The sequence below is a fragment of the Chionomys nivalis genome, chromosome 10, assembly GCF_950005125.1.
Source record: "Chionomys nivalis chromosome 10, mChiNiv1.1, whole genome shotgun sequence".
Lineage (NCBI taxonomy): Eukaryota > Metazoa > Chordata > Mammalia > Rodentia > Cricetidae > Chionomys > Chionomys nivalis.
Window position 1 is genome coordinate 51,382,850 of NC_080095.1, and position 72,089 is coordinate 51,454,938.

Below are 72,089 nucleotides of genomic sequence, written 5' to 3' on the forward strand. Positions count from 1 at the left end.
GTGAGCTCCCAATAGATCAGCCCCACTGTCTCAGTGGGTGGGTACACCCCTCGTGGTCCTGACTTGTTTGTTTGTTTTTAACATGATGGAGGTATGGTCTTTGAACAGTCTCTCTTCATTTTACAGAGACTAAAGATTACCCACATTACACATCTATAGTGACAGACAGAGGAACAGAACATATTCACATTTCTATCCATTGCACACCTTGCTTTCCCCACTCAAGAGAGATGGTTTAATTCTAGCAGAGTTGGGGGCAGAAGATCTGAACCACACACAGGTAGTTACAGACCCTCTGAATGTAAATGTACTGTTTCACACAGCTATGACCCTAGCATTTGGAATCCTCTAGTTCAAAGGGCTCAGGGAGATTTAAACTGTCTTGGATGTAACTCTTGCAAATTCCAAAGAGTCCCTGAATCAAAATGTGGCTTTGGGACCCATTGTCCTCTTTGGAGATGGAAAACCGCTGGAGTCCGGGGCTGGCGCGCTATTGAAGAGCCCTTCCTGAGTCAGCACCCTATCCACTTACAGGAAAACTGAACTGAATGCGGCCTCAGGGGAGAGGGGATTGGACTTGAGGTGTTGTTGTAAGGCTGGGTTTAAGTGAAAAAACTCTGAACTCTTTTGTCAGGTCTTTCAAAAGAATAACAGTGATGCTCGCACGCATGTCTATAATTAACAAGCTGTCAACATTTTCTATTCCATCTACAGAAGTCGATTACAGACCTCAGAATTGTGATAAATGTTTCTTTAGGTCTGAAATGTTAGCCTTCATCTTCTTTTCAGCCTAGGGGCAATTTTTGAAACCAATTTTGTTTCAATCATTTTGGATCAGTTGTGTGGTAATTTTGGAAGTGCAGATGCTTCAGGCCCACCTATTGAAATAAAGATTTTTAAATGGAAACCCAGAGAGGAGGCTGCTTAAGCCCCAGTAGGACCAGCTGCAAAGCTCTGGCAGGGAATTATATAGGCAGACAGGAGGAAAAGCATTGCAAAAAAGAAGGGATGGAGAAATGTGTTTGTGTGTGTTTCTTTAACAACAGATTTTCCTCCTTGGGCCTTTCAGACTGCAAGATATTAAACTCTCCTTTTTTCTGTTTTAGAAAAAAAATAAGAAAATTTATTAAAACAGTTATTAACTCTGGGGTCAAACTGAGTTTTAAAAATTTTTATGTTTATTTTTATTCTTCCTTTAGTAAACTTTCTTCTCTATCTTTTAAGCTACTTCAGTTTTTTTTTTAACCTATATCATCCTTTTTGTTCTTTACTGTTATCTTATTCCTTATTGAATGCTAATTTTTTTGCTAGTATAATAATGCCCTACTTTCTCTCTTTTCTACTTGGTCTGACCCACGACTCCTTGCACCTGTCTCCTAGTCTCCATACTGAGTATCTTCTCCACAGACTAAGCTTAAATTGTAAGGTAGACAAAGACAAAATGCTCACTCTTCAAAGAAGATGGGATGAAGGAATGAGTCTCAGAGACAACAAATCAACTCACATATGTTGTCTCAGGACGGTGAAGCTTCTTACATTAAAATGTACAGAAGCCTTGAAAAGTAGACACAGGGTGTCTTCAGATATTTTAAGTTTATGTCATTGCACTAACCACATCTTTTGGGGCCCCAGTTTTCTCACCTAATAAACGCAGTAACCCTTAGGTGGTAACTACAAGGATTAATGAGATATGAACGACTATCCTTTGCACAGTGCCGGACATAATGTATCTCAACAAGAATTAGTTCCCCTTTTGTAACCAGCCAGACTTAATCTAGCAACTGGGCCTTAAGTATTGTCTTCATGGTGTCTCACTTTCCACTCTGTTCTTGGTTTCACTACCCTTTGGTGTTGTCTTTGGCTCCCTAGAAATATTCCTTGAGTTTTTAAAAAAGAGTTTAGCTGGGTGGTGGTGGCGCACGCCTTTAATCCCAGCACTCGGGAGGCAGAGACAAGCAGATCTTTGTGAGTTCGAGGCCATCCTGGTCTACAAGAGGTAGTTCCAGGACAGGCTCCGAAGCTACAGAGAAACCCTGTCTCGAAAAACCAAACTAACTAACTAACTAACTAACTAACTAACTAAATAAATAAATAAATAAGAGTTTATTTTATACATATGAGAACTTTGCCTACATGTTAAGTATGTGTGCCACACACATGCCTGGTGCCTGTAGAGTTTCAGATGAAGGCACTGGATCCTCTGGAGCTGGAGTTACAGATGGTTTTGAGTCACTGTGTGAGAGCTGGAATCGAACCCAGGTCCAGGGCAACAAATGCTCTTAACCACTGAGCCATCTTTTCAGCCCTGGAAATGTCCAAAACAATAGGTTCATCTGAGGTCGGCTTTCCTATTCCTTGTTGCTGCAATGACTAAACTATAATATTCAAAATAATTTCCATGAGTTTCCTTAGAGCCTTACTATGCTTGTTTTCTGTGGCTATTATAACAATGTGCCTTAAACCAAAACCAGAAATGTATTCTCTTCCAGGTCCAGGGACAGCACATGTGATCAAGATGTCGGCAGAGTCTTGCTCTTCCTAAAGGCTCTAGGGAAGAATGTGTCTATTCTAGGCTGCTGCTATTTCTTCCCGTGTAACTGCTTCTTTCTAGTCTGCACGCTGATCTTCACATCAGTCGTTGTGTGTGCGTGTGTGTGTGTGCATGTGTACGAACTCTCCATATTTTATAAGGATTCAGAAGACTGTATTAGGGACCATCTGGGTAATCTGGGGAGTTTCCTCCTTATAAGATCTTTAACTTAATCACTGGTCTTACCACATAAAGTCAAATTCGCAGATTCTGGGGATTAAGAAGTGAATTTATCTTTGGCAATCTTCTTTCTTCCAGCACACTTACCCGGTTACCTGACATACATGCCAGTCTCAAATGTTTTGTAAATGGAAAGATAGAATGCTGCAATTAATTGAACTAGAAATAGGAAAATCATTTTTTGGCTTTAATATTCTTAAAATAAATTATTTACTTCATTTCAAATTAGTCAATATCAAGATTGGGAAGAGCCCAATCAGATTTTGATTAATTTCTTCATTTTATTTGAAACTGTTAATTTTCCTTAGGACAATAATAGATATAAAAAAGCTGAGGTATTAGATTTATGTCATGAGATTAAATAACTGAGAAAAGATATCATCTCTCTTTGCATTTTTTATTCAAACATAGACTGTTTAAAAATAAGATACAAATATAAGAAGAAACTGCAGTCCACTTGTACTTTATTTCAGAGAGTTGAATGAGAACCCCCTACCCTTTCTAAAATGATAATACGTGCAATTGATCTCTATTAATATATCACGGAGGAGTCAGGATCTTAGGGCAGAGTTTTGAGTTATCTCTTCAACATAATTTATGTCCTTAACATATAACAATGAGCTGCTTCTCTGGATTTGGTGAAATCCATCACCAGCTGTAATTCTGTTATGTTACTCGGTCTTTCCTGTCCCCTCTTAGTAGAGGGGTGAAAACTATTATTCAAGCAAAGCCTCTCCCGTTAAGATCTCACCATATGGGAAAGAACCAGATGCAAAAAAGGCAAAAACAAACAAACAAACAAACAAACAAAAAATCCTGCGTATCTCAAAACTGGGGACTTGAATCAAAAGAGAGTACCCGTTGGCATGGCTGAAATGATTAAATTCTTTTCCCTTTTATTTTTCCTGCCACATACATGTATGTGCCTGCTTTTCTGTATATTAGCACATGAATGCAAGCACCTGCAGAGGTCGCAAGAGGATGGCAGATCTTCTGGAACTGGAGTTATAAGTGGTTGTGAGCACCTGATGTGGGTGCTGGGAACAAACCCCGGGCCCTCTGCAAGAGCAGCAAGTGCCCTTCACTTCTGGGCCATCTTTGCACCCTATTCAAGTATTCTTTTGTGCTCATCAGTAAAATGTTGGGGTTTCCTTATGTGGGAAAAGCAATGATGAGAATTGAAATGCGTCACGGTTGTGCTGGTTACTTTTGTGCCAACTCGACACCAGTTAGGGCCATTTTAGAGGAGGAAACCTCGATTGAGAGAATGTCCCCATCAGATTGGCCTATAGGCAAACCTGCGGGAGAGTTTCTTGACTAAAGACTACTGAGAGCAGGCCTAGATCATGTGTTCAGTGCCACTCCTAGGAAAGTGGTCCTGAGTTGTGTAAGAAAACAGGCTGAGCAAAGCGCTGAAGAGCAAGCAAGTAAGCAGCATTCGTCCGTGGCTTGTGTTTCAGCTCCTGTCTTGGGGCTTCTGGTTTGAGTTTCTGCTCTGAGTTTCCTTTATGATGAACTCTAAGTTGTGGATGAAATAAGTCCCCTTTCCCCCCTCAGGATGCTTATGGCCATGGCTCTAATCGTAACAGTAAGAATGGTTGAGAACAGTGCAGATGGTAGAAGCCTGGATGGAGACGTTTCAGAAGCGAAGGCTTTATCAGGGTCATTTATGTGACATTTTGGGTTAAGAATCTGTAGAAGTGAAACATTTGCTGGGACCATCAATGTTAAATTGGGAGCGTAGGGCCCCAGCCTGTCTCATCTATCCCAGCCCCCAGGCCTAAGAGTTACATTGGTCTGGACTCCAAATCCCAGCAGGCCGGGGTAGGGGGTCAGGACCACTCCCATGGAGTATTTAAATGAACTCCCAAAAGAGAAACATGTGGTCCCTTTTACTTCCTCCTGGTTCCCCCTCAGGGCAACCCAAGAGAGCGCAGGAATCCCATTAAACCTGGATATTTCTTAATTTGGCTTATTTTGATTTGACTTGATTGGGAATTTGCGTCGGCAGAGAGCTCTCGTTAGGAAAAATTCCTAATAATCGCCGGGCGGTGGGTGGCGCACGCCTTTAATCCCAGCACTTGGGAGGCAGAGGCAGGCGGATCTCTGTGAGTTCGAGACCAGCCTGGTGTACAAGAGCTAGTTCCAGGACAGGCTCCAAAACCACAGAGAAACCCTGTCTCGAAACGACCACCCTCCCCCCCCCCAAAAAAAAAGAAAGAAAGAAAGAAAGAAATCACTCCACACAACAAACCTCACACAAGAGGGAGCTGAGCAGAAGGCAGGATTTCTGGGATTGGTGAGAATTTTTTGTGACTTTATCTTGAGAGAAGCATAGGGATTAGTGGGTTGTTTCTTGGCCCTAGTTTGGTTGGGGCTTGGGGTAATATCAGGGTCTGGGCGTTTTCCTACATCTAAGGACAGTAGTTAAAAAAAACAAAAACAAAAAAAGTTCTTTTATTTTTTTTTAAATCAAATGAAAAACTCTTAAAATTTGCTTTCCAGGAAGTTTTGAGAAATTCCGAATTCAAGCTGGATATTTGAATACAAGTTTCTCCGTGTGTTAAGGTTCATTTTCCTGCTGATTTCCAAGACGTTTTCCCACTAAAGGACTGGGTGGCGTTTAAAGAACCCTGCTAGTCAGCAGAAAGCCATGGACTCTTTTTGGCGCTGATTTCTGACCCTAGCACCCATCCCGGGACTTTTGACGCCTCCACCTCCAGAAGGCTTCTGCTCCAACGTGATCTCGCGAGACTTGAGGCTGACCACGTGACCCTTGCGGTTGTGGGTCTCCCAAGCCCAGCGCCAGAGGGCTTAGACTCCGAGGGTTAGGTCGTCGACCGGACCGTGAGTTGGGGACCCCGCGAAGAGCGATATTCGGGGGTCCCGTAGGGGCCCGTTAAGTGTAAGGTCCGGGCCGGGCGGATGCGGGCCGGCGAGGGCATGGCACGGGGCCCACAGACTGCACACCCCGCCTGGGACGCGCTCGGGCCTGGTTTTGAGGGACCGCGGCCTGGGCTGAGGGGAGCGACTATGGGGGCTGTCGTCATCCGTGAACGCGTTCCCGCCATAAATGCGGGAGCCGGGGATGCGAAGCCGGCCGGGGGCGGGTCTAGGACCAAAAACTGTGGAAAACCTTAAGGAAAAGAAAGAGCCGTGGTGGCGAATGCAGATGCGGCACATCGCCCCGTCTCTCTAAGGTCCAGTCCTGTGAAGGATTTGAGGGGGAATGGTGTGGGGGGAGGAGAAGAGGAGTGGGGATAGGGGGACGGGAGTGGGGGGAGGGGGCAATATTTGGGAGGAGGGGAGGGAAATGGGAAACGGGGAGCAGGTGGAAATTTTAATTAAAAAATAATAATAATAAAAAAAAAGAATCCACACCGGTCCCCGCCCCTTACAGTTGTTACAGAAGTTTTAAAGTCTAGGTCAAGTTGTCTGGAGGTCTGTGGGTTCTAGTATTCAAAGACTTCCCGCCATACCCAGCACAGACTACCACAAGGACAATTTCCTTGCAGCGCCTGTCAAAGGCCCATTCATTTGATCATTAGAACTCTGGAAGCGCTGGCTATGAATTCAGCCCTCACCTAGAAGAGGCTCTCTCCTCCCCATGTTTTAACCCACCTATATTTTTCTTGTAAGAATGTTGTATTTGCTAGGCAGTGGTGGCGCACGCCTTTAATCCCAGCACGTGGGAGGCAGAGGCAGGGGAATCTCTGTGAGTTCAAGGCCAGCCTGGTTTACAGACTGCTATATTTGAAAGGTTACTTTATTTTTTTTTATTTTATTTTTATTTTTTTTATTTATTTTTTTGGGGGGTTTTTCGAGACAGGGTTTCTCTGTGGCTTTGGAGCCTGTCCTGGAACTAGCTCTGTAGACTAGGCTGGTCTCGAACTCACAGAAATCCGCCTGCCTCTGCCTCCCGAGTGCTGGGATTAAAGGCGTGCGCCACCACCGCCCGGCTGAAAGGTTACTTTATATATGATATTTTATGTAAGGTTTCTGAAAGTTTTGTTATTTATTTTGCCCAGGATCCAAGATGACAGACAGCCTGTTTGTCAGTTTGGACAGGCTTTTGTTAGAATTTGGTAGGTATAAAATGAAAATAAAGCCTTTTGTATTAACATTTGACATTTAACCATGAAGTCAAATTACAAAAGAAGTGTTTATTTTAGTTTTCCAGTATGAACAAGACAAAAGTACTAAAGAAGCTATGATTCAAAGAATTAATAGTAAGTAGTTTTGTATGAAATAAATATTTTCATTTTTATTTTATAGTTACACTGCTTAGAGCAACCTATAGTTGTTTGTGTGTGGGAGAGATCTTTTTTTTGAGTAACAATGAGCTGTATATCTTAGGGGTAATAGTTATGACAAGTGTTGGCAATGATAAATGTTTGTACTCAACATTTTGTTAAGAATGTCTCAGAAATAATCCCTTATATACAGCATTTTTCCCCTTCAAATAACAAGGTAATTTCAAATATTTGAATTTTTTTCTCTTGAAATATCAAAAAAACCATAGGTTGATAAATGGCATGCTTTCAGGAAGAATGATTTTGAAAAAAATAATAAGTAAAATATCAGAATTAAGTAAATAAATGCAATGCTTTTAATTTTTAAGATAGTTTAATTCTATTTAGTTTTGAAAACATAACTGTTAATTCCTTAGTATTCTTTTTTAAAAAAATATTTATTTATTTATTATATATACAATATTCTGTCTGTGTGTACACCTGCAGGCCAGAAGAGGGCACCAGACCCCATTACAGATGGTTGTGAGCCACCATGTGGTTGCTGGGAATTGAACTCAGGACCTTTGGAAGAGCAGACAATGCTCTTAACCTCTGAGCCATCTCTCCAGCCCAATTTCTTAGTATTCTAAAAAATTTTATTATCTTTTCTGCAATAAAAAATGGAATATTGATTATTTCAGGACTGGAGAGATGGTTCAGTAGTTAAAAGCACTTGTTGCTTTTGTGATAGACTCGGGGTCCGTTCCCAGCACCCACACTGATTCACAGCTTCTTGTAACTTTAGTTTCAGGGAGTCTCGACCTTTTCCAGTCTTCAGTGGACACTAGGCATGCACATAGCCACGTGTATACAGTCAGGCAAAATACTCATACACATAAGTTTAAAAAAATTATCCCAATTAAAATTGTATCTTTTTATCATTTATTTAATCACGAGTAATAAGCGTTGTTGATGTATTAACAATTGATGTGCAGTGGATGAAATTTAACATTTATCAAAAATGAAAGCCTTTGATAGTATCATTAATGAATAAATGTTTACATGTTTCATTTAAAGCATTTATAGCTTTAAATGCCATCTAATCTAGCCCTTCATTGTAAAAGATGGGGGGCAGGGCCATTTGTTTTTCTTTAGTGTTATGTCCTTCTTAGCTTCTGGTTCTAGGACTAGACCTGTTCTAGTTCTCTTGATTTTTAGTATAGATGCCTGTCTCTCTCAAGTCTTGCTTTCTTTCCATTTTCTGATTTTCCTTCTTTTAGGTAAGTTTCCATATACTTTTGTTTTTCTTGTATGTTTGTTTATTTTGAATTTATGATTTCTAGGTAAATAAAACAAACATATTCTTTTTCAGAATGCCTTGAAAGTATTAAAGAAAACAAAGCAAATGTTTCTAATATATGTGAAGCTATAAACAAAACAGATGAGGAAATTGCTTATTACTGTAAACATAGTAAAGAAATGAAAGACTGCTATAGTAAGTAAGTATTTGACAGAAATGAACTTCCATTTATTACAGAAATGTTGAGTTGGGAGTATAGCTCAATGGTAGGGCACTTGCCTAACATGTGCAAGGACTTTTTTTGACAACCATAGAGAAAAATCCTATTTTAAAGTAACAGTGTATTCTCTGTCCCCCTTCTCTCCCTTCCTTCCCTTGTCTTCCTTCTTCGTTCTCTTTTCCCTCCCTTTTTCCCACTGGGCATTGAACCCAAGGCCTTGTATATTCTTCCCTCACACTGAACTAAAGCCAAACTCCCAAGTTAGTTTCCATATTAGCAAAATAATTAAATTGTCTAGTTATATGCAACTACAGAAGGACTTACAGAAGATTCCACAGAAAATCAGAAATAAGAGTTATTATAATCTCACTAATACTTAGTCTAAACAGAATTTTGTAAATTGAGTGTTGGCACATGCTTATATACTAGCACTTGAGAGATAGAGGCAGAAGAATCAGAAATTCAAGTTTGTCCTTAGTTACATAGATTCCCAGGCCAAGTTGAGATATAAGATTCTGCTTACAAATAAACAAATAAATGATTTTGGGTGTAAGCTTGGTACGTAAAATTGCTATTGATCTTTGACTTTTCAAGGTCTTAGATTTCTGTAAAAATTTAAGCTAGGGACTGAAGAGATGGCTCAGAGTTAAGAGCACTCACTGCTCTTGCAGAGGCCCAGAGGTGATTTCCAGCCCTCATATAGTGGCTCACAACAGGCTGTAACTCTAGTCCCAGGGGTTCCAATACCTTCTCTGGCCTTAGATTGATTTGGTGCATAAACCAACATGAAGGCAAAACACCCATACATTAAAAAAAAAATCAATTTAAAAATTTTCAAGATAAAAACTTCTTTTAAGAAATATGTCTTTAGCCGGGCGGTGGTGGCGCACACCTTTAATCCCAGCACTTGGGAGGCAGAGGCAGGCGGATCTCTGTGAGTTCGAGACCAGCCTGGTCTACAAGAGCTAGTTCCAGGACAGGCTCCAAAACCACAGAGAAACCCTGTCTCGAAAAACCAAAAAAAAAAAAAAAAAGAAATATGTCTTTGGATTTATTCACTCATATCTTACTTGGTTGCAATTAAGTTGCATTTCTTATTTAAGGTTTAGCTGTAGGAAAACTATATATAACTGCCAATATCCAACATTAGGTAGTCTCATTAATTTAGGTGTATACTTATTACTCAACAGTCAATAGAATTATGACATGAATGTTTGATATGGAAAGAAGTTAAAAGTACATTAGAAATAGAACAAAGCAATAATAAAACATCCTTCATAGTATGAACCCAACTAATAATTATATATCTGTATTTCCAAAATTAAGAAGATCCAAAGATAGTATATCAAAATGTTTGTAGTGAATATTTCCTTAGTGATTAGTGTGAGCATTTTTAAATGCACAGAATATATGTATATGTAATCTTTGAACCTCTATTCTGGAGAAAATTTTCTAAGAATTGATCAGAAATATAGACAAATAAATGTTTAAGTATAAGTTCTGCTCAGCAAATGATAAAAGAGGATAAGTTATGTGTGATTATGACCTCACTATTCTTAAAATGGTAGTAAAATCTGGAGATAACTTATTAAAGTAGTAATACTAGTTACTTAATATTAAGAATGCAGATACTGGTGCTGCAGGCCTTTAATCCCAGCACTCGGGAGGCAGAGACATGTAGATCTCTCAGTTGAGGCCAGTCTGGTCTACAGAGCAAATTCCAGGACAGTCAGGGCTGTTATACAGAGAAACCCTGTCTCAGAAAAAACTAAAAAAAAAAAAAAGGAGGGGGGGAGAATGTAGATAGTTATTTTTCTATATAACTTTTCTGTACTTACAGAATGAACACGCTTAAGTTTGAAGTTAAAAAAATATAAGAAAACAGAAAATTTCATGTACTACTTAGAACAGAGGTGCCATGGTATTCAGTAATTTTAGATTTTTTCCTTTGTTTTTTGTTTTTGTTTTTTGTTTTTTCGAGATAGGGTTTCTCTGTGGCTTTGGAGCATGTCCTGGAACTAGCTCTTGTAGACAAGACTGGTCTCGAACTCACAAAATTCTGCCTGCTTCTGCCTCCTGAGTGCTGGGATTAAAGGCGTGTGCCACTACCACCTGGCCTTTGTTTTTTTGTTTTTGGAGATTCATTGTTCTTTAAATGATTACATTCTTTTTTGTTCCTATAGCCATCCCATTATATTCATTTATCACTTTGAGATGGTAATCACAACTATAATTTTTTTCATAGCTGGAAGCCAGCATGTGATGTTTTTCATAAACATGAAGATTATATACAAGATCAACTTACTGTTTATCAAGAAACCAATGAAAAAGACAAGTACAGTATATACATTTATATATAATATATTAAATATATCAGTTCCATAAATTAGTATTGTCAGGGCTTATATTTATTAATTAATTATATAATTACTAATAACTAGTATTAGTAAGAATGGTAATTGAAAAATGGAGCAAGTTTGTATTCTGAGGGTTTTAAGTAAACGAATGCTGTGTTCCATTGTAGGTCTTTATTTATTGTAAATCTGTATTTTGTGTGTCTTCAGCTACCGCCTCAGATATAAACTATTTATCAGAAGCAACTATTGTAGCAGAATTATTCAGTGATTCTTATAGGAAACCATGTAAAGAAATACATGTAGAGCTAGCTCATGAAAATTTGGGGATATTGACTTTTTTGGAAATTACAGTAACGAAATTTGGGTGGAAGCAATACTTTTAAATGTATTTAAATACTTTAATTTTAAAATACACATGCAAGAATTTTGAAAAAAATTTAGGTTAGCATACAAAATAACGGTATCTGTCATGGCGTGTTTACACATATGCGTCATTCCTTGCTCTCATTTGCTTCCTTCCCTCATTAATCCACCCTGTGCTCCCTCCCCACTTCACTAGTTAGCCCCCCTCCTACTTTGTAAAGTCATTGCTATTTCCCACCTCTCTTCCTTTTCTCTCACTTCTTCCTCCCCTTTCTAGTTTTGTTAGCCACACACACACCTTTATATAAAAATACACATACAGATTAAATCTAGGTTCTACATATAAAAAACCTGTAATACTTTATTTTCAAAGATGAACCCTAAAAGAAGTAGGGATGAAAGTTATATATTTGGAGTTTCTATCATTAGAAATCATGAAAATGGGTAAGATGTCTTAAGGAAATGTATGGAGCAAAACCAGGAGCATGATAGTTTGAATGAGAATGGCTCACGGGCTCATATGTTTGAATACTTGGTGGACTGTTTGGGAAAGATGGAGAACTGTGACCTTGTTGAAGGAGGTATGTCACTAGGGGTGGGCTTTAAGTTTTCAAAAGCCTATGCCATTCCCAGTCAGCTCTCGTTCTCCCTCCCTTCTTCTTCTTCTTCTTCTTCTTCTTCTTCTTCTTCTTCTTCTTCTTCTTCTTCTTCTTCTTCTTCTTCTTCTTCTTCTTCTTCTTCTTCGTCGTCGTCGTCGTCGTCGTCGTCTTTGTCGTCTCTGTCGTCTCTGTCGTCATGGACTCTAACCTTCTGGAACTGTCATCCCCCTATAAACTCTTCTATAAGTTGCCTTGGTTATGTTGTCTCTTCACTGCAATAGAAAAGTAACTAAGACAAGGAGGAAGCTGGAGTATACCATCTAAATTATCCCATCTACCTTTTGCCTCTAGGCTTTTATCTTTCTCTATTTTTGTATACCTTCTTTACTTTCTACTACATGGCTTGCTGGGTGGCTGGCCCCTGATGTCCTCCTCCTTTTCTTGCTCCTCAATCCTCTCTTGCTTCCCAGTACCTCTTTTTCTCCTTCAATTTATTCTCTCTGTCTGCCAGTCCACCTATCCTTCTTTTGCTTACCTAGCTACTGGCCATTCAGCTCTTTATTAGACCAGTCAGGTGTTTTAGGCAGGCAAAGTTACACAGCTTCATAGAGTTAAACAAATGCACCATAAAAGAATGCAGTACATCTTTGCATCATTAAACAAATGTTCCACAGCATAAACAAACATAACATACCTTTAAATAATATTCCAAAGCAATAATGTAGGAAACCTTTAACTGAGTTAGAAATTTACACAGGTGGCCCTATATATTTTATTTAGTATGGGTGCAGATTAGACTTTGAAATTCCTAATGGTCAAGGCAATGTAGAAATATCATCAGGTTGGGACTCAAACTGTTCGTGTAAAAAACAGTTCAGTTGCCTAAGATGAGTAACTTTTCCTGAAGCTTCAAACAAATTTCTTTCCTGGGTCTTCAAAAAGAGGAAATGAAGAATAGAGTAATTAGAATTTTGTATGTGTGCATGCACATGCATGTGTGCTTATATCATTTAAATGTAATTCATGGTCATTTAAGATTTTTTAAAATGTTTAATTTATTTAATATGTGTGGGTTTGTTTTTGTTTTTGTTTTTGTTTTTTTGTTTTTTTGCCTGCATGTATGTCTGTGTACTACAAGTGTACCCAATGTCTCTGGAGGTCAGAAGAAGACATCAGCTCCTTTGAAGTTGCAATTATAGAGTTGTTAAGTGCTCCTAATTGCTGAGCCATCTCTCTAGCCCCCCCTCTCTATATGTGTGTGTGTGTATATATGTATACATTCACACATACAAATATATAATTTTTAAAGAAAAAATGTTTCAATGAGAAGCTAAAGCAAATCAATCCAAATATGTGTCTTTTAAAAATAGCGTTTATTCTAGATAACCTTTCAAGCTAAACAGAGGTATTTAAGTGGAAGCAGTTGTTTTCTAAACCAATCATACAGATAATTTGAATTGATGACTCAGTATCAGACATTTAAAAAAAGGAAATGAAATAGTGCACCAGCCATTCTATCTTTCTTTTCTACCTCACTTTTCAGACATGGTTTCACTATGTATTCTCAACTAGCTTTCAACTTGGTATATAGCCCACCCTTGCTTCATACTTTAAATTCTCTAGTCTCATTCTACCAGTTGCTTGCTTCTAATCTCCTATTCCTGCCTAAGGCATTCATGAAAACTAATATTGCTACTACTTGATAGATAATGATGACTTTTCTTGATCATCACTTAGGAAGTTATGTGGTCTTCTGGGATTACTATATGGCATATGTTTGGTAATAAATATGTGTTGTGAACAAGATGGATGGATGCTAATTTCATATGGTATGTTAGCTTTCTTAAAAGTATTTCTCTATTCCCTTTTACTGTTTTCCCAAGTTACTCCAAGTGATAAGTGATTAATTAGCAAATACACAATTTGGAAAAAGCTTATTTAGAGGCTCAACTTTCATATCTTGTTAAAGAGGACAGAGTTTAGTAATAGTGTCTTCTGGACAAGACCGGATTGCCACAGTTATTAATAATAGCTCTGGTTGTCTGCACACTATCAAGACAGCTTTCTAGCATGGAATCAGAAGGAGGTTTATGAGCCCCACCCACTGCTGAGGAATTATGGATAGTTGATGGCTTCTCTGGGTATAGAGAGTCAGTTCTCTTTAAACATGTAGCTTCTGGTAGGTTGACCATGCTCCAGTGGATGGCTGCACAGCCAGAAATCTATGGACAGTACCAATTGGATCAATAATTAACAAAAAGAAGACACAACGTTGGGGTTGGTGGGACGGTGGAAATGGACTTGTGAGGAATTCAGCGTGAATATGATCAAAATGCATTGCATAAAATTCTCAAATAATGTTATTAAAATGATGAGAATGGATGGTAATTGAAGAGGATTAAGGAGTGCATGAATAACTCAGGTAATAAAACAGAAGTATGGTGGAGGAGTTAAAGAGAGCTTGAAAGACAGAATATCCAGGGAAATAAAGATAAGTAAATGATTGCCATTTATGCTTAATGGAATAGACTTTAATAAATGATATTTGATAAGTTTTTAGATTTCTATATAATTTCTTTTACTTTTAACAGAAAAATGTATCATGGATATATATGTCAGTATGAAGATGTTTTGAAACAATACCAACTAAAATACTCAGAAACACGTTTTTCATGTAAATATTATGAGAAGAAAAAAGAACACGAAGAACTTCAAAACAGAGTGTTGGCATGTACTGAACAACTAAAACATTATGAAACTATTCTTATGGAACTTCTAGGTATTAACAGTTTTATTATATATTGCTCTAGTTACTGCATTTTTACAATGAAAAGAATATAATTCTCAACTACAAATTTGTTTTGCAGTTCCTGCTCCATTCTCATCACTTACTAAATGGACATTACACATGTATCCAAAGCAGATTTCACTTATAATTTTATTAGATAAGTATAATTTCTGTTATTAATTGTTGGTTTGTTTTTTCAGTTTAAGTCAAATTTTAAAAATCACTTTAAAAATCTTCTGGAGTTAGTTTCCTTATATACCCATGTGATCAAAAGCAAATAACTTAAGAGAAAATAAAATAGTATGTGCATCTGGCTTTAAAATAGCAACCAAATGAAGAATGTTATCTTTCTCTGTCTTTTAAAAAGTTCCAGATTAATTGATTTTTAATTTCGCTTTAGGACAGAAGATAGTAAGAAAGTGAGTCATAATTACTCATTTTGAAATGTGTTGGGTAGCTGTCTTGTGCTGGGAAATGCTGCAATTACAGAACTCCCTTGAAAAGAACTTGAGTTTAGCATGGGAAATAGACATAAATAAATCTGATAAATACCACTATAATAGATAGTTAAGTAATTCTTAAATAGTTTAAGTCTCACCTGTTTGTCAAAAAGATCTGTGATGATGAGCTTAAAACTTTAATCTTCTCTAAACCCTTAGAATCCTTTATATGCTGTTTTATCGGATTATAATTCCACTGTGCTGTCTTTTTTATCCATGCATTCTGTTTTGTTCCCATTCCAAAGCCATTGTTTTAATGCCTCTACTACTTGCTTTCTCCATGTTTTGGTTTTAGACTGTTTTAGTTTTTTATTTGCTGTGCATTAAATTCTCGGTGGGAAGGATCAGAACTTGGTAAATTTAAGATGCAGCTGAGTTTAAGGGGTTGAGTATGATTTTGGAGGACATACAAAGTTTGAATGACAAAGAGATAGATGGAGGTAGGAAGAATTGAAGAATTAGGGTTTAAGTTTTTATATGTAAATTTTTAAATAGACACTTTTGGTAGTAACACTTGATAGACTATTCACTTGAAGTTTTGGTTGTAGCATACAAATCATGTATAAGGCAAGATAGGAAAGGATTTAAAAAGTTTCCTAAGAGTTTTATTCATGGTTTATTATTATAATTAGTTCTAGTTTTCCTAAGTGGATTATACAGTAACTTAATAAACTATGTTAATAGCTGGGAAATACTCTGTAGGTATAAACTATTTCAAGCAGGAAGACCAGATGGGGAGCTCTTTTCAGTTATACAGGATACACTGATGAACATTATGGATAAAGAAAAGGGCTAGTTCCAGGACAGGCACCAAAGCTACAGAGAAACCCTGTCTCGAAAAACCAAAAAAAAAAAAAAAAAAAGAAAAGGGAAATTTGAATGGGTTTTTAATGTTGGCTTTGGAATAAATAAATGATAGAAACTTATGTTAAATTAAATTTGAATTGATTATATTTTATTAGTTATGCCAAGTGACATAATTAACTTGCATAGAAAAAGAAGAGAATTGTACCTTGTAAAAATATTTCATTGAAAGAAAAAAAACCCCAACAAGTATTCTTGATAGAATGTAAATTTTAAGTTCATTAATATACTATAGGTAAACTATTTGTATTAGCATTACCTGTCTTTTCAGATACTAATTATCAATTTTGTGGAAAATACATATAAATAGTATATATTAATTATATAATAAATGTAAAATTTATTTGTGCCTGTTCCTTAACATAAAAAGAGTTAATTTGAGATATAAAACACAAGACATTCTTAAATGTGCCAACAATTTTACCAAGAGATCACTTGAATTGGAGAAAGAAGCAAATGATATGGAAATAGAAATTAATTCTTTAAATAAGGTATATATCATATTTTAATATATTGTTAATGTATAAATATGATGATAATATTAGTCTACAGTCTTAGAAGAGCAGTTTTTAAAAGACAGTTTAAATATAGAGAGAGGCCAATTTATTTGTCTTAGTGAAGCCAAAATATATTTCAGGTTCTGAACTTATGTAACTCTTAGTTTGGGGGAATAGTTTGGATTTCTTTGAGGTATGAGGAAAGAAGATGAAGAGAGAACAGGATGTAACTTAGTTATAAGAATTGATTTCTTTTTTTCGGTGAAGGGTCAAACCTAGGCGCCAGTGCTTGTTAGACAATTGCATTACTGGGTGCACCCTCAGCCAGAATTTAAAGAACAACAGTGTCTTTGAAAGAGAAAACAAAATAGTAAATAGTTGAGTGATTTGGAAAAACTTACAATTATAGTTTATAACATTTAAAAATCTAGGATAAAAATAGTTTTTAGAATTTTTCTGTAATACATTTCTGTATCATCCCTTGAGTTGTTGATTTTCTTAATTAATTTAGATTTATTTATTTTATTTGTATGAATATTTTTTTCTACATATATGTGCACTACATGCAGGCCTGGTGCCTGTGGAGGTAAAAAAAGGCATCAGATTCCCTAGAACTGGAGTTTGGGTGATTGTGAGCCATCATATAAATGCTGGAAACTGAACCTAAGTCCCCTGGAAGAGCAGCCGGTGCGCTTAATCATTAGCCATTTCTCCATCCACGACACAGCAGTTTTCACTAAATACTACCAAAAGTACAAATCTGAGTTTCTAGGGGAAAAACAAACAAACAAAAAACCCAAAGTATATTTATTAGTTAAGAAAAGTATTTATGTCTGACTGCACTGAAGGCTCGCTCGCTCTCTCTCTCTCTCTCTCTCTCTCTCTCTCTCTCTCTCTCTCTCTCTCTCTCTCTCTCTCTCTCTCTCTCTCCCCCTCTCTACCTCTCTACCTCTCTACCTCTCTACCTCTACCTCCCCTTGTACCTAGCTTGTATGTGGGCACTGGGGATCTGAACTAAGATCCATATGCTTTCAGGACAGACTTCTTGCCCACTAAATTTTCTCTCTTTAAATTCCAGGCAGTGCTGCTACCATAGTATTCCAAGTTCTAAGAATTGCAAGTATGAGCCGTCATGAAGCTAATTATTTTGTTTTTCTCATTTTTGTTTTTAGCAGATTGCAAGACTTTTTGAAAGTAAGAATTTTTCAGAAGCACTAGAAGAAAAGAATAAAAATACAGAAAAGAGAAAAGAAATTAAAGAAATGTATAGGTAAACTTTAAAACTGAATTTAATATGAATTCTACAGCTAAAATTTTGAGTCTGTATCTGATATTATTTTATGCAAGCAATTTTTCTGTTAATTTTATGAAATCATTATTTCTGTAACTATTATGAACTAATATCCAAAACTGCTTGTTGTTTAGGAAGACCAAACATAGCATACAACAAGAAATAGGGTAAGAGCACCACATCTGTTCTTTTTGTTGTTGTTTGAGACAAGGTTTCTCTATAACAGCCCAGACTGTCCTGGAACTTGCTTTGTGGATTAGGCTGGCCTCGAACACACAAAGATCTGCCTGCCTCTGCCTCTCAGGTTCATCTGTTCTATAACCTGTCAATATACAAAAAGTTTATCCAGCTTCTTTGGTAGGACTGCAACAGTTACACAATAGAGAAGCAGTGTTTTTACCCTTTTTTAAAACTTGTTACCAGCTTTACTAGTTCTTCCTTACCTTAAAGAGTGAAGACGAGATTCCAAATTCTTCTGAATCTGCATCATCGTGTATTTTATTGATACTTGTGGAGATAATACAAGGATCAATGAGGCATAAAAAACACAATGATTTTACCTGTTACTATAAGAGAGGAAAATACTTGTATTACTTATTGATGCTGTTTCTAATCAACTTTCTTCTTTTTGAAGAAAAAGGCACATAGCCTATTTTAGTTCTTAAATTTCACTCCTTGGACTCTATTACATTTATCCTAATATATTTCCAGCATTCTCTCCTCCTGAGTTAATTTCCATGATCCTACTTCTTTGGCACTGTTATATTGATGCCGCCACTCCTACATATTACTTATTACCTCTTTCAGTTTGTCATTAATTTTATGTATTTATATATTAATTTATATATTCTATGTATTTGCAAATATATAGAATTTTATTTTGTGTACACTTCAATATAATATTATAAAAATGTTTTATATTAAGAGGAACTTATATAATTAGTGGTTTTTATTCACTATATACTTACTTTACTACTCATGTTTTTGCTTTCCATAGTTTCAGTTACTCATGCCCAATCGTGATTTAAAAATATTAAATGGGACATTCCAGGAATAAACAAATTGAACACCATTCTGAATAGAATGATGAAGTCTCATGCCATGTTGCTCCTTTCCACCTAAATTGTGAATCATTCCTTTGTCCAGTGAATCAGTGTTAGATGCACTACTGCCTGTTGATTGTTTAGTATCCATCTCAGTTATCAAATCAACTGTGGTGGTATCCTGTGTTTATGTCAAGGATAACCTTTATATTTAAATTGGCTCCTACATAGAAGAGTAGCAATGCTGGCAATTGTGATATGTCAGAGAGAGACTATTAAGTGTTTTCTTTAAGTGATAGTTTCAACTTAAGGGATGAAAACAACAATATACTTTGGTTGTTAAGATTTATGATATCAAATTTATTTGTGAAACTCTGAAGAAGGAAGAAATAAATACCACTTTTATTCTCATACTTTAATGCAGAAGTTATACCTACAGAGTACAATAATTTCTTAGTTAAGATGGAAAAGACATTAAGAATGTGTATGCTACTATGTATAAGAAAATATGTAAGCTTTGGTACTAGTTGTTGTTTAAGCAGTCATTGAGGGTTAGGGGCCATAGACTATATCTTCTATTCACGAAAGGAGAATGATATATTTTTGATAGTGTTTATACTTACTTGATTTAGAAAAATTAAGTAAAGTTATTCTTACAGAAAAAAGGTTAAAAGACACATTTATGGCTATAATATTGTATTGCTTTACTAATTTTTGTATTCATGATAGTTGATTTGTTTCTAAATAAATCTTTTTAAAATTTGAAGTACTCTGAAATCTATTTAATTTATAGTGAAAGTGTATAAAATGGTTTTGGTCTTTTAAAAAATGTTTGTGTTTAAGAGGAAGAATGTAGTACACTGAGAAGAGCATTGTACTTAATCAGGACAGTTCTGGCATTATTATTATTATTAATTATACTATTATTATTATTATTAATTATACTATTACCAAGTAATTTAATTCTGTGATAAAATCTGTTAAGTGCTCTGCAAAACCAGTATCATGATTTGCAAAAATGAAGAGTTTTAACTGTAGAATATTGAAGTATCCCTTCTGGATACTTAAATTTAATTTTTACTTAGCTAATAGTGAATGTAAACTTTTCTCTTCAGAATTTTTGAAAAAGATGAGCACGTATTGAACAGATCGTCTCAGAGTAGCCAGTTACTATCACCTTGTGAGTCTCAGAAATTTGTAAGACTAATAAAGATGCATTCTTCAGAACCAAGAGTTAAAGGTACAGAATTTGTTTATCATTTAGAAACCTCATTTTTTACTTGACAGAAAATAAAAAGTAATTTTAGTTATCACTTGGTGTAAGCAATGACAAACAATACTGAAAATGTATAGGCATGGGAAAGTAACATTTTAACTCTTCTTGAGAGCCAACAGCATATGACTTGTACACATATCTTTTCATTTTTGGAAAGGAAATCATTTGTGTAATGCTTTTTAAAAGTGTTATAGTCTGGTAGCACGAATGTCAGACGAGGATGATTAGCTCTATACTAAAGGGACAGTTTGTAATATAGTGATGGTCGTTGAAATGTTTAAATCAATTTCATTCAAGGGTCGGCAGATTAATCACATTGTATTATTTTAATTTTTTTCATCGATATCACTACTCTGTCTTCTTTAGAATTTTAAGAGTAGTTTTGTCACTTGGCCATTTTGTCATTTCACATTCATAACTATTGTAATAGCTGGTATATAGCAGTGAATTAGAAGGCTTGAAATAATTTCATATTTTAAGATAAATACTCTTAATGTTGGAGAGGTGAAGGCTTGGTCCAGGTATGTAGCTCAATGACAGAGTATAAGCTTAGCATATATAGGCAATGAGTTTAAGATCGTGTTTGGTTTTGTTTTTGGAATTAATTTGAAGTAATATATTTAATCTAGATAAAAAAGAAGAAAATTCAGTCAATCCAGAAGAAAATTCAGTCAATCAGTCAAAGTTTTCTAGTAGTGATTTGAGACAAAAGGAAAATGATTCTCAGGTGTGTTTTTCTGTTTTTAATATCATAAATGTTTCCATTAAGTGAGATAATAAATGTAGGTAGGATACAAGGATGTATGTGTGTGCTTGTGTATCTGTGCATGTACATATTAAATTAGCCACTACTATTACTTCATTGTCTAAAACATGTAGAGTTTCAGTATGGCATTCAGTATAAACTTCCCCTTGTGACTAAATATATAAAAAATTTTTAAAAATACCAAACCTGGTAGTTAGTAGATCAAAACGTTTGAGAAATGTCTGTTAAACCCTTCATTACAGTACTGATTGCAAAGGCTGTAGCCCCAACATTGTTTCATAAATATTTCTGTCACTAGCAAAATATCAGAAACAATTAACTTTTTTTTTCTTGTTTTTTCAAGACAGGGTTTCTCTGTGTAACAGTCTTTGCTATCTCTTTGTAGGTCTGGCTGGCCTTGGACTCAAAATCTCTGACTGCCTCTGCCTCAAGTGCTGGTATCAAAGGCACGCGCAACCAGGCCTGGCAACAATTTACTTATAAAGAGAAAAAAAAGTGTGACTCCTACAACAATATAGATTGTTGATCTTGATTTTGGTTCACTACCAAAGCTTAAAGGTTCAAGACCCTATTGTTGAAGATACCATACATTTCCAATACAGGACTTAGAAGATTTGAGTTTGATCTGACCTTTAAGTGTCCCTGCTGAAAACTAGTTCTCTTAGTATTTAAAGATGCTATTTAAGCTGCCAAGGGAGAAAAACGAATAATATTACTACATCCAATAAGGCCTATGAATCACAGCAAAAAGGTGTATATCACTCTCTGCTTTACTCCATTGAGACAATGTCTCTCACTGAACCTGAAGCTTGATATTTCAGATAAGGTGGCTGGCTCATTGAGCTCCTGGGACCTGCCTGTGCCAGCATCCTATGCCCAACTTTTATTTGGGTGCTGGAAATTCAAACTCAGGTTCTCATGCTTGCACAGCAAGTGCATTACCAAAAGCCATTTCCCTAGCCCCTAAAAAGTACGTATATATACAGAGAGACAGAGACAGACAAGGTCTTAAGATATAGTGTTGAGTGGTCTCAAACCCAGTTTCCTTTTGCCTCTGTCTTATAAATACTGGGATTATAGGCATGCACGACCAAAAACACACGCACACACAAACACCACTTAACTAATTCTAAATAATTTGCTTCCTTGTCATAATGAAAAATAGAAGTCAAACAAAAAGAACCATTTTCACTATAGTGGTACATATCTTTAATTGCAGTATTCATGAAACAGAGGCAAACAGATTTCTGTGAGTTTGAGGCCAACCTGGTCTACATAGCAAGTTCTAGGCCAACCAGGGCTAGTAAAACCTTGTCTTAGGGAGGAAAAAAAAGAACCCTTTCCTGGGAAAACTAGGCTGACAAGGGAAAAGAAATTTACTTTTCAGATAATTTGGGAGATTATAAAAGAAAATAGAATTTATAAGATAAAACATGAAACAAACTAGTTCTCAGAGCAAAATGTATTTTAAAAATAAACAGAAAGTGAAAAAATTTAAATGTCAAGCATTTCTACTTCAAAATGTACACAATAGAGATTAGTAAACAGAAAAGCAAAAATTAGTGATATTAAAAGGTTTGGTTAATGAGTCTAAACAAATAACCCTTGTCCCCGCAAAACAGTGGCGGCAAAAGAAAAGATAAGTGTGTTTATCTTCTGGGTAAACAGATGATCATCCTAAATGTGGAAGATAATTAAAAAAAAAAACAAAAACAAAAAAAAAACAGGGAGAATGCTACATAAGACTTTTTAAGCACTAAGTTTGGGGTAAGATGGATATTTCTGTAAGACAATTTAAGTTATAAACAGTCTGAAAAAAACGAATAAAAGAAAACCACAAGTATATAGTCTCCCAGGCAGAACAAATGCAATCTCTAATAGCTAGTGTTTTCCTTCTCCCTACTCTTCTCAGCATATAGACCTAGACTCGGGTTCTCAGGGGAACTCCAGAAGGCTTTCAGGATTGCATCAGAATGATGGTCCTGACTGTTGTTGTTGTTGTTTTTCAAGCCAGTATTCACAACCACTGAGCTACCTTTCCAGTTCCGACTTTATTTCCTTAAAACCACTATCCTTGCTAGGTGGTGGCGGCACACGCCTTTGATCCCAGAGGTAGAGGCAGGTAGGCAGGTGGATCTCTGTAAGTTCGAGCTAGTTCCAGGACAAGCTCCAAAGCTACAGAGAAACCCTGTCTCGAAAAACCAAAAAAAAAAAAAAAAAAAAAAGAGAGAGAGAGAGGATACTCCAAGGACTGTTAGCCATCAAAAATTTAATTCACTTTTTGCATAAAAAGTAAAATGCATAATCCACATCCATAAAATGTACTATTTAATAAAGTGTAAGTTCAATGACTTTTCATATACAGGTTGCTCAGTTGTCACCACTGATCCCAGAATATTTGTATCATCTCATATGTTTTTAAAAGGACATAGAAATAAGGTAGTCAATAAAGAGAAAACAATATTCTAATACTTGATTAGTGAATATGGGTAAGAAAAAATTTTAAAAGTTTACCTTCAGTGTAAAAAAATACCACAAATAATTACCATACTTGTCAAAAACATCAAATTATGTAATAATCTTAAATCCTTTTGTTTTTCAGCATATATGCCTTTATGTTTCCTATGTAGTTATTTCAGTTAATGTGTGTAGTTGTAGATACTGATAATGGTGATGATTATGAGAATGAAATGGTAATGTAATTAGAGACTTCAGTGTAACTATGATACATGATTATTATTTTGTATAGGAAATCTAATACTTAATTTTTTTCTTTCAGATATTTAATGACTCTGATATGGATAGTAGTTCAAAATGTTCACATGTTACAGCTGTTAAAACTTCACAAGGTTTTATGCAATTCAGGTAATTTTTAAAATAAGAAAATGCCCAAAGGGTTGGGGTATGGTTCAGTGTTACTGTATGTCTGCTTTCAATTCCTAGCACTGCCTCCCCCAAGGAAAAGAAATGTTATCATATCTGAGATAATTTGTAAATGTTGACTCTGAAATAATGAAAATTATATTTGTTGCATTTTAGGTTGAATCAGTCAAATTGCAGTCAATGGATTGAACAAGGACATACAGGTATTTACTGTTTATGATTTTCCTAATACAAGTTTTATCAGTTTTATACTAAAAAATTGTATGAATTTTTCATCTCTGGTTAATGAACACAAATGTGGTTTAAGGATATATTTTTATCAGAAAATAAAATGAATACATTGACTTATAGAAAATTTGGAAAACAGAAAAATATAAAGGAAACAAAATATCACTAGCCAGGCATAACTGAGATAATACATCCTGATGTATATGTCTCATCTACATAGTTTCATAGTCTTTTTAATAACACGGTTATATTTTTTCTCTAGTCCCCAAAATTTGAATTATATATGTAATTTATATACCATTTTTCTATTCAACAATATACAATCATTACAAATAAAAAATAACAGGTTATTTTTCATATCATTAATTTTATTTGTAATGACTGCCTAGTATTCCATTGAATGAATATAGCAGATTTCAAGTATTCTCATATCTACTTGTTTCCAAGTATTTTTGCTAATATAAATAATTCTTCTTATTTTATATTAATTTTTGATGCTTTGACTATTTTATTTGGATGAATTTAATAGAAATGTTACTGGATATATAAACATGCATATATATACATTGAGCTCCTGTCTCCTCCTGCTTTCTATCCTCTCTCCACCCAGCCATATCACTCCTGTTTCCACCTCCCTAGTGCTAGGATTAAAGGTGTGGAATCCTGAGTGCTGGGATCACCTTCGTGTGACCTGTTCTCTTTTAGACAGATTCAATCTTGTGTAGCCCAGTGTGGTCTTGAATTAATACAGATCACTCTGCCTCTGTCTCTTGAGTCCTGGGATTAAAGGTTTGTGCCACCATTCCCTGGCTCCTAATGATTTAGCTCTGCACTCTGATCTTCAGGCAAGCTTTATTTGTTAAAACATAAAAAAAATTACATCTTCCCTTTTTTTTTAAAGATGTATTTATTTATTATGTGTACAGTGTTCTGCCTGCATATATTCCTGCATGCCAGAATAGGGCACCAGATTTCATTACAGATGACTGTGAGCCACCATGAGGTTGCTGGGAATTGAACTCAGGATCTCTGGAAGAGCAGTCAGTGCTCTTAACTTCTGAGCCATCTCTCCAGCCCCACATCTTCCCTTTTTTCTAAAATAAAAAGGCTGTAATGAATATAAGAAAGACTATATATATTAAGTAAATAACTATATAAATAAATACAATATAATATGTATATCAACAATGTCTAGTCCATTTGCATTTGAGAAATTCAGGTAAAATACTTCATTATCTATCCTATCTTGGTAGTCCAAAGTGTTGTACATAATTCACTTTCTTTCTAACTTGTATTACCAATTCAAAATTATCTCTTCATGTCTCTGAACCTTATGTACTTTACATTTACTTAGTGAATTTTTTTCTGGATCTGGTAAACAAGGAAGATTATAACTATAAAGTCCTCAACTCCCTCAGATACCTGAGAAGGAAATAATATTAATTGAGTAAGCAGGAAGTATGAGCAAGTGACTTCCAAAGAATGTGAGAAATGACAGAAACAGCTGACTGCCTGGACAGTCACCCAAGGTTTCTCTGCAACGTTGGGACACCAATCTTTGGCCTAAAGACTTAGAATATCCAACAGATTTTTCTATGTAAACATACCTAATATGACTACAAGTTCAACTGTTATAGGTGACTAATTACTAACCTGCATTTCCTTATTATCATAAATAGCTGGTAGTAACAGTTTTGAAGGACTAGAAATTTGCATTACATTGTTAAATGAGCTGTATAGGTACAATATTTTGAACAAGATTAGAAACATATACAGTATGTTCTAACAAAATCTCAAATTTGTATCAATTTTTTATTGATTTTTATTGAGCTCTACATTTTTCTCTGCTCCCCTCCCTGCCTTTCTCTTCCCCCTTCAGCCCTTCCCCAAAGGCCCCCATGCTCTCAATTTACTCAGGAGTTCTTATCCTTTTCTACTTTCTACTTCCCTTGTAGATTAGATCTATGTAAGTCGCTCTTAGTGTCCTCATTGTCGTCTAAATTCTCTGGGATTGTGGTTTGTAGGCTGGCTTTCTTTGCTTTATGTTTAAAAACCACCTATGAGTGAGTACATATGATAATTGTCTTTCTGTGTTTGGGTTACCTCACTCGGAATAATGTTTTCTAGCTCCATCCATTTTCCTGCAAAATTCAAGCTGTCGTTATTTTTTTCTGCTGTGTAGTACTCCATTGTGTAAATGTACCACATTTTTCTTATCCCTTCTTTGATCAAGGAGCATTAGGTTGTTTCCAGGTTCTGGCTATGACAAAGCTCCTATGAACATAATTGAACACATGTCCTTATGGCACGATTGAGCTTCCTTTGGATATATACCCCAAAGTGATAGTATTGCTGGGTCTTGAGGAATGTTGTTTACTAATTTTCTGAGAAATCGCTACACTGACTTCCAAAAGGGTTGTACCAGCTTGCATTCCCACCAACAATGCAGAAGTGTTCCCTTTTCCCCAAACCCCTCCAGCAGAAGTTGTCATCAGTGTTTTTGATCTTGGCCATTCTTACAGGTGTAAGATGGAATCTCAGAGTTGTTTTGATTTGCATTTCTCTGATGACTAAGGATATTGAACATTTCCTTAAGTATCTTTCAGCCATTTTAGATTCCTCTGTTGAGAGTTCTCTGTTTAGGTCTGTACTCCACTTTTTTTATTGGATTATGTGCTCTTTTTGGTGACCAATTTCTTGAGTTCTTTGTATATTTGGAGATCAGACCTCTGTCTGATGTGGGGTTAGTGAAGATCTCTTCCCATTCTGTAGGCTGTCTTGTTGACTGTGTCCTTTGCTTTACAGAAGCTTTTCAGTTTCAGGAGGTCCTATTTATTAATTGTTTCTCTCACTGTCTGTGCTGCTGGGGTTATATTTAGGAAGTGTTCTTCAGTGCCAATGCGTTCAAGTACATTTCCCACTTTCTCTTTTGTAAGGTTTAGTGTGGCTGGCTTTATGTTGAGGTCTTTGATCCATTTGGACTTGAGTTTTGTGCATGGTGGTCTATTTTTATTCTTCTACATGTTGATATCCAGTTATGCCAGCGCCACTTGTTAAACATGCTTTCTTTGTTCCGTTTGATATTTTTTGCTTCTTTGTCAAAAATCAGGTGTTCGAAGATGTATGGATTGATATCCGGGTCTTCGATTTGGTTCTATTGGTCCTCCTGTCTGTTCTTATGCCAGTACCAGGCTGTTTTCAGTACTGTAGCTCTGTAGTAGAGTTTGAAGTCAGGGATTGTGATGCCTCCAGAAGTTTTTTTATTGTACAGGATTGTTTTGGCTATTTTGGGTTTTTTGCTTTTCCATATGAAGTTGAGTACCGTTTTTTTTTTGAGGTCTTTGAAGAATTTTTCTGAGATTTTGATGGGCATTGCGTTGAATCTGTATTTGTATTAATTTTTAAAATTTGTATACAATATACAAAAATTCAATCCAATGTAAAATATTTAAAACCAGTAATTGTTTTTTTTGTAGATTCAATAATCTACACTTTTTTCCTAGCATATCTTTATCCTCCTTTTTCCTTTTTAAGAACAAGAATCTTGAATCTAATTGCCTTTGTTTAGCTTTTTTCCTGACCAATACCAATAAAAATTTCTAACCAGACCCCCTAAACAATAACAAATATCCATAACCCAATGACAAAAACCACCCACCCCACCTCTTTGGAATGTGGGTGTCGTGTTCTTAAATTTGCTTCCTGCTGTCTGGGGGCGACTGCATCTTTAGGGGACCTGAAAGAAAAAATGGATTGTCAAGTCCTGGAACAGGTAGCTCTATCATTTGTTGTCCAGTTTCTGTGTAATGGGAAGGTCCACGAATTGTCTCAAGCCCTAGTTAGAGTAGTCTATGAAGCCAGACCATCTCAGCTTGTCACCTCGAAATTGTTTTGAGCAGTTTTTAGTCCTAAACTAAACAGAACTTTAGGTGATGTTTTCATCTTAGTGGTGTTATAGTTCTGGAGAAATCATCAATGTGGGACCCTTCTTTTGGAGACTTCAAAGATTACTGTTAGGCATGCTCATGCTTCACTGAAGAAAACTGATAGAGACTCAAACCCAAAATCATATACAGGAAGGTAGATGAAACCTTTTCCTAGAATTAGTACTTTATATGACCAGTAATATCATGACAAAAAGTTTAAATGAATATCTATCTATCTATCTATCTATCTATCTATCTATCTATCTATCTATCTATCTATCTATCTATCTATCTTATACCTTAAGAAAATCTGTTAAAGAATCTATATAAAACTAAAGGATTATGAGATTGGTAGCAATAAAATAGTTCTTAAAATTTTGTTTTTCTTCTGTCCCATGTTAGGTGGCTCTTCTGGCATGATACAGAAATTTTGAATTTCACTTTAATAAGTGTGGTTGGGTTTAGAGAAGGAGAGAGCCACACTCCAACTCCAAAGCCAGCTTTAATCTTTAACTGGACTAGAATTACAAAAAGACCATTTGCATTATATGTCTGTAGAGAACAGCAGAAACAAAAATTTGGGAAGATTTATGAAATTTTATCCTGTTGAAAATGTGATACACCAATCGGCCAATTTATTCTTTGAGACTTTTTTCTAGATTTGTCCTTTTTCTTCGGCTATCTCATTTGTCCAGTAGTCTTCAGATTTCTTAGCTGGATGTCTTTATTCTCCTGAAAAGACTAAAACAATACCCTTCTCCAACCCTAATTTTGGGAAGATTCTCTTTTGGCAAGTTATGTCTGATCAAATGAAAAGCATTTATTAGTTTTATAGGTTAGTTTGGCCATGCTGCTTGATGAACTATCATCTCCTCTAATTAAGAGTTGTGTGTTGTTTAAATCAAATCTTTATCAATTTTGATGGTTCCCATAATTTTTCTTCTCCTGTGGAAACAAAAGCAAAAATCCTTTCCCAACATAACACATCTTGGTTTCCTTTCTGAGGTCAGTACATCTTTATATTGACTGATTTAATTCTGTAGCTTTTCCTACTATACAATGCCTCTCCACAGCTGTTGTTCCTTTATCATTAACAGTTAGGAAATTTAAAGTTAATAAAGTATTATGCAGTCTATTTCTGGGCAGTATTTATCATCCCTTTCTGTTTGTTTAACATATCCTTTATAGTTTGATTTGATCTTTCTATAACTGCCTGGCCTGTACGATTGTGTGGTATACATGTAATATGCTTTATATTATGATAAGCAAAAAACTGTTTCATTTTCTTAGAGACATATGCTGGAGCATTGTCTGTTTTTATTTGAACAGGTTTACCCACGATGGCCATAACTTCTAGCAAATGTGTGATTACCAAATCAGCTTTTTTATCCGAACTCAAAGCAGTTGCCTATTGAAAACCTGAATAGATATCAATTGTGTGGTGTACATATTTTAGTTTCTCAAATTCTACAAAATGGAACACATCCATCTGCCATATTTCATTTTTTTGAGTATGTTTTTTTTTTTGTTTTTTTTCTTGTTTTTTTGGTTTTTCGAGACAGGGTTTCTCTGTGGTTTTTGGAGCCTGTCCTGGAACTAGCTCTTGTAGACCAGGCTGGTCTCGAACTCACAGAGATCTGCCTGCCTCTGCCTCCCAAGTGCTGGGATTAAAGGCGTGCGCCACCACCGCCCGGCTTTTTTTTGAGTATGTTGAAAGAGCTGCGGGCAGGATTCCCGCCTGGCTCCCGGCCTCCTGGCTAGCTTATGCCCCAAAATAACAACACACAAACTGTATTCATTTCAACACTGCCTGGCCCATTTTTATTAATGTGTGTAGCACCGAGGTGCGCTTACTGGGAAGATTCTAGCCTATGTCCATCCTGGGTTGGAGCTTCATCGCGTCTGCCCTGGGGAGCAGCTGCATGGCATCTCAGCTCACTTCCCTTCTTCCCAGCATTCTGTTCTGTTTACTCTACCCACCTATGTTCTAACCTACCAGGACCAAGCAGTTTCTTTATTAATTAACCAATGACCTTCCTCCATCATGAGTACCCTTTGGGTTACTTCCTGCAGGTAGTGGTGTTTGGTTGTATAAAGAACAAGTAGGACATTTCCTTACAATTTCCTTTTCTTGTTGTCACATGATAGAAAAGTCTTTTTTTTTTTTTTTTACCTTTGCTATTGACATGATTTTTTTTTATGAAATGCTAAGGCCTGCAGCACATTTCCAATTAATAATTGGTCGATTTCTGCATTACCTTGTTCTAGAGTGTGACCATTATTCCCAACTGCATCTAACCTCCCTGGGAGCAGAGGGTGAGCCAAAACAGAGTACTACGACACAAACACCAGGAGTTGGTGAGCAAAACTCAGTTTCTTACAAAAGGGGATAAGTTATATAGGGCAGAAATAACCGTGATTGGAGGTTGTGCTATCATTTGTCATGTTAGCATTGTGTGATAGGCTCTGGGTTTGTGTCAGTCATTGTTGGCTTCTGGGCAGATTATGAAACTAGCTTTGTGGGAGTGCCTTAGTTTTGCAGAAGTATTTTTACTGCATGAGCTTGCTTTTTGCTTTGTTGGCATATGCTTACTATACTAGAGAACCTGGCAGACCTGTATGGATCAGATGTGTTATGGAATATATATATGGGAGGATGCCTATTTCTCATTATATCTTTTAACTGAATAAATAATGGAGTCACTTCTGTATCATCTGGTATAAATTCAGCAGTTTCAATATGCAAAACAACTCTTTCTGCATATTGCGAATGAGGTTCTTTAAAATGCCTTAGTACCATGGGAATAACATATAATTCTGACTTTTAGACAGAATCTACTTTACTTAAGTTTTCTGATTTGTAATGTGCCTTTCCTGATTTATTTGCATTAGTATAGAATGTAGGGGCTCTAGTTATTGGTGTGTCCTATAAAATGTGAGGAAGGATCTAGCTAGTTCTCATTCTAAGTTGAACTCTCATGTTTTGGGGATAGTTATTGCTAATATCTCTCAAAAAATTAATGTAAGCTCTTTTCCAGGGTTCACTTTCTGCCCATAATTTGTCAATTTCATCATTATTAAAAGAAATCATTGCAATATTTTCAGCTGGGTCTATTCCTGCTCAATTTTTGTTTTAGAATTAACTCAGAGACCTTTTCCACATAAGTTTTTAATTTTTTACTCAGTTTATATGGTAAAAAGATCCATTCTAAGATAATATCTTCCCTATGCTTTAAAATTCCTGTAGGGGAATGTTTGGAGGGTACTAGACCAGAATGCAGTTAAGATTCAGATCCACATGATCCACATGTGCCTTCTGTAATTTCTCTTCAGTCAAAGCCAATTCTCTCTCAGTTTCAGCTGATAATTCTCTGGTAATATTTAATGCCCTGTCTAAGGTTTTGTTTAAATTTAATCAGGTCACCAAGACCTCTCTCAGTAGTGCACTGTAGATGGGAAATGTTTTCTAACAATCTTCGGAAGTCATTGAGAGTCTGTAATTGATCTCTCCTTATTTGCATTTTTGAGGTCTAATATTTTGTAAACCTATTTTATAGCCTAAATAATTAATAGAATCTCCTCTTTGTATTTTTTTCAGGAGCAATTTGTAATCCCCAATAAGGCAAAATTTTCTTTACTTCTTTATATATTGTTTCTAAAGTATCTACATTTGAATCAGATAACAAAATACTGTCCATGTAATGATAAAGTATAGATTTAGGAAATTGCTTATATATCATTTCCAATGGTTGATGCACAAAATATTGGCACAAGGTGAGGCTATTTAACATTCCCAGTGGGAGAATCTTTCATTGATATCTCATAGCAAGATGAGAAGTATTGTAATTGAACACTGTGAAGGCAAATTTTTCTCTGTCTTTTTCTTGTAAAGGTATAGTGAAGAAACAATCTTTTTAATCAATAACTGTAAGAGGCCATCCTTTAGGCAATAGAGAAGGCAGAGGAATACCAGACTGTAGAGAGACCATTGGCTGAATCACCTTATTAACAGCTCTTAGATCTGTTGCCATTCTCCATTTTCCAGATTTCTTTTTAACAAAAAATACAGAATTCCAAAGGCTGGTTGATTTTTCAATATGCTGAGCATTTAACTCATAAGCTCAGCATAGAACTGGTTCTGTTCTAGCTGTTCTAAGACCTGCCGTTTCTTTGTTGTTAAAGACCATTGCTTAATCCATACAGGTTTGTCTAGTAACCATTTTAAAGGTAGGGCTGTTGGTGCCTTTGAAAGATGAGTAGCTGTTGTGGCCTGTTCTTGTACAATCTGAATGGTCGGTGACTGTTCTTTATAATTCCTTCTTATATTTTCCCTAGAAACATGTTAATTTTTTTCCTGCACAGTTAATCTGAGTATTCCATTGCTGTAACAAATCACGTTCACACAAATTTGTTAGTATGTTAGCCACATATGGCTTTAATTTTCCTCTTTGTCCTTCTGGCCCTATACATTCGACAAATTTCATGCTCTGCTTTATCTGAGATAAAGTTCCAATCCCTAAAAGCTAAACATTTACCTCCTGAAGAGGCCAATTTAGATGCCAAGATTCTGATGAAATTCTTGTTACATCTGCACCTGTGTCTACCGGACCTTCAATGACATAATTTATTCATATTTTTAATTTTGGTCTTTGTTCATTTAATAGAAGTTTGCCAAAATACACATTTTATGGCCTCCTAAACTTTTTTGTTCTCTCTTCTATAGCTGTTCTATCATCCAAAACAGTTTGGTTTCTTACTATAGACATTAGGTTCTTTAATTGCTCTGGGAAGTAGTTTACTTCACAATGACAGGAAACAGCTGAACTGAATTTGGCATAGGGGCCTGCCAGAGGCCTCTCATGGAGTTTCCCAACGACAAAGGATTACCTTGAATGTTCCTTGTTGATCTACATTCATTTTTCCTATGTCTACCTTTGCCACACCCACTGCATAATACAGAACAGAGGGGTGTTCTGTTTGGATTATGCTTAGAGAAAACATTGTTTCTAGGAATACCCTGTTTACAGTCCCTTTTAAGGTGACCTTGTTTGCCACAATTGAAACACATGACATTTTGATTTTTTCTCAAAAAATCACCTCTCCTATCCAAGCATCATCATTGTCGTGAGATTCAATATTGATTGTACATTGGATTCATTCCTCCAAGGGTGCTGATCTTTTCTTTAAAGGCCTAATTATCCTTTTGCATTGAGAATTAGCATTTTCAAAGGCTAGAGATTCAGTTGTTATTTTTTTTAGCTTCTGAATTTGGTGTCACTGTTTACTGCTAATGTCAGTCTTTGTAAGAAATCAGTGAAGGTTTCTTTTGGACCCTATATGACTTTTATAAATGACTCAATGTTCTTTCCTAGTCCTTCAATTCTGTCGCAAGCATTCAAAGCTGCTGCATGGCATAAAGCCAGGATGTGGCCATCATACTGTGATTGTCTTTCTACATCAGCATAATCTCCTTCTCCAAGAAGTTATCTTGGGAGATTTTCATACCTCTAGCTACTTTCCATTGTTCAGTGATCTTAGCCTCCTGTTTCCACCAGGTCCTTCATTGTCATTGTGGACCAGGCTCCAAGACTGCTGTAACCAAGTCTCTCCAGTCTTTTGGGATAATTCTATTACAAGTTTACCACAAACTTAACATCTGCTTCACAAATGGTGAATGCATGCAATATAAGACTGTTGCTTCCTTGAATCTCCTTAAATCTAACATTGCCACAGGAGTCCAATCAGCTCTTACAGAGCCTCTGTCATTTGGCAAGTCCTGTAAAGTTACTGGATATATTAGGGTTGGTTGTTTGAAAACTTTAGGCTGTTCCTCTCTAACTTTATAATGCAATGTTGAAATTGATTCTCTTTAAATTCCTCTGTCTGGATTTGAATATCTCTATAATCTGTTTTGTTAAGTTTTTCTAAGGCCTGTATCTTGGCACTCATACCAAACAATTTCTTAAGAGATAAACCAAGAATTATCAAAATGATAACAAGGATTATAAAAATGATAATTAATAGTATGTCAATCCCAGTTAATTACCTCTTTATTTAATTGTTCCATTTTTGAAACATGAATTACATAATCATACAGAAACTTAACTTTCTCTATCATAATTGTGTTTCCCATTTTCTAACATGGGAAAAAACTCCCTCATTTAATTCCTCCTTTTAAGAATTCCCAATTTTCTCACCAAATCTGCCAATGATGACAATATGAGGCTGAATGCTGTTGCATAGAACGATAAAAGTCTGACAAGATTTCAAGGCATCTACCTAGTTTGGCAGCAGCCCAGGAAGGGGATCCAGGGAAAGCCCATGAGGAGTGAAAAAAGGAAAACCTAGCTGGTGAGGTGATGACACCGAATGTGATAGCTCCTGCCTATGCCAGTGGCTGCAAAGCCACAGCAAGTATATTTTTTGTGAATTCATACCCCAAAAGTTAATAAATAACACCCAGACTCAGATATTAGGGGGTGAAAGCTGAAGGATCAGAGAAGCAGTGTGGCCAGCCACTAGAGAGATCTTTTACCTCTACCAGTGCTCAGACCAAAAGTCCTCAGACTGTGTCCTCACACTACATTGAGCTCCTGTCTCCTCCTGTTTTATATTCTTCTTTTCACCCAGCCATATCACTCTTGTCTCCACCTCCCTAGTGCTAGGATTAAAGTTGTGGGATCCCCAGTGCTGTGATCACCTTTGTGTGTGTTCTGTTTCTCTTTTAGACAGATTCAATCTCCAGTAGCCCAGGGTGACCTTGAACTAACAAAGATCCTTTTTGCCTCTGTCTCTTGAGTCCTGGGATTAAAGGTTTGTGCCACCACTCCCTGGCCTGTAGTGGCTTAACACTACACTATGATCTTCAGGCAAACATTATTTGTTAAAACATAAACAAAATATCATTACACATACATATATATCTACATATATATATATATGTAACCTATTAATGAGTAACATTATCCCCTGTATCATGCTTATATTGAAGTCATCTTTTTTTTTTTTTTTACCTTTTTGATGTTTCCAACGAGTCATTCTGATACTATATACAATTTTGTGAACTGGGGGTGGAGAGATGGCTCAGTAGTTAAGAGTACATCAGCTCTTCCAGAGGACTCAAGTTCAATTCCTGTTACCCACAATGACAACTTACAACCACCCATAATTCTAGCTCCAGGAGATCTGTTGACCTCTTTTGGCTTCCTTAGGCTGGCACACATATGACATACATTCACGTAGATACATACCCATAAAGAAAAATAAATCTCTAAAAATATTTTTAGATACATTCTTTTTCAGAATTGTCATTTTCTATCAGCCTGTTTTTCTCCCTTCCATTGTTCAACTGAAACATGTGTATCCTATAAGCCTGAATACTTTCTTTACTTTCCTCTAAGAGAAAAAAAAAAGCCATTATGCCTTTTCTGTGCTTGTGATCTGCTCCAGCTGTTTATAATCCTCTGCATGAGCTAAGCTTATTGCACTAGACAGGAAAAAATAATTAATCTCTTAAGAACAATGTACCTTTGACATAGAGATGTTGGGAAATGTATATAATTGGCATAGAACTACCTGTGTTAAGCATGTGTAATGAAGCTTCATACTTAAGAAGACCTGTAATTATTTTAGAAAAAAAAAGACTTTCAACAATCGCTAAACCATATTTGAGTAAATTAATATGTGGTAAAAAGTAATAGTTGTGATTTAAGTGCAAGAGGCAAAAGGTACAAAGCTTTCAGAAAATAAGTTTCAATTATGACTTCAAGAGAGGCATTTCCAATTTTTAAAGATTTACCTTTTGATTTATTTTTAATTATGTATTTGTTTGTATCAGAGTGTGTGGGTATGTGCACATGAATGGAGGTGCCCACAGGGGCCAGAAGGTGTAGGATTCCACTGGAACTAGTTATAGGCAGTTGTGAGCTGGCCTTTATGGGTGCTGGGAAACAAATTCAGGTCTCCTATAAGAGTAATACTCACTCTTAACTGCTAAGCCATCTTTCCAGCTCTCAAGAGAAAAGATTTCTAAAATAATAACTAAAAGCCTAATTAATATAAACTGATCATTGGTTATATTAAATAAAAATTCTGTTTATCCAAATATATAATAAAAAGGAGACTGTAGAGATAGTTCAGGATTAAGAGTACTTGTTGCTCTTGCAGAGGAGATCTGGGTTTGTTTCCCAGCATCCACTTTGCCACTAATAACTGCCTGTAACTCCAGTTCCAGAGGATCCAACACCCTTTCCTGGCCTTTGTGTGCACTGCACATATTCAGTAGACAGACAAACATACAGGCAAGACACATGTAGAATAAAATATCTAAAAAAGAGATACAATAAGAAAGGAAGAAAATGAGTCACAAAGCCAAAGGATATGTTCATAATACATAAATCTGTCCAGAATAGTTCCGCAAAGTGTAAAGGACTTTTACAAATCAGGCAGATAAAAACAGAATATGTCAGAATAGAGGCTTGGGTGTGACTTAGTAGGTAAACTACTTGGTATGCAAGTGTGAAGACCTCGGTTAGGATCACTAGAAGTCACATAAAGCTGGACACAGTAACATGTGTCTTTAATTTCAGTACTGCTCTAATGAGATGGAAGGTGGTGAGAGGACAGTTCCTGGAATTTGTAGGCCATCTTGCCTGGCATATGTAGCCACAAACAAGAAACCCTGTCTCAAACAAGATTAAAGGCAGTGGTTGAGAATCAACACTGTCTTCTGACTTCCATATGTGCACACACACATACATACATGTGAATATCTAAACAGGCATATAGGAAAAGAAAAGAAAATTAAAACTTGGGAAATAGAAATATGTTATTTGTGACTGGAGAGATAGCTCATTGGTTAAGAGTACCGACTGCTCTTCCAAAGGACCTGGGTTCAATTCCCAGCAACCACATGGCAGCTAACAACTGTCTGTAACTCCAGGATCTGACACCCTCACAGACAAACATGCAGGCAAAATACCAATGCACATAAAATAAAAATAAATAAATTATTAAAAAAGAAATATGTGAATTGACACTTTGAAAGAAGCTTCTGACAGATGAACATGTAATGATGCTTAGCAAATCATGGAAGTGTAAAGCTACAGTGAGATACTGTTATACATTTGCCAGATCCGCAAATCTAAAAAGTCTACCAATATTATTATTCATGAGAGTGTTGAGCAATAGGTGCTCTCATAAGCTGGTGATATGAATCATAATTAATAGATCACTGTATATTGAAACCACCTAAGTTATAGCTAATTTTCTGAGATTTCATGATTTTTACAGTGACTAGTTTTTTCAGCCAAAATTGGTACAGTCATTTTAGAAAAGTTTGATACCTGATATTGGGAGATACACATACATACTCTGTGTCTCACAGTTACATCTTAAATATATACTTGGAAAAATAGAAATATATATTATATGTAAAGAGTGCCATTTGTTATAGAATGCATCCATATATGGAATATTTATACAAGTAATGAGAAAACTGTGTCTGCATGCAATGATATGGAGGAATTGCATAAGCATATGCAAAACAAAAAGAGAGACATAAGATGTATGTATAATTTGCCATGACATTTTAAAGCAGAAAAGTAAATTGTTTAATTTCATAATAAAATTGCATAAATAAAGTAGTTTGTTCTTATATAACAAATAGATGCTGGGTGTGGAAATAAAGAGACAGTAAGACAACTAAGAGAATCAAATTATACTCCACAGGTAAGTCAAATGTTAGGCTTTTAGTTTTTAAGCGTAGTATCGTAATTTAAAAAATTATTCTGTGCCCATTTATTCTTTTAGATTTTTTACAAATAAAATTATGTAAGATGTTATTAGCTTGGAAGTCAGGTTCTAGAAGGTTAGAAATTTTATTTTTCAGTTTGAAAAAAGAATCCATAAAAATTTATATAAACAAATACCAAAAGGGGTTCACTCATAAGTGATGATACATATTGAGATGGAAACCAATTCATGACTGAAGAAAATAATTTTGTTTGATGTGATTGAATGATTTGTTATAGCAATTCAAGAGCAGTGATTGCCATGAAAGTATTTTGACAGTATAATAAAATATACTTTATAATATATGGAAATCTTTATTGATGACAGACTAAGGTACCAAGGATTAAAATGAAAAATGATAAAGTAGTATTCTATTGTAAAGGAAATACAGATAATGAGCACATTATATTTCTTTTACACAAACCCAAATTCTTTCTGTAGTAGGATTTGGTATAGTCATATATGGTAAATCTCTCTCTCTCTTCTCTCTCTCTCTCTCTCTCTCTGTCTCTCTCTCTCTCTCTCTGGTATAGTCATATATGATAAATCTGTGTGTGTGTGTGTGTCTGTGTGTACAAAAATGAGGTTAAAAAGTTAGTATGCAGGTTCTCAGTCTTCAGAGATAAAGTAGTATAAGATTATAATGGCAAAAAAATAGAAAAGTAGGCAATTGTCTGTTAATATTCACCTTAAAGCACAGTTACCTGGAATAACTTCATAAGAGAGTTTTATTACAGTTCATAATCTGAGCGTTCATGATTAGTTGGTCCCATTGCTTTGGGCCAGTAGTAGTGTACAAATCATGGCAGAGTGCATGGAGTCAAACCCCTCATCTTTGACCAAGAATGTTTTTAAAGAAGAGATCTCATAGTTGTTGTTAGAGCATGCCACCCACCATGACCTAAAGAACTCTCAGATCCACCTCCTAAACTCTTCACTACCACCCAGGAATGCCAGGTTGGGATTAAGCTTTCAACACAGATCAAGATTATGGCATAAAGCAATAAACAAAATTGATTAAAAGAAAATCTCCTTTTCATGGAGTTAGCAGAATATAATGTGGAAATTTTAAAAGTAAAACCATTCCTCAGTATTTTCCTTTGATTTTAGTACGTTTTGGTTATCATTTACTTTTTCGTGTAGAGATAAGAGAGATGGGGCTGAGAAGAGAAGAATTTACTGACAAAATAAGTGGTTTTCTGTTTTTTAAGAATATGTGTCACTTCACCAGTGCTTATTTTCCTTATCTATGAAGTGATAACAGGCTAATGGTATCAGGCTAATGCACCCTATCTTATGCATTATATGTGTGTTCTTTTATTAGGTATTAACAGTCATTGTGAAAAGTGTTCTCTTGCTTTCCTTCTGCAGGCCATGTACATAGAACACTTTGGAAAGTCAGTAGAAAATAAAAGTACTGAAGATGAAGAAAGGGCTGAGAATTGTACAAAAACTCCTGAAACTCCTTTATTTCTAAAATCTCTGGACACTGTGAAGACACCTGAGTCTGTAGAGTTCCCTACCAGCACCTTCTTTGAAATGTAGGAATTCTATTAATAATTCTAATTGAATTATTTATTCATTGAGTTATATAAATAATTTATAGGAGTAGTAAAATATCTAATTAATTAGAACTTGAAAAGATTTTAGTATTTCAGTCATGAAAACAAGGAAGAGACCATGTACCACATTGTGCAGTTCTTAGTGTCCTGCCATTCTTGTTTCACAGACTCTCCTCCCTGTTTTTAGTTTCTGTTTGGGGTTTGTTGGTAAAGTGATAAAGATTATGAGTATCCAGTGTGACAATATATAGGTTTCAGATTTTACAAAGGATAAAAATGTGGAAATTTTTTAAAAAATCAAGCTCAAGAACTACTGATACATGTAGTGGTTGTGGACCGCTTTCTGAATGATGTTTCAGCAGTCAGTCAGTTTTCCATATATGTAGTATCTGAAGCAAGAGCCTCCCCCCCCCTTTTTTATTGTTTTTTTGAGACAGCGTTTCTCTGTAGCTTTGGAGCCTGTCCTGGAACTAGCTCTTTTAGACCAGGCTGAACTCGAACTCACAGAGATCCGCCTGACTCTGCCTCCCAGGTGCTGGGATTAAAGGCGTGCGCCTCCACCGCCTGGCTATAGAATTAGCGTTTTTAAAGATTAAGTGTCTCTAATATAAATATACAACATTGGAAAGCACCGACTTAGGGTTTTCAGCCAAGAAAGCAACTGCATTTAGCCTTTGGGTTTAGTTCATTCTGTTGCTTAAAACAGAGCCCTAAGTTCCTCTTAGACCTAAATTTTGCTTTATCTGGTATCTCTCACCTGTGTTCTACTCATGTATTTTAAATTACTACTAAGAATTTTATATATGAATGCCATGCATTTGGCTTAAGTAAAATGTATTCAAAATAGAACTTAACATCAAATCCTAAAATTGTGAATGAATGCTGTATTGTACACTAAAACTCTGGGTGAGAGAACATTATGATCTGTAAAGATACATGATTCATTTATGCTCATAGAGATTGCTATGACAGTTTTGTCAGACTTATATATAACTATATATATTTATCTGATTAGGGTGGCTGGGAAATGAACCTAAGGCCTCACACTTTCTAAGTACAAACTGACCAGAGCTATACTCCATCTTAAAAAAAAAAAACAAAAAAACAACCCAACACTTTATAAGCTAGATGGTGGTAGTGCACACCTGTGCCAGAGCTACATAGTGAGACCCTATCTTGAAAAATTAACCAACAAACAAATAAAAGTAAACAAAAACACTTTATAGTGCTGTGTGTATAAGCAACTGTTGGGTATTTTGTAATATTGTTCCTTTTATTTTACTTTGTGAATCACTGGTACACTATTATTTTATTTTATAGGTGAGGAAACAGAACCATAGGTGATACATCCAGTCTGTGTTAAAGTTGAATTGTTTTGTTTTGTTTTCTGAGACAGGGTTTCTCTGTGTAGCCCTGACTGTCCTGGAACTCACTTTGCAGACCAAGCGGGCCTCGAACTCAAAAGATTTGCCTGCTCCTGCCTCCCAAGAATCAAAGGCGTGCACCACCACCGCCTGGCTTAAAGTTGAAATTTTAAACCCAGACCGTTCTGGTTCTATATTATATACTGTCTTGTTTAATTATTTATTCAAGATCATTTATAGTTTATCTTCTCTTATGTAACACTCTGTAATGTCTTCTTACTAAAACATGTCAAGATCTTTGAAGACAGTGTCAGAGATAAGAGCTTAAATTTTGAATGTGAATTGCTGCATCTAAATTTTAACTTTGGTACTCACTATTCTTTTAAGCAAATCACTTAACATTTCTAAACTTCAAAATTATTCACTGTAAAATGAAAGTGATAACAGTAATGCCTGTTCTGAGCGATTGTTGCAAGAAGTAAATTACACTTACGTAAGTAGCTGGAATAATGCTGACAGCATTTCTCGGTAAGAATTCACAGTTATTATCCCCAGATAGATTTTTATATTCCCTACTCAAACCATCATTTCTCCATAAGTTTGTTACTTTAAAGCCTACTTCCAGCTATTTCTTTACAGATTCTTACCTGTATACCATTGCCTATAGTGAACATTTATAACATTTTGGCGATTTTTAAATCTTTTCTGTAACAGAACAAGAAATGTAGTACCTGATGGACAAAAACAAAAGGATTCTTCTGGATTCTCATTTCTTACGAGTTATACTTCTCGATCGCCTGGACTAAATTTATTTGATTCCTTTGTTTCTGATTCAGAAATCTCATCAGATCAGGTAAGGTGATTTATTTCTAAAAACCTACATCAGAGCTTTAGGCAGTTTTAGTTCTTTAGTACCAAGCTTTCTTGGGATAGAATATGTACAGAGGCAACTTAAAAAACAATGCTATAACATAACAGTGATAGAGTGCTTGAGGCCTGGGTTCCACTTCCAACATGGAAAAAGGTCTGAGTATTTTTTCATTCTTAACTTCAGACAATACTTATTCAGATTTAACCATGAGAGATGGTTCAGCAGTTAAGATCACTAGATGCCCTTCAGGAGAGCTGAGTTCAGTTTCTAGCACCTATGTTAGGCAGTTCACAACCATCTGTAACTCCAGTTTGGGGGAGCCAACAGCCTTTTCCAGCCCCCCCCCCCCCGGGCATCTGTACATACATGGCACACAAACATAAACACAGAAATACAAATAAATCTTGAGAGAGAAAATCCCCATCTGGGATGTGGCTCACATAATGGTAGAGTGCTTGCCTATTATTCCTGAAGTCTTGAGCTTGATTTCTAGCACCCAAATCAAAGTAAATAAAAGAAAGAAAAACAAAAACCTTAAGATAGGGATGATCTAAATTGTAGTTAAAGGCAGATTAAAATGAATTTGGTTTTGTAACTAACATGTTACACATTTTCGGAGTAAAAACAACCTACACATTCTCACTTAATTCATAATGCTGTTGTGTTACATTAGTGTTTTTAGTTATGTATGTATATGGTAACTCTTTCATTAACTAGAATTAAAAGACCATAATAATTTTCAAGAGTATTGCTGCTTTTCAGTGATGCAAATCACTATAAATTGTTTACTTCTGAATTTAGCAATAAAACCCAATATTAACTCATGCTTTAAAAGTAAGAGTATACAATAAAATATAGAAGTTAAAATAAGACACGGAATCCTCTCAATATTTGGACATGTAGAATGTATGAAGTTGAAAATAATTTAATTTCCTAATCTGTAAAATAGAAATAATGACAGTGACTGCCATAGAGTTTATGACTATTAAATGAGTTTATATATAGAAGTATTTTCAAAAGTGCTACTTACTAATGCTATATACTACAAATGTAAATTTTTGTTATTTTTGTTATTGTTCATTTAAATAATCATACCTAGCATTTTATGCGGCCTAAGTTTTGTTACAGTATATTAAATTGTAAAGCTTATAAATTTATTGATAGAAGATATGGTATTATACATTTTATATTATTTTAATGTGTTTAGCTTTTGTTACTTATGCATTTACTTAACAAGCAAGTAATTTCTAAAAAGAACATCTAGACAAGAAAAAAAACAGACCATAAAAATTAAATTGTTTTTTACAATAGCAACATGAACTTAAATATGTATAACTTTAACAGGAAGTTTTAAGTTTTGCTTAAAGAAAACTATAAAACCACTGAATAATTGAAAGCATAAATACATGAGGCATTTACATAGGAAGAAAATATTATGAAAATCTGTTTCTTTTTAATGCAATTTAAATGTAATATAGTTTTAATATAATTGAAAATCTGGATATTAGCTGGGCAGTGGTGGCACACACCTTCAATACAGGCACTTGGGAGGACAAGGGAGGTGATTCTCTTTGAGTTTGAGGCCAGACTGGTCTACAGAGTGAATTCCAGGACATCCAAGGGTACACAGAGAGAAACCTTGTCTCTAAAAATAAAAACAAATCAAAAGCAAAAAAAAAATCCTGGGGAATTGTGTATTTTTAATTCTTGTTTTGTTGTGGTGAGTTGGGAAAGGAGACCACTCAATTAATATATTTCTTAGTACAAGCATCATGATGCATTATGAAAATGCCCAAAAATAAAATTGGTAATAGAATGGAATTCTAAACAATATTTAACTCAAAAGAAGACAATAAAGAAGGAATTGAATAAGAAAGCATAAAGGCAGTGGTGGTGACTCATGGCTTTCATTCCAGCACTGAGAAGCAGAGGCAGGGAGATCTCTGAATTTGAGGCCAGCCTGATCTGTAGAATGAGTTCACTCTGGAATGAGAAACCCTCTCTTGAAAAAAGGAAAAGGAGGACAGAGGGAGGGAGGAAGAAAAGAAGAAAGGAGAAAGACATGTATTTCAATATAGAGCTGGTGATAGGTTGAAAATTAATAGATGTGAGTGAGATTTCATGAAAATTCTAAGAAGGCCACAATAGCTATATGATTATTATTTGGGGTACCCTTCATTATAAAGACATTGCTAAAAATGAGAGATAATTTATAAAACTGAAAAGTTCAACTCATAAGGAAGATAAAACATTCACATTTATGGTTTCTGTCTAGCAACAGCTTTAAAACATATAACAGAGAGAGCTATGTATTGAGGTTAGTGGAATGTCTACCTAGCATTTGCAATATCTTGGGTTCAGTTCCAAGTTATAAAATTAATGAGTCAATTGGATATTTAATTAATCAAATTTGCATACGAGGTAAATAGATTACCCAACTAATAAGGTTTTATGCTCCCCTTTCTCAACACATGTTAAAATTAGATAACATAATAAACACGTCCTGTAAAATCTAAACGATATAACCAGTCTCTCTGGTCTCATTGACTTTAATGAACACCATATCCAAAAACTCTTAAGTTTTCAATCACTAATGGTATAATTACAAGATAGACTATGTTTTGGTTCATTAAGTGAATCATGATAAATATAGAAGTATCGGAATCAGAGTATTGTGTATACTCTAACCATAGTGTAATTAAATTGGAACTTAAGATATCTAGAAGAATTCTAAACAGTTAGGCTGTGGGGCAAGAAAATAGTCGTGAGAAAAACCAGAAAAGATTTTTAAATTACTTACTATGAAAATTCAGCATTTCAAAATTGTAGAGTAATGACACAGCCAGAGCAAAAATGGTAGTTACTTAATTTAGTTATAAGACAAATAATTAATAGAAAAAAACTGTCTAAAATTAATGATCTTTGATTTTCTTTTGAAAAGATATTAAAAAGAACAACAAAGAAAAGCAAATCAAAAGAGAATGAAGAAATAAGAAACACTAGAAGTCAACAAGCTGAAAAAATAAAACCATAAAATTAGAAATTCCAAGTTAATTCTTTGAAAATGATTACCAAAACTGACCAACTTAGATTGTCAAAAAAAGTCATTTACCTCTGTTAGAAATTAATAGGATATAATTGATAAAGATATAAGGATTGATCAAATAATCAGTGGTATAGGCTAGAAAGTCCTGAAACAAAAGAATTTAGAATATGATAAAGGTGGGACCACTTGTTTTAAGAATAAATTAGGCATTTACACATTACACCAATAAAACTTAACAGATGAATTAAATTAAATTTTAAAAAAATATTAACTATAAAATATTCAAAAAAAATAGAGATGATTCTCTAGGGGTAAATATTTTTATATATTGCTATAATCAAGTTATTAGGCTTCATTTATTTATTTGTTGCGATGCTGGGAATCCAACCCTAGGCCTCAGGAATTCTATAGACAAACATTCTACCACTGAGTCACACCCTCCAGACCAGTCGTTGTTTTAATATAAGTAAATGACAAATTTATCCATCCAGTGCTAGAGATTGAATCAAAAACCTCATGAATGCTAAACAAGGATTCTACCACTGAGCTACATCCCAGGCCCAAAGACAAGAGGTTTTTTTTTTTTTTTTAAGTCTTGTACTGTGCTATGTAGAAAGTTACTGTCATGTCTGTTCTAATTTTATATACTAAAAAGTACAGACTCTAATGTTAAATATAAATGCTATATAAATTATACTTTAGATTTCACAAGTAATAGTTAATGGAAATTATTTTCCAGTTTAGTGAACATTACTCTGCAGTAAACCTAAATCCTCCTTCATCACAACAAGAAATTGGTAAGTGATTTGAAGTTCTCTACATATAAAAACATTTTACTTCTCCTTCATGGTACTTGGTTTATCTCCAGTTGATCTTTTAGCTCCTTAATTTATTTATTTAAAACTACTTACTTCTAGACAATGCTAACTAAGGAGATAGTGCTGCAATCTCATCACACAGAAAGCAGTCAGTAAGTGTTCTGTTCTTTCCTGTCCTCCTGCCCTTTGTCTCTCTTCCTTCTTCATTCTTTGAGCACTTCAGCAACTTCCACAACTTGCCAAACTTGTTTTCTCCTGTATTATTGAGAAGTTAGTATATCAAACTGGGTATCAAACATGGGTATCTCACTTTTGTTATCATATTTAATACTTTTTAATAATTTACCATTAACTATTCCCATCTTTTCGGGAAAAAATTTATCTTCTATCTCTCTGGTGCATATTTTTTATTGAAATACTTTCTTCATTTATTATTTGATTAGTCATCTTTGTATATGTGTGTATTTAACACACATACAAACTGGATACAACTGTGTGTATCTAGCTATCAGGTACTAATTTTGGCTTTGATCAAAGAACAATAGGCAAGAATCAAAATCTTCATAGGGCTTATGTCACTTCATAGGGAGTGACAGAAGACAGGCAAATAAATCAATGTATACTATATTAGTGCACTAAATAGTTTGTAGACTTGAAGTGGTAGTCAGATTCATATTATAATTTTTAATATATTTACTTTGTAGAAGGATGCAAAATAATAACAAGCACATATAGTGTGTTTTGTCTCATTGAAAGCTCATCAGCTACCCAAGTAATAAGATTTCTTTTGCTACCTCATCCACATGGAACATATCATGCTGCCATAAACAAGACACATGGTGCATGCAGGTGATCTTGACCCACAAAAGTTACACTATTATTTTTCTGTCAGTCATTTATCCCATTCTAGTCATGAGGCTCAAGGCCTGTATGCTAATTCATAACTTCTCTAATTCAGGTATATTTTTTCACAGCACAGTTGGCTGGCACAACATTCTACATTTGCCCTGATCCTGTATTTTCTAAGAAAATGGTATTAAGAGAAGTAAAACTCCTAAGTCATCCTTCCATGTGGGCCTGACTCAGCTCTGGCTTGATTTAACCCTTATTATTAATCATACTACTAGGAAGGAAAATAAACCTGTAATGATAATTTGTTTGTGTTTTAACAAATAAAGCTTACCTGGAGATCAGAGTGCAGAGCTAGACATTAGAGACCAGGCAGTGGTGGCATACACCTTTAATCCCAGCACTTGTGAGACAGAGGCGGGCGAGGCAGGCAGATGAATCTCTGTGCATTCAAGGTCACCCTGGGCTTTACTAGATTGATCCCATCTCTAAGAGAAACAGAGCCAGACAGTAGTGGCCCACACCTTTAATCCCAGGACCAGGGTGTTGGAGATGGATGTGATATGGCGAGAGGAATATAAGGCGGGAGCTCTGTGCAGCTTGAGGCAGCAGTCAGTGGACGGGATTGCCCTTTTTGGTCTGAGAATTTGGTAGATGTAAAAGGTCTCTCTAGTGGCTGTCTGCTTTACTTTTCTGATCTCTCAGCTTTCACCCCTATTTCTGACTCCAGGTTTTTATTATTAAGAACAATTAGAATTTGTGCTACATAAACCAAAATAAAAAGACTAGGAAATTCCTGGTTTAGGAAAATGATTGCTGTACCACACGGGCATTCAGGAACACATAATGAATGTCATTTTAACATAGACATGAAGGAGATGGAGGTAGTAGCTGCTGGAAAAAGTATTCTAGGTAGACAGTGAAAAGGTCTTGACACGTTAATGTGCTTGGTATGTTCAGTGAAAAGCAGGTAAATTGCATGATTAAATTGGAGAGAAAGAATAGTGCAGAAAAATAAAAGTGTGAAAAAGAACAAATCATATGCAACCTTTTGATCATTGAAATTTTTGGATGATCTTCTAAGTGAGATAGGAAGCTACCAGAGGGTTTGGAGCAAATGACTGAAATGATGTGACAGGATTTTGTTTGTTGTTTGTTTTAAGGATTGCTGTGGATTGCTATATGGAAAAACACTGTATAAAAACAAGGGTAAATGCAGGGAGATGATTAGCAGGCATTAAATAATTAGCATAATTAAAATAATTCAAGTGGAAACTGGTGGTTGTTACCAGTTTTTTCCTAAACTCTGGGCCCTTATTTCTGATTGGCTAGTGATAAACTCTTTGTATATAAGATATCTTTTGACATTAAAAACTCAGTATCTGAAATAAAAGCTATTCTCCTTCTGATACCCTTAATGGTTATCTCCATTGTTCTACTTGTCAAGATTCAGAGTATCTGTGATAAATTTAGTTTTTCTCTGCTATTGTGACTAAATTCAGCTAGTCAGCAAGTTTATCAGTTCTTTTTTTTCTATTCCTTCTGAGATAATTGTGTTTCCAAATCATAACCATTCACATGGGATATTACAGTGACATCTTAATTGGTCTTTCTTCTTGGCTTACCTCTAGATCAGTTTCATCTTTTTTGTGCATAATATTGACTCGGTCCTCTGCCATAGTTAAATTCTTAAGTGGCTCTCATTGACTGTCATTTATGTATCATCTTCCTATTTTTCTAATTTTTAATTCAATATAACATTGAAGCTCTTTTTAAACACAAATTACTTTTGCTTTCATCAGACTGAAGAGTCATATGACATATGCTTAGTCATATGACATATGCCTAGACACTTTTTTCTGCTTTTTTTTTTACAACCTCCAGCTTCCATCTTTATCTTTAAAGACTACCTTCTCCTCCATAAAAGCTTTATTCCACCTTCTGCCTTCCATCCCACCAAAAAAAAAAAAAAAAAAAATTCTCTCCTTTACTTTTCTGAACCTCTTCTTTTTAAAATAATGTTTATATTCTACATAATATCTTTAAGTATTTATTACATATAAAGTATCCTTTGGAACTTTGAAGGCGAGGACTTGTTTTATATTTACCTTTGAATTTCTCAGAGCACCTAAAATGCTGCCTTACACAGTGATAAACTTATTTATAGAATGCTTAGGAATTTTACAAAGACTTCATAGGAACTTCTTAAATTAAAAAGAAAATATAACTCATTTATGCAAAAAGAAATTCAAGGCTGTGTTTCTTTCTGAGTTTGTATATTCTTGTCTGTTTAATTCTTATGGTTATGAAATGAAGTTAGTAAAGAATAAAATAAAAAGGGAAGTGGAGGAACACAAGTATCTGCTAATCTGTTCATCCTGAGTTCATTTGACATTGGTTGTTTTATGCCACTTATTTCAATTAAGCCGCTGTATTGCTGTCGATTTTAAATTGTTTAGTAATAGTTGATATTGAAGATACTGAAAAATATTTTTGCTTTCTATTTTAAATAATGAGTAATGAATGAAAATTGACATAAAGAAAATGTACACATGAAGTTGATTTATAAATTTTCTTCAAAACTGGAAAACTCTTCACAGATTTGTCAAAGGTTTTGGATGCTGCTATCAGCATATTTTGTAATTACTCAATAAATAACAGCTGAATAATATATTTTCCCCTTTTAGCTATCACTACTTATAATTGTTCCTTTCTACTGATTCTGTACATGTTTTTCAAAGTAACCTTATAAAGCAGTTTAAGTCATGTTATATCTGTGCTCAAAAATATTTTAATGGGCCGGGCGGTGGTGGCGCACGCCTTTAATCCCAGCACTTGGGAGGCAGAGGCAGGCGGATCTCTGTGAGTTCGAGACCAGCCTGGTCTACAAGAGCTAGTTCCAGGACAGGCTCCAAAACCACAGAGAAACCCTGTCTCGAAAAACCAAAAAAAAAAAAAAAAAAAAAAAAAAAAAAAAATATTTTAATGGTTTCCTGTTATCTAAGTCTACATTAATGAGACATTCAGTAGTCTTTGCAAACTCATCTTCATTAATTCTTGTTTAATACATCTTTGTTATTGTTTTCAGTGTCCTGCTAAGTTGAATGGATTTATGTTACCCTATTGTTTCCTATGCACGACTGTTTTTGGGCCTATGTACTATTTTCTTTGAGATGGCTTACCCTACTTCCTGCTATTTATACAAGTTCTTTACATACTTGAGTTCAGATTATTTGTAAGTAGGGCTTAAGTTAGAATGTACCTTTCCATGGTACCACAAACAATGCCTTATGTATATGAAGAATACATTTAAATATATGCTAAATATATAAGTGATTCAATGTTCATTTATTGTGTGTAGTACTCTGTAGTCTAGTAGACTGTTTTATATAACATGAATACAATGATATTTTAATATTTATATTCTTTAGGAAACTTATTTGGGAAATCAGAAGGAGACGATACCTTCACGTTTTCTTTTCCCTCAGACTCTTCAACTCATACATTTGGAACTGGAAAAGATGACTTTAGTTTTCCATTTTCTTTTGAATAGAATCAAAAAATGAAGTTATTTAAGTATTGAATGTTTTATTTTTATTGTGGCATAAGCTAATCATTATTTAATTTGATTTTGACTTTGTAAGCCCTTTCAGACAGTCCTTCTATCAATATTTTTCCATTAATTTTGTATAAGATTAAGTCCATTTCTCCCTGAAATTTGAGTTTTAGTTTGGTAGTATTTTAGTTATTTTGATAGTAACAAGGATATTTTCAGATGATCAGAAGACCTTTTAATGATAACTGTGCAGAATTCATACTTTAGCAATTAAAAGTCTTGGAATCACTGTGTTTTATTTATGCTTCATTATTACAGGATACAAAATTCTGATAGTAATTTTTAAAAATTCATGTCAATGACAATAAAGGTTTATGTTATATTCTTTTAAATGCAACAACAGTAAAATTATACTTTTGCTAATTATGTTACTAAAATGTAAAAGAAAGACTAATATCTGAAAATTGTATTGCTCTATCTCTGGTTGCTTGGCTTTGGTTAAAGCTTTTTTGATTAATAAAAAGTTTTTTGTTTTCCATCTTCAACAAGGAACATTTATATTAACATTTTTAGTTTTTATATTTTATATTTTATTTCATGTTTGTAGTTTTTGGTTTTGGGGGGGTTCAAGACAGGGCTTTCATGTTTATATTTTATATTCCATATTTGTCAACTAGATATAGCTTGAATTAAGATATTTAAAATTTGGTGAAATTATATACTTTACTCAATATCTTTATGTGCTTTTTAGATTTAGTTATCAAGTAATAAAGAGTATGGCTCTGCATTTTAATGTGTAATTGCTGACAGATTTTTAAATCTTCACTTTTTTCCCCTACATCTGATCAAACTTCAGAGAAAATCCTCTTGGTTTCTCTTTGCTGCCAACAGGAAGTTCAAAGCCTTTATTGGAACCCTCATCCTTAGGCATTGTTTAAAACTCAAATGATCTCTAAAGTCATTTTCAAGTCATTTCAAGCTTGGAATTCCCTCCAGAAATCTGCTATATGAGCAGAAAATTATTTCTTAATGTATTTTGGGTTTGTGTGTAGAATCATCATTCTCAACATACAAAGCAAAATTTGAGTGAAGGTCTGTCTAGCTTCTTCAGAATATCCAAAACATTCACAGTTTATTGAATTAAATCTTTCTAAAGACTTCAGAAGACTGATTTAACTGAAAGAATTTAAGAACATTTTATGTTATATATTTTAAAATATCTACTTATTTATTTTGTATGAATGTTTGCTGGCCTATATGTCACTATGTGCACTATGTCTGGTGCCTGCAAAGATCAGAAGAGGGTGTCAAATTTCCCTGAGACTGGAGTTATAGATAGTTGTTAGCCACCATCTGGGTGCTGGCAATTGAACCCAGGTCCTCTGGAAAAGCAGCCAGTGCTCTTAACCTCTGTGCCTTCTATCCAGACCCAGACTATAAACTTTCTTAATATCTAAACCTTCAATAACTGATTAAAATATGAAAAGGAATTCTAGTTTAAAATGTAGAGTTTTACAGTTATGTGATATTCTCTGAATAAATATGAAACTAAATGACATGAATGAAAATCTTTTTTTAAAAAAAGTACTTTTTAAAAGTTAGAGTTTTTCAAGACAAGATAATTGGTGTGTGTATGACTATGATCAAAATACACTATGTCCACAGATGAAAATGTCATAGTGAGATTCATTTTATAATTCATATATACTTTAAAAATCCAGGGTTTTTGTTTTTGTATCAGATACCTTTTCTATGACATGACATAGATTTGATATGATAAAGATATTGACTGTATGAGAAAGAAAAAAGAATTGGGATTGGATTGTTTTAAAAGAGACTCAAAACTCGTCTTAGCCTTGAGTCACAATTTAATAGTTTGTTTTCATTTTAATAATATGTACCATACTGGTGTGGTTCAATTTATTGTAAGTCAATAAATGAAGCAAGACAAAAATGGTATTTTAAAAATACCTAAGTGCTCATGTCATCTTGAGAGCATACAAATGTTTAGTTTTGAACTAAAAAACATGGTTGAAAAAGACAAAATGCAGGAACAAAAAACTCTACAGTGAAATAGTTATCTGTTATTAGTTTTTTTTTTTTCACTCTTTGGCTTTTTTGACTTTTGTGCAGGGGGGGGGAGCGGGTCCTACTACACAGTGTCCAAATAAATACATGTGGAGTCTTACTACTTTAAAAGCACAGCCTTAGCTTGTTTCTACCCAGTTCTTATCATAAATTATTCCATCTCCCTTTTGCCTTTTATCTTCTGTCTGTCTTACTTTCATTCTTGGTCCATGGCTGGCTGTGTTGCTGAGCCCTTCTTTTCTTGCCCCTCCATCCCTTGCTCTTTCTTCTTTTCCTCCCAGAGTCCTCCTATTTATTCTCTCTGCCTGCCAGCCCTGCCTTGCTATTGGCCATTCAACTCTTTATTAGATCAAGCAGGTGTTTCAGGCAGGTAAATTAACACAGCTCCACAGAGTTAAGCAAATGCAACATAAAAGGATGAAACACATCTTTGCATCATTAAACAAATGTTCCACAGCATAAAAGAATGTAACACGTCTTCAAATAATATTCTACACAGTTATCTTTTGTTTTCATAGACTATACTGATATATTGTAGAAGACACTGGTTTCTTAAAAGAAAATTAAGGCATGAAGTGGGATGATTCATTGAAGAAGTAGGTTTTAATTAGGATTTAAAGGTATGTAAATTATAAAATGTTCCACAGTAAGTTGATGCCACTAAGCATACATATTAGTTAATTAGCTAATAAATTGAGCACTGGGGATTGTTGTTAGATCACGACTGATGGAGGCAACATGGAAATAATAGAAAGCAGACAGGCATCTCCAGTAGCAGAATGGCCTAAAGACTGTGTTCATGTAGTATCGGGGTTTGGGGTTGTACAGAAAGGAAAAAGGATGGAAGATTCTATCTGCAGGTCACTTCCCCTCCAGTCTTGAAGTGGTAGATACCAGTGGGGATTGGTATGTTGATCTTCTTGTCAGAAGCTTACACAAGTCTTATCAGTCAACTTTTCTGTCTGGAATTTCTCATTCCATCTGAGGCCTTCATATCATCAACCCTTTAGGGATTGGGTCCAGAATCTTGCTTATGTAGTCTCTAAACTGTACCTACAGCTCTGAGTTGATGGCATGTGTACATAATAAATATTTATAATGTAAATTTAAATGCATTGAAATTATTAATAATTTTAAATTAAATAATAAAATTAAAATTATTATGTATTTATAATGATACATAAATGCGTGTTCAGGTCATATGCCCATGCATGTGTGGAAGCCTTCCTCATTTCTCTCTACTAAATTGTCTTGGGACAGGGTCTGAACCTAGAGCTCTTGGATTTGGCTAGTCTGGATGGATGGTCATTGAGCTCCCAGGATCCTCTTTGTCTTCTCCCTGAAATGTTAGAGTTACAGGGCACATGCAGCCACACCTAGCTTTTTACATGGGTGCCGGGAATTTGATCTTACATCTGTCCCCACACTTGCATAGCAAATGTTCTTAGCCTTGGGCCTGCTCTGGCAGAGATCACTAGCTCAGGCCTGCTCCAGTGAAGATCATTGGCTGGGGCCTGCTCTGGTGGAGGTCACTGGCTGGGGCCTGCTCTCTTGGAGTTCACTGGCTCAGGCCTGTTCCCACAGATGTCCCCGGCTTGGGCCCTGTCCCACAGAGGACTTTGGCTTGGGCCTGCTCCCTGGGCAGTTGCTTCCTTGTACCTGCTCCTGTGGAGGTCACTCCCCTAGTCCCTTTTAGTCATCTCCTCTTTCTACTTCCAATGCCTGGAATCCTCAGATCTGTGTTTTGTTTATTTAGTTTTATCTTTTTCAGAATGTCATATACACATGTGTCTAATACACATTCTTTGGAATCTGGCTTCTTTCACATAGCAAAATGCATTGCATAGTAATAGTTCATTTTTATTGCTAGATATAGTCCACTGTATGTTTATAACATAGCTTATCTGTCAGCCTATTGATAGGGGAGAGGGGTCACTTTAACCACCTTTGTAATTTTTGATTATTATAAATAAAGCTCCTATAAATATCTTGTTCAGGATTTCTATGGATAGCTTAGTGTGTGTGTGTGTGTGTGTGTGTGTGTGTGTGTGTGTGTGTGTGTGTGTGTATGTGTGTGTGTGCTAGAAGCTGACCACCAACTGGGCAACATAGGAAGAGATACTTGTCTCTAGAAGCTCATCAGCTGGGAAGCTTATAAACAGATACTTGTTTCTCATAGTTTTGGAACATCCAACACATGGGGAGATTTGGTGTCTGATGGAGGTTGGCCCTCTAGTCATGTATGATTCATTTTAGCTATGCCATCACATGGTAGAGAAGGTCTGTCTCATCTGATGAGAGCCCGCATTCCCAATCACCTCTAGGGTTAAGATGTCAGTATATGGAAGTTACAGGGATGTAAGCCTTCTGAGCAATGAGTGTTTATTTCACATCCTTAAGTGCCCAGGGGTGTCCTCTAAAGTGATCGTATCATGTGTTCCCGCCAGCACTGTGTGAGCATTCCAGCCTTGACAGCACTTAGTATTATCAGTTTTAAATTGTTTTCGATGCTGTTTGACTAGATGTGGTGATGCATGTAGTGCTTGAAAGCCAAAGCAGCAAGGTCACATGCTCCAGGCCAGCCTGGGTTGCATTGAGCTCAAGACGCAGTTTGCCGAGACTTTTTATTTTGAATGACTTTGAATTTTCTTTTTCTGTATCAATCCAATCCCCCTCTTTAAAATTCTTTTATCATAAGTGAGGACAAGTTGCTGTCTGTGCAGTCCTGCTGTCCTGTAACTTGCTATGTGAACCGGACTGGTCTTGAACTCACAGAGGTCCACTTGCCTGTAACTTCCAAACCCAACTGACATTTTTTTTTTTCTTTTTAATGTTGAGGGCTTTACAAGTTTGTTATTGTTACCCCATGAAAATTTAGATTCTGATTTTATTGGTTTTATCTATTTTCTGTTTTTAATTCCATAAATGTATACTCCTCATTTCCTACCTTCTCTTTCTTTGTTTTAGGTTTATTTTTCTCTCTTGCTTTAGTTTCTTATAATTTTTGTTTTGAGAGAGGGTCTCACTAGACAATCTTGGCCGACTTAGAACTTATTATGGAGACCAGGCTCTCCTAGAACTCACAGAGATCTGTCTGTCTTAAAATTTTTACAGGAAGCTAGTTGTTTGAGAGCATTCTCTAATTCTAATAATTGAATAATTTTGATGTATTCTCTACTACATTGTGCTGTAGATTTTCTTCTTGGTAAGACTTTAGCTATATCTATATATCTCTATATATCATTCTCTCTATATTTAATTACTACTTTACCAAATTTTCGTATTCTTATTTTCATATAAAAGTATGTTTAAGGGTTAGAGAGATGATTTAGTAGCTAAGAGCACTGACTGCTCTTCCAGAGGATCTAGGTTCCATTCCCAGCACCATGTAGCAGTTCATCAACAATTATTCAATTATTCAAATTAGAGAATGCTCTCAATTACCTTCCTTTAAATTTAGGCAGGAATTTTAAATGCCTATACTGAAGTTTGTTTACTTAAATTGGATGAACTCTCTTTGGAATCCCCAAACCATATGGCCACTAACGATTCTGAGACCACTTTGCTTGACTGTAGTTGAGCAGTTGATTCAGTATGGGTATTAAGGTAATTCACTATTTAATTGAATTTTTCCTCAGTATCCTGCTAGGTTTCAAGCAGTGTAAACTATATTGACTTTAAAGCTTGGGAATAAGATCTGTTTGTATATAGTAGCATCAGTGCACTTTGGTCGACTCAGGAAATGAGATATAAATGCTATTGGCGGAATAGCTTGGAATGCTAAAAGCAGTGAGCCTTCACTACCTTGCCCACTCAGGGTTGCTAATTCTTTCGATGAGTGGAAATATAAAGATTGTTTATTTTAATTCACTTCAGTTGAATAGGTATTAAGATTTCAGGTGCTAGAAGTATGATTGTATATACATGTGAACATATGTGCATGTGTATATGGAAGCCCAAGGAGAATCTCAGAACCTCAGGTGTTGTTCCCCAGGTTGGTTCACACACACACCCTTTCCTTCATTCTTTTTTAGGCAGGGACTCTTGCTGCCCTGGAGTTGACGCTGGCCACTGAGCCTCGCTGCAGCTCTCCAGTGCTGGCATCGCACATGCACACCTCCATGCCCAATCGCTTTTATTATGTGACTTCTGTCCTCCCAGGTCCAATTAGTTTTTAAACAGTCTCCCTGTGCTGGGCGGTGGTGGCACACACCTTTAATCCCAGCACTTGGGAGGCAGAGGTAGGCGGATCTCTGTGAGTTCGAGGCCAGCCTGGTCTACAAAGGGAGTTCCAGGACAGGCTCCAAAGCTACAGAGAAAACCTTGTCTCGAAAAACCAAAAAAAAAAAAAAACAGTCTCCCTGTGTATTCTGAGGTGCCTCGAATTTGTAATCCTTCTGCCTGTGCTTCCTGAGGGCTTTCAGGCATGTGCCACCACTCCCTGTAAACTGTCTGACCTTTAGAGGGAATGAATGAACGACTGATATATAACTGAAAGGCAGTAAAGCTGACATGCTTTCCCTTTGAGTTTCAGTTGTCGCCATGTGACCTGCCTCAGGCTCAGCAGCTCATTTAGAAAGCCCTCCGTCGCCTCCCTTTGCATTTTGCACTTGATTTCTCCAAAGCTGACACGAGTCACATGTAATCAAATCTGTATTCCTGGTGGACAAGCCTTGTCCTAATAGCCTCTGACTCACAGCCACGTGGTCTGCAGCTCAACAGTTCCTTCTAGAACATTGTCTTTTTGTAAGACATGCTTTATGTTCTCATAGAACCGTCACACCCTATTATCTAAAACAATTAAAAGGCATACATGCTTATGCATAACTCACTCTCAACCATGTCTGTACACACATATGTAGGAAGATCAAAATGAAAAGTGTTGACAATAAATTACTCTCTGTGATCATGCTACTGTGTTTATTTTATGTAATCATTCATACTTGGCAAACACTGTGCCACTACTTTTTATTTTGTGTTTAATTTTAAAATATAGATTCAACATTAGTGTTCTTATACTACATTTCTAATGCTATTATGATTGCATTAAAGAATGTTTTCAATAGACAATACAATTACTTAAACAAATCTTTAGCCCCTTCCAACAATGTTTTATTGTAGTAAAATATACACTTAGTAAAACTACTATCCTAATCACTTTAGTCCCCTCTTATCCATGGGTTGCATTTTTCATGTTTTCAGTTAATTGCAGTCAACCATAGCTGAAATATTAAGTGTAAATTCCATAAATAAACAGTCAGTGAGTCTTAAATGACAGTGTCCTGTTCTGAGCATCTTGGAGTGTCATTATCACCTGGTTCTGCCTCACGAGGGATGAATTATTCCTCTCCAGCGTATCCACTCTAGGCTCACTGTCTTAGCTCCTTCATCTCCTTAGGGAGAGAGTACTGGCAGCCGCTCAGTTTTATAATACATAGTTACAATTCTTCCATTTTGTTACTGCTACTGGTAATCTCTTTATGTGCCTACTTTATGAATTAAGTTATATCTTGATGTATGTGCAGGGGGAAAATGAGTTTCAGGCATATATCCAGGGTTCTTGGAAAATATTTCCATCTGAGCTAAAGTCCTTTGTGGTACTGTATGACTTTCTCTTTACACTACAGCTGAAGTTCTACCCCCATGAAACAACGCTCCATTATCTTTCTCAAGCCTCTGGCCAGTAGCAGTTCCATTTTCTGTCTCTGTAAATTTTGTCTACTTTAAGTTCCTTTGTAAGTGGAATGCCATTTTTGTCTTTTTGGGACTAGAAAGGTTATTTCACTTAGCTTAATGTCCTTGAGGAAATTTGCCACAATTTACTCCCATTTGAGCCCCAAATAATACTTCTATATGTATGCATCACTTTTTGTGGGTGATTGATTCCTCTGCTGGTGGAGTTTCCTACCTCTTGGCTCTTATGACTCAGCCACTTGAGTCTTGTAGCAAATTTTGAAATCAGGTTGTGGGAATCTTTGAACTTTGTTCTCTTTCAAAAATGTTTTAACTCTCTCCAATCGAGTGCATTTTGGAATTCTATGCTATGTTTTTCTATTTATGTACAAAATTCCCACTGAGACTTCATAGGGGTCCACTGGGTCTGTACATCACTTTGGATAGTATTGGCATCTTAGTGTTCGGCCTTTCAGTTCACAGAGTGGGATTGGTTCCCGTCTCTTTATGTCTTCTTTGATTTCTTTCAGCAACGTTTTGCGGTTTCCAGTATACACATCTGTGGACCCTTTTAGATTAGGTTTATCCTTAAGCATTTTCTTTTTTGTTGCTATTAGAAGTGAAATTATCTTTGTAGTTGCCTTTTGGAATGTTCCTTGGTAATATAGGGGAATACAGCTGACCTTTGCTTCTTGTCTTTGTACTCGACTTCACTGGATTCATTTAAGAGCCCTTAGTGGATGTGTGTACATGTGTGCATATGTGTGTGTACATGTGTGCTGTGCAAACACACTCATGCACACATGCTCTTGTTTAAGGCTTTCTACCTACAAGAGTGTATCATATATAAACTGAAATAATCTTATCTTTCTTCCAATTTGGATGCCGTTATTTATTATTTTGCTTTTACTGGCACTTCCGGCACTGTCTGTAATAGAAGTGGTGAAAACAGACATCCCTACTTTGTATTAGGCCTAGGAGAAAATGCTGCCAGTTTATCACTGTTGAGTGTGGTGTTCCTAGTGGGCTTTTCATGGTACCTTGTAGTATGTTGAAGTTGATTCTATTCCTAGTTTGTTCAGTCTCTTTCAATCATGAAGGAGTGTTAAAATTTATCAAATACTTTTTCACATGAATTAAGAGGACCCTGTAGTTTTTGCGCTTCATTCTGTTAATGTGAAATGCTCTGTTGATTGATTTTTTTTTAAATCATATGTTGAATCATCTTTGTATTCTAGGAACAAATCCCACTTGGTCATGGTATAGTCTATTTTAATATATTGTTTTGGTTTGATAGTAATTTGTTACTGTTTTTACATTAATGCTTATAGCAGATATTGGCCAATGGGGTTTTTTTTGTTGTTGTTTTTTTTGGGGGTGTCTAGCTTTGGTGTCTAGGTAAGGGATTATTCTCTTCTCTTTCATTGCTTGACCAAATTTGAAAAAATATTTGGTTCCTCTTTCTTTAAATGTTCCATATAATTCAGCAATGAGGCCAGTAAGCCCAGGACTAATTTGTTGGGAAATTGACTGCCGATTCATTCTCCTTACCATTTCCAGTCTGTTCAGATTGTCCATCTCTTTATCATTTAATGCCCATTAGTTCTATGCTTCTAGGAGTTGTACAATTCTTTTAGGTTATACAATTTGTTAACATAAAATTGTTTATAACACAGCTTCATGATCCTTTGATTGTCTTATAGTCATTTTATTGTATTATAATCAGTCCTCTAATGTTTAACAGCAAAACCTCATTTTCATTTTGGATCTTAGCCATGGAGCCTTCTCTCTTTTTTTTTCCTCAGTATACATAGCTAAATGTCAATTTGAACTTCCTTTCGGTATAATTTACTCTTGCCTATTGCCTATCTTTTTCCTACTTCATGTGTTCCCACTCCAATCTTTATTATTTCCTTCCTTAGGCTAGCTTTGGATTTTTTGTAGCTTATTTTTCTAGTATCTTACATATAAAATCAAGGTGACATTTTTCATTATTTTGTGTGTATGGGTGTTTTAACTGCATAGATGTCTATGCATCACATCTGTGTCTGGTCCTTTAGCAGACAGAAGATGGTGTAGGATCCTCTGGGCCTGGAATTACAGGCAGTTGTGAAGCTGCCATATGGATGCTGGGAGCTGAGCTCTGGTCCTCTAGTAGAGTAGCTCTTAGCCACTGAGTTATCTCTCCAGCCCTCATCTTTCTTAATGTAAGCACTTGTAGCTATCATTTCTTGCTTTTGCACTGTCTTCTCTGGTCCCCAACTTTTGCTGTGGTGTTTTTATTTTCATTTTCTATAGGTATTTTAAATTTGTATTGGTGATTTATTTTTTCATCCATTTTTAAAGAGTACTTAACTTTTCTAGGAATTGATTTCTAATTTTATCTACTAGTAAGAGAAAAAACTTTGGATGATATCTATATTTTCAAGGCTTCATTTGTGGGTTAAAATTTGCTTTATTCTGAAAAGTATCCCATGTATACTTGGAAAAGAATATATATACTATTTTAACTAGATAGAACATTTGTATATGTCTGTGAGTTTATTGTGTTAAACCTCTATCTATTTGTGTATGAGAGTGTATGTATGTTTGTGTGTGTGCAGTTCCAAATGGATAAACAGGTGCACGTTCATTTGCATGTGGAGCCCAGAGGTCAACCTCATGAGCCATGCACCTTTGTTTGTTGTAGTTTTATTTTTTATAAGACAATATCTTTCCCTGGGACCTGGGGCTCAACAATGAGGCTAAGTTGGCTGTCTAGCGAGCCCCAGCACTTGTCCCCCAGCACTGGAATTGGAAGTCCAGCCTCCCTGCCTGCCTCTTTATGTGCTAATGGGGCTTGAGCACAGGTCCTCACGTTCACGTGGCCAGCACTTCCCCAACTGAACCTTCTCTTTGTCCATGTACTGGCTGGTTTTGCATGTCAACTAGACACAAGTTAGAGTCATCAGAGGAAGGAGCCTCAGTAGTTGAGGAAATGCCCCTATGAGATCCAACTATAAGGCATTTTCTCATTTAGTGATCAACAGGGGAGGACCCAGTCCATGCTAGGTAATACCATCCCTGGGCTGTTGGTTCTGGGTTCTATAAAAAGGTGGGTTGAGCAAGCCATGGGAAGCAAGCCAGTAAGCAGCTTATCTCCATGACCTCTGCATCAGTTCCTGCTGCTGGGGTCCTGCCCTTTTGAGTTGCTGTTCTGACTTCCTTCAGTGATGAACAGCAATGTGGATGTGTAAGCCAAATAAACCCTTTCCTCCCCAACCTGCCTTTTGGTCATGGTGTTTCATCACAGCAATAGAAACCCAAACTGAGACAGCCCCTTAGTCCTCTGTTTCTTTAGTCATCGTTTGGTTTTGTTGTTTTATTTATCATTAAGTGTGACGTGCCCCGGCCTTTCATTATTATAAAATTCTGTCATTTTTCCTTTGGTTCTGTCCAGTTTGTCCCGTGTATTTTGAGGGGTGGTATGGAAATGTTTACAATTACTCTGTCTTCATGTTGTATCGAACTTTTTACTAATATATATATTTTTTTTCTTTTCTTTTCTTTTCTTTTCTTTTTTTTTTTTTTTTTTTTTTTGGTTTTTTGAGACAAGGTTTCTCTGTAGCTTTGGTGCCTGTCCTGGAATTAGCTCTTGTAGACCAGGCTGGCCTCGAACTCACAGAGATCCGCCTGCCTCTGCCTCCCGAGTGCTGGGATTAAAGGCGTGCGCCACCACCGCCCGGCTCAATGTTTTATGTAAAATAGATTTTGTTCAATATTACGTAGGCCACTTCTGCTGTCTTTGGTTATCTGTGTGGAATATCTGTTTCTATCTTTTAGATCTAACTTGAATCTCTTCTAACAGTGTATAGGTGAATCATATTTTAAAAATCTCTTTGCCGGCCAGTGGTGGCACACACCTTCAATTTCAGTACTCAGGAGGCAGAGGCAGAGACAGAGGCAGGCAGATCTCTGTGAGTTTGAGACCAGCCTGGTCTACAAAGTGAATTCCAGAACAGACAGAGCTGTTTCACAGAGAAACCCAGTCTTGAAAAACAAAACAAACAAAAATATCTTCTAATCTCTGTCTTTGGGCTAGAAAGTTCAAAGTGGTGAGCAACAAGGAGGGGCTTGTGTCATTTTATTGTCTCCTCTGTGACCTATAGTTCTTGTTCTTCCTTTCCTGGTTTGTGTTCTTCAGGGTCTAGCTGATAACTTGCAGTGAAACTTTTCCATTCCCCTTTAATGGGTGAATGAGCGAGTGTGTAGCTGCTTTCTTTAGGACTTCACATTTAATTACAATGGCCTAACATCCTAATTTAACTTTTACCAGCTTGATTCGGTCATCTGTAAACTTAGCTCTATGTCTTTAACAACTCTATCTCTTCCTTTTTCAGCTGATGTCACAAAATGGTGTGTTTATATATCGTGTGCCTCAAAATGCACACTAGTAATACTTTGAGAAGTATTAAGTCTTTTAGATGACATAGAAAGCAAAGGTAGAGCTACAAACCACTTACAGGAACATTAGCTTTTAAGCCAATGTTTGTTTTTTATAAAATGTATTAGTCTCAGTGTTGAAAACAAAAAGCGCCACGGCAGCCACTCTGACAATAACAGTAGCTTTCGTAAGTTTCCATGTTTTCCTTTTGCTGAGTAGCTTCTCTGCATATAACTTCAAGTTGCTGTCTAGTGTCCTGCTGCACCACACCCCCAGGACTCTGGAGCTCAGAACAGTCCCTTCGGCTTTTGTTTGCCTGGGAACATTTAAATCTCTCACTTATTCTTAAGGGGAAATTTCACTGTTTATAGGCTTTTTGGTTAACAGGTATTTTTTTTTTTTTTTTTACAGTTCTTTGACTAGATTTACACTTGCCTGTAGGCAGCTGACATTTCAGATGGGTTTTCAAAGTGTCTTAGTGAGTTCCTATTGCTAGGTAAAATACCCTGAACAGGGCTGGAGAAACACTGGGCAGTTAAGAATATTTGTTACTCTTGCAGAGGACGGGGTTTAGTTCCCAGCACCCACATGTCACACAGCTGTCTAGAATTCCAGCTCCAGGGATCCCACACCCTCCTCTGACCGCTGTGTTTGAGAGTGCTTGGCCTCAGGTTGCTGTTTACTTTCCTTTCTTTTCAGTTTGCAGAGCCCTCTTTAGCGCTCCCTATAGATCACTCTAGTGGATGAACACTCCCTTGGCTTTTGTTTGCCTGCAAAGTCTGCGTTTCCCTTTATTTAAAAATATAATGGACTGGAAAGATGGGCCAGGAGCTAATAGTGCATATTGCTCTTTCAGAGGACCCAAGCTCAGGTTCCAGCACCCGTGTTGGGTAGCTCACGCCTATCTGTTCTTGCGGCTCCTGGGGGATCCAGTGCATCTGGCCTCCATAGGCATCGGCACATGCCCATACACGGACACATAATCAGAAAAGAATAAAAGTAAATCTTAAAAAAAAATTAGCCATGATGGTATAAAATTTTATCACAGAACCAAGAAGGCAGTGGCAGGTGTACCTCTGTGAGTTCAAGGTCTTCCTGATCTACATAATGATTTCCAAGAGAGGCCTGCATTGAGAGACCCTGTCTCAAAAATAAATAAATAAGTTTTTTTGTGGTGCTAGGAATCAAGCTCAGTGCCTCATACATGTTAGGCAAGTATTTATGTCTTGGCTTCTTTGTTATACCTCTCATCTGCCAGGCAAGACAGAAAACCATCCCTTTATCAGTAACCAGACATTAGGACGCTGGATACTTACAGACTGTGTCTGTTCTGAAGGCAGACTCCAAAGATGGGGTCCCCAAAGGGACCTGGACAGAGTGGGTTTTCCTGCCTCTTTCACTGGAGTCTCTTTCTACATTGGCTTGGGTTCAGTACCTTCTCAAGGTGTCTCTAGAGCGCTCCCTGAGATACTCTCAGTCACCAGCTGTTGCTGTCACTCCCAGACCTGTTTCTCTTGAAGATCTGAGCATATAAGAGGTATTTTAAGTCTATTGGTCTTTCTAAATGTACATAGGTTGAGGGCCAACGAGATGGTTCAGTGGATAAAAGCACTTGCTGCCAAGACTGAGGTCCAAGTTCAATGCCCGGAACCCACATGGTGGAGAAGAATCAACTAGAGGTTTTCCTCTGACAGGCTGTGGCATGTGCACGGCTACATATCAGTAAATAAATGCTTAGTTTGTATATATGAACATACGTATGTGTCCTAGTTAGGATTCCATGCTGTAATGAAACACCATGACCAAAAGCAACTTGGGGAGAAAAGGGTTTATTTCAACTTAGAGTTTCCATGTAACACTCCATCACTGAGAGAAGCCAGGACAGGAAGTCAAGGTAGGAACCTGGAGGCAGGAACTGATGCAGAGGGCATAGAGAAATACTACTCACTGGCTTCTTCCATCATGCCTTGCTCGACGTGCTTCCTTATAGAGTCCTGTCCCACTAACCCAGGGTTCTCACCACCCACAGTGGGCTGGACCCTCCCATGTCAATCACTAGTTAAGAAAATTCCCTACAGGTTTGCCTCCAGTCTTCTGGAACATTTGCTTCGTGGAGAGTCCCTCTTCCCAAGTGACTCTGGCTTGTGCCAAACTGACATAAACTAGTTAAGACCGTAGATATTGAGCATACTGCATGTTCCAAACTTATCGCGAGCTTAAAAGCTTCAGTAACAAATGGGTTCAAAAGCCTACATGCTCCTAGGCAACTTCTTTAGCTTCTCTGTCCTTCAGATTCCGTCGAGAATCCATGTACATTATAAGTTAGTTAACATATATGGAACACTTAGAACAATACCTGATGTGTGTAAGCAAATGTAAGTGTGTCAATTCTAGAGCTACTGGCAGTTACCCCCGCTCTCTGATGATCAGGCACTCAGAACATCCAGCAGATTTGACTAGGGAATTCCTTTAAGGCAGCCAGCTGTAGTTCCCAATAGAAAATCTAGGGCAGAGCAGAGTGTCCCCTTGGATGAGGTTTTCAAATAAAATAATAATAACAGAAGAATGGTAATATAAAGTCAGGGACCCACACACACACACATGGACTACCATCTCATAGACATACATAAGTTTTTTAAAAGAAAAATTCAGTGGTTTGGGTTGTATTATTGAAGAATTTCAGGTAATCTTAAAATTATGTTTTCTACATTTTGTTTTTGTGGTAGAATTCAGCTTTTTAAAGTTTGTACATGGGTTTTATTTAATTTCTTATTTTAAATAAATCTTCATTTTCTTGCTTAGTTTTTTTTTTAAGTAAAAGAAAACAAACTTGAAAGTCTACTAAGAAATTTTATTATGTCAAAACAAAAATAAAACCCAAAACAGAATTATCACTATTTAAGTGATTTGAATGTTCGGGGAAAAAACATCTTATGAAGAAAATGAATTTGTTTTTTTTAAATTTTTGTCTATTTTTTGACAATTTTACGTATGTATATTGTATTAAGTAGGTTTTCTGTTGCTGTGCTAAAACACTATGACCAAAATCTACCTGAGCAAGAAAGGGTTGATTTCATTTTACAGCTCGTAACCGGTCATCCAGGAAAGTCAGGGCAGGAACCTTGTGCAGGAGCTGATGCAGAGGCCAGAGGGGCAGTACTACTGACTGGCTTGCTCTTCGTGGCTTTCTTTTCTGCTTTCATACCCAGGACCACCAGCCCAGGGGGTGACATACATGTCCCATTTAGGGAGGAGTACTTGAGAGTACTTTTTCTCTACACTTTGACAAGTGGTAGGCCTGCTGCACAGAAGATGCTCTCTGATGAGAGGTGAGAGCTGTGCTAGTCTCTGGGTACAAGGATAACTATCTAGAAGGTGATTTGATATCATCTCCCTTTAGCGAAACACCAGCAATAGAGCCTATGACCTCCAGAACCACAGGCATTTGGCCAGGTTTACAGTACCAGACACAATTTCCCCCTATGGAATAGCCTTTAAGTCTAATTAGAAAGCTGTTGGGGCGCAGGGACCCCTGGGAAGGAAAGACTGTGAGTCAGAAGAACAGAGATTTGCTGTGTCTCCGACATAAAGTCTTACCAACATTACTACCTACACATGAGCTGAACAAGGACAACAATACCAAGAGACATGCTAACATGGGGGCGGTGCAGTGTATGAGTGCACAAGGCCTCAACCCTACACAAAGAACTATGGGCAACTAAGGAAGAGACGCTGAGAGCAGGAGAATGGTCTTCCCCGTGAGGAGAGCACACCAATTGGTTTTCCAATACACCCTGAAAACGTAGACATACAGGTAACAAATAGAAACTGAGCAGACTGTATTTAAGTATTCTGTAAATATAATATACACACATGTGTGTAACAACAATTAATGAAAAAAGAGGCCATGAATTTGAAAGAGCAAGCTTATATAGAAGGGTTTGGAGGAAGAAATTGATATATTATGATCAAAAACTTTTAATTAAAAATAAAAGAAAGCTGTTGGTTATCTCTATAACGTCCACACTGCTATGTACCCTTGGGCTACCTTACCAGGCCAGCCGTGACTGTGGTTCTCGGGGTTCCCAGCTGGGTAAGATAGCTGATAACTTTTCTACCACAGCAGCCTGCAAAGCATCTAAGGCACCAGAAGAGCTAGCCGTCAGAGAAGAACCTTCCAGTTCAATACCAACTTGACTGCTCTGTTTCCTGTGACCAAAGTGTGGTACATTCAGCAATAGGGTTTTACCATGAGGTTCTAGTAGGTAACCAAGAGCAACAACAATATCATGTATCTTTGGGGGTTCTCTGTGCCCTCTCAATGAAAAGCTGTCTTCACAGTATCTCACACCTGGCACTGCTTTTGGTTTTTGATAACCTATGATTTCTAGGAGGATCATTATCCCTCCACATAGGGTGACTCCAATTAGATCTTTTAATACATATATGTTAAGAACTTTATAAAATAGTAGATATCCACATTTTTTAATGCCCTTAATTGTCCGTAATTCAACCCTTTTCCTACCCACTATCATCCTTCTCCAAACTTACACCCCTGTGTTAGAATTAGAGAATGTTATAGGCTCTCAGGACCACAGTCAGCTTTGCCCAGCAGTGGATACATCATCGGCTTTATATTTTGTCCAGAATGCTTATCTTAGACTCTGAAGAGTAAACCAAGGAAGGAAACCAGTCATAAGGTCTGCCTCAGGTGTTAGCACCTAATGGCTAGCATATGAACATTTCTAAGGGAAATGGCATTGGAAAGTTACTAGAGTTTGCTAACTGTGTGTTGTAATAGGAGCGGCGGGGCTGCGTCCCGGCACCCGGCCGCCCACATGGCTAGCTTATGCCCCGAAATAATTACACAGAAACTGTATTCTTTTAATCACTGCCTGGCCCATTAGTTCCGGCCTCTTATTGGGTAGCTCTTACATATTGATCTAACCCATTTCTAATATTCTGTGTAGTACCATAAGCTGGCTTACCAGGAAAGATCTTAACCTGCGTCTGTCTGGAGTGGGAGAATCATGGCGACTCCTTACTCGGCTTCTTTCTCCCAGCATTCTGTCTGTTTACTCCACCCACCTAAGGGCTGGCCTATAAATGGGCCAAGGCAGTTTCTTTATTAAATGAAAGTAACTCCTCCATCAACTGTGAAACAGCATCATAAACACACACACAAGAAAAAGAAAATTGTGTCTTTTAAAAATAGCTTCCTTCAGGGTTGGGGCCCAGTGGGCAGTCTTGGTGGCACACACCTTTAATCCCAGCACTCAGAAAGCAGCCGGAGGTGGTTTCCTGTGAGTTCAGGCCAGCCTGATCTATGGAGTGATCCTGGCCAGCTGGGACTACATAGTGAGACCTTGTTCCAAGAACCAATACTAAAATAAAGGCTTAAAAAAATAAAAGGCTTTCCTTGAGGGCTAGCGAGATGGTTGCTAAGAACACACACTGCTCTTGCGGAGGACCTCAGTTCGGTTCTCATCACCCATGCTGGGTAGTTTAAGAACAGCCTACGGCTCTCACTGCAGGGAGTCAGACACTGTTCTGACCTCCAGGGACCCCTGCACTCACGTGCACATACCAACACAGAGACAGACACCTGGCAAAGGAAACTGAACTTAACTAAGGGCCAGCATTATGCATTAAGCTGAACACTAAATAAACCTGCCATTCTATTTGCTATACACTGCATGAGGCTGCCTAAGGCTGGAACATTCTTTTGGACTGGAATACCATGTGTGTAATTCAATTTATTCAATAGTAAACATAATTTTCAAATGTGTTCAGAATTATATTGCATTTTACTGAGATCCTAGTGACTAATATTCATATTATAAAGCAAGATGAATAAAATTATAGGATATATTCCTTTTTACACAGATGGCCATTAGAGTAAAACAGTCCTCCCTCCTATTTGCATTTTTTGACTCTAAATAATCTTTACCTATTATACATGAAATTATACTAAAAGTAATAAAGTTATTAGTGTGCACCATACATAAATATGGTCAAAACATCAAAACAGAAACATTTAAAAAATATTTTCTATTTATTATTATTATTATTTTACATCCACAGTTTCCCTTCTCTCCTCCCAGTCTGAACCCCGCCCCATCCCTCCTCCTTTATTTCTTTCTGTTCAGAAAAGGGCAGGCCTCCCATGTCAGCAAAACATGGCATACCAAGTTGCAGGGAGGCTAGGCACCTCCCCTCGTATTAAGGCTGGACAAGGTAACCCAGTATGAGGAATAGGATCCCAAAAAGGAGACAGAGACACTGTCAGGAGTCCCACAGGAAGACCAAGTTATACAACTGTCAGACATGTGCAGAGTGCCTAGGTCTGTCCCATGCAGGCTCCCTAGTTGTTGGTCAGTCTCTGTGAGCCCAGGTTAGTTGTTTCTGTGCATTTTCTTAAGGTGCCCTTAAGCACTCTGGCTCCTATAATCCTTCCTGCCCCTCTTCCACAGGATTCTGGAGCTCTGTCTAATGTTGGCTCTGGGTCTCTGCAGCTAGCAAAACAGAATCTTTTATCCAAATAAATATCCACTAATTTTTGAAAAAGTTGAAAAGTATTATTATAGGAAAATGATCAATAATTAATGTAGGTTGTTTTTAATAAATGCAAAAAGAATATAAATATAATACTATTTGTACATAGCTCTCATTATACATATGGATGTCAATTAGCAAAGCATATAAACTAAAAGGGTTTATGAATAAATGAAAATTACAGTTTCTCTCTGCTGCAAAAGATAACCAACATCAATTATTAGTGTTTATTAATGAGATTTATTTGATGCTAATTTCTCAAATTATATTAGAACGACAAACTAATTTAGTAGAGGTTCTTGGAACATAAATATAACTGTTACATTTCCTTAAAAAGATACATTAGACTAGAGAAGAAAGGATACATAATTCCTGAACTTTGAAGTTTAAATTTAAATGTTTAGCTTTTTAAGTATTTTTAATTATTACATTCACCTAAACATTACAGAATAAGATTTTTTTTTTCAGTATTTGAAATGTTTGAGCCAGGTAGTAGTGTCACTTGACTTTAACCCCAGCACTCAGAGGCAGAAGCTGGCAGAGCTCCGAGTTCGAGGCCGGTCTGCTCTACAGAGCTAGTTGAGGAACAGCCAGGGCTACAGAGACACTATGTCTCGGAGAGAAAAAAAGAGAAACACTTCTGAGCTCCTTTTCCTCAAGTGAGATCCAAAGGCTCTAGCATTATCCATCCTGGTGGCAGACGCAGGGAAATCCGCCTGAGCGGACAGCAGTTCTGATCTCACAGAGCTGAGCTCTGTCCAGTGACCACAGTCTCCACAGTCGCCTGGCAGCTGGGAAGTTGTGGCTGGAGGTTTCCCTCCCAACTGCCAGTTCCCAAATAACCACTCAGAAACCTAATAGTAATTACAAAGTGTTTGGCCTATTAGCTTAAGCTTATCATTGAGTAGCTCTTACAACTTAAATTAATCCATTTCTATTATTCTACATTTTACCATGTGGTGTGGCATTATCTCACATCTTGCTTCTCTGATGGTTGCTTTCATCTCCCTGACTCCGCCTTCATTCCTCCTCTCTCTCTCTGCTTGGATTTCCCACCTAGCTATATTCTGCCCTGCCATAGACCAAAGCAGCTTACTTATTAACCAATGTTAATAAAACATATTCACAGCCTATAGAGGGGCAGCCCACATCAGGAACTCACTAAAAAGAACTGGTAACATATGAGAAAATTAAAAGTCAGTTTCCTAGTAGCCCTTCACATTTAAGATTAATTTTTGGTCGTTTAAAAAAAAAAAAAAAAACTTCTGAAAATGGGACCTCTGTGTCACTCCTGCAAGGCTCAGGGAGCACAGTGGAAGAGGAGGCAGAAAATGTGAGAGTCAGAGGCGGGCGGGGGGGGAGTGTTGACAAATGTCCCCTTCTGAACATGGGCTGGCAGTGGACCCCAGAACTCACAGAAGCGATGATGACCTAAAACAAGACCTGCTCAAGCTTTGGCCCACCAGTATCCCGGAATTCCACTGGCAAATTGCCCTTGCCCGAGAAAATAACCCTTCATCCATGTCTATACATGAAACCCTAACTAAATGCACTGGGACATACATGCGTGCATATACATACATACACACAAGGAGAGGGATTTGTGGGGAAAAGGTAGTGTTCACCAACAGGAGATAATGGGTGGAAATGACAGAAATGGTGGAAGAATAAATTAAAAACGTCTGGAAGTGAGTGAATTTTAGGAAACTAGACTGGATGGCAGCTTCCCCTTTTAAACACATTAAATAATGAATTCATTCAATTAATTGACTCTTCAACAGCATGCTATAAGCATTTCCAGGCACCATGCTAACTTCTGCTAGTAGACTCCAAAGGTACAGCCCCTGAGCTCATGAAACTTTGTTCTTATGAGATCTTTATCTCGGAACCTAGAAAGACTTCTGAGTATTCTGTTATTGATCTTTAGAGACAAACTCCTTTGCAAATGTCCAAATGCAATAGAATTCCACACTTCAGTTAAGGTCACTCCTCAGCCCCTCGCCCTGGGGATTGTAACCTTGTTATTCCAGTTTCTGGTTACTGGGATTGGGAACTGGCACTGGGCAGCAGGAAGCAGGATCTGAGGGAAGCTTGCCTGTGTTCCTCTCATTCCTGTCTTTGACCCACCACACTTGAGGCAGCAAGAACCACTGGGTATCTATTTTCTCACTTATGCCTGAAAATTCTTCGTCATCCAGGAAGACCTTTAAAGTAAGCGAGGTCACACGAGTCCTCAGTTGAACCATTTGCTTCAAACACTGTTGGAGGCTGCATTTGTTTATTGTTGGTCAATAGTAAAGCAATATCCAGAAATAACATCAAAGCACAGGTTTAGCTTCACCTCAGAACACAGTTAGAAGGGTTCCTAGCTGCCCCATTGTGTGCAGCGGGGACCCAAACAATGCCCCAGCTGACTTCCCCAACACTGTGATCTCCCCTCCATCCCACACATGAGCAGACGTGCAGCACTTCCACAGACATGTATTAAAGAGTCAAAGGCAAAGAATTAACACCTGCATAAAGGATGCAAACCAGGCCATCACATTAAAGAGTATAAATTGATCAAATGAAAATGTAGTAAATGACATCCTAATGGCCCTTACTCTGGCTTCCTAATTCCCTGTGCGCATGGAGCTTTTATGCATCAGCGAAGCGAAGCCATCACAACCTCCAGCTAGCCCCAGTTAGTTTAATTATAGCCTAATGCTCTCCAAATATGCCTGGCATAAAAGCCCATATAAATGCCTTGCCTTAATTTAAAAGGATGAGATTGAGCACTTTTTAAAACAAAACTTTAATATCGCCCTACTGAACATACAAAATATACACTCTACAGAAAAGGAAAGAAGAAAGGAAGGAAGGAAGGAAGGAAGGAAGGAAGGAAGGAAGGAAGGAAGGAAGGAAGGAAGGAAGGAAAAAAGTATCTTTAAGCTATCTTTGGTAAGGTAACCAGATAGAATTTACAAAACTAAAAAAGTTCCAGGATGGAGAACAAGAGACCACACAGTTAAAAAAAAACCTAAAAACCTCAAGGGTGCACAGTTTTAACATGCGGTGATGACTATTTCATTGTGTTATCGATAGAACAGCTGATAGACACTAATTGTAACTGCTCAGCATATGTTAGGTCTTTTAATCCTGTATGAGGCATAAAACCACAAGGAGACAGATACCATTATCCCTGTTGTAATGATGAAGAGGCCAGAGGGAGATTAAGTAAACTTCCTCAGGTCAAGCAACACATAAGTGGTGTGGGGGGGAACTTGAATACATGCAGTGTGAGCTTGCCTCCAGATCATGTCTTTGAGCCGCTAACCGGGCTGTATGAATATAGAACTGTCAATAAGTGTTCTTAAATCCTGCCTTAGCACACACAATGTCCAGGAAGTCAGAGAGCAGGGATGGAGGTGAGCACAGGCCTGATGCTGGAAGCCACTTTAGCCCTCCGCCTCAGCGCCAACAGCCACCAAGACCAAGCTGGCCTCTGGATGCTTAGACGTCCTTACACGTCTGCACCCAAGTTCAGCCTCCGGAGCTGATGAGGATCACAGAGAATTTACTCTGCACAGATACTGTAAGCAATGCATTT

General features: G+C 36.5%; 1 protein-coding gene across 1 annotated transcript; it reads left to right on the forward strand.

Annotated features, from left to right (window-relative positions):
* The first annotated feature begins 6,806 nt into the window (after window positions 1-6,806).
* Window positions 6,807-49,758, forward strand: C10H14orf39 (chromosome 10 C14orf39 homolog). Its single transcript, XM_057783413.1, has 17 exons — window positions 6,807-6,855; window positions 6,943-6,999; window positions 8,375-8,501; window positions 10,768-10,857; window positions 14,433-14,620; window positions 14,709-14,751; window positions 16,364-16,484; window positions 17,666-17,754; window positions 19,940-20,064; window positions 20,730-20,827; window positions 23,646-23,731; window positions 23,906-23,952; window positions 37,571-37,632; window positions 39,067-39,236; window positions 41,336-41,474; window positions 45,278-45,335; window positions 49,637-49,758. Exons 1-17 carry the CDS (start codon window positions 6,807-6,809, stop codon window positions 49,756-49,758), a joined length of 1,671 nt encoding a protein of 556 aa, XP_057639396.1.
* Window positions 49,759-72,089: the final 22,331 nt, after the last annotated feature.

Coding starts and splice junctions, on each gene's coding strand:
- C10H14orf39 (XM_057783413.1), top strand. CDS start 6,807: ATGACAGACAGCCTGTTTGTCAGTTTGGACAGGCTTTTGTTAGAATTT. Junction 10,858..14,432: donor GAAACCAATGAAAAAGACAA/GTACAGTATATA, acceptor TACTTTTAACAG/AAAAATGTATCATGGATATA. Junction 14,752..16,363: donor ACTAAATGGACATTACACAT/GTATCCAAAGCA, acceptor TAACATAAAAAG/AGTTAATTTGAGATATAAAA.